Source organism: Peromyscus californicus, unplaced genomic scaffold (assembly GCF_007827085.1).
Source record: "Peromyscus californicus insignis strain IS unplaced genomic scaffold, ASM782708v3 Scaffold_16__1_contigs__length_79575227, whole genome shotgun sequence".
Classification (NCBI taxonomy): domain Eukaryota; kingdom Metazoa; phylum Chordata; class Mammalia; order Rodentia; family Cricetidae; genus Peromyscus; species Peromyscus californicus.
In genome coordinates this window covers 9818874-9882838 of record NW_026294458.1, presented here as the reverse complement: position 1 = coordinate 9882838, position 63965 = coordinate 9818874, and the positions used below count along the sequence as shown (strand labels likewise).

General features: G+C 40.8%; 1 protein-coding gene across 6 annotated transcripts; it reads left to right on the top strand.

Annotated features, from left to right (window-relative positions):
* The first annotated feature begins 10251 nt into the window (after positions 1 to 10251).
* LOC128111854 (FK506-binding protein 5-like) lies at positions 10252 to 42912 on the top strand. Of its 6 annotated transcripts, none has more exons than XM_052740301.1 (13): positions 10253 to 10785; positions 11901 to 11925; positions 15070 to 15183; positions 21324 to 21394; positions 22101 to 22119; positions 30015 to 30049; positions 30834 to 30858; positions 33588 to 33737; positions 36144 to 36211; positions 37600 to 37624; positions 40419 to 40475; positions 42379 to 42452; positions 42501 to 42912. In XM_052740301.1, exons 1-13 carry the CDS (start codon positions 10738 to 10740, stop codon positions 42894 to 42896), a joined length of 1107 nt encoding a protein of 368 aa, XP_052596261.1. In that variant the 5' UTR covers positions 10253 to 10737; the 3' UTR covers positions 42897 to 42912. The 6 variants fall into 6 exon arrangements, with proteins under 6 accessions (XP_052596260.1, XP_052596263.1, XP_052596261.1 ...); XM_052740304.1 differs by having other exon boundaries at positions 10254 to 10785; positions 42379 to 42728; positions 42778 to 42912; XM_052740300.1 differs by having other exon boundaries at positions 10252 to 10785; positions 42379 to 42912.
* Positions 42913 to 63965: the final 21053 nt, after the last annotated feature.

The window sequence follows — 63965 nt, the reverse complement described above, 5'->3', positions numbered from 1 at the left end:
TTTGGCATTCATCATAATAATTCGCACAGTGTTCAAACACTGGTTTAATAACAAGAACAAAGATGAGTCATTATTGGGACTGATACAGGCTTTAAGAGAGAGCAATAAAAACTTACAGAAAAAGATTCTCTCTCTGAAATCTGCTTTAAAGGATAACAATGAAAGCTTACAGAAAAAGATTCTTTCTCTGGAATCTGCTGATCAGGATTTACAAAACAGGTTTGTACCGAAAATTGATCTTATTGATAATAAATGTGAATATTTAATGGACAGAACACTAACTCTCCAGACACTATATAAGGAAGAAAGATTATCATTAGTTGATAAGATAAGATCCATGGAATCATATGTTTCTGAGGAACATAAAAATTTCTATGATTCCATGAGAAATCTGGAGTCCTTTGCCAGAGAGGAGGTTCACTCCATAGAACAGACCCTAGGTGCTCGTTTGCAGGCCTTAGAAGAAACTCTCAGTAAACATGACAAGGGTGTGTGTGTGTGTGTAGGGAAAACATTTACTTTGTAGTTGACCATCATGAAGTACAGTACAGTGGCATTTAAAATAACCCAGACTGTAGTCTTGGACTTAGATGAGCTGACTTGCCTAGATAGCAGCTGTTGGATGTCACAGTATGATGAGTTCACAATGAACATCCTATGACATGCTGCTGACATGTACTTAGATATGTTCATGCCTCAGTGCAGAGTGCCAGTATACTCTGAGGATTGGACTCATTGTACACGTTTATAAATACAGTGATAATTGTTTAGAGTTAGATATAATGGGGAACTGCTGTAACAATCCAGGTATGACATTACTAACCATTGAATACTTCTTCAATTAGACTGGTTAATGTTTCTCAAAATATCTTTAAATATTTATAACTTCTGTGTTGTTAGAATTATTTTTATCATGTATTATGTATATTCTATTCTCTATGAAATACTTTGTAATGCAGTCCAGAGGAGGCTAGCTCCCCAGAACTGCTCCAGGGTTGTGAATAGAAGACCTCTTTCAGAGCTATAGCTGTCTTCATGAATTGTTCAAAACCTAAATATAGAGATTTTCATATTTGTGAAGAACTGTTAATTAAGGTTGTATGTTTTCAATGATCTTATAATACTAGACATTTTAATATGTAATATTAATCCATCAAGAATTCTGGGGTTCATTTCATTAAACAGGTATACACGGACCATGGTAAAGCAGCTAGAATACTCTAGTGAACAATGCTGGCTATTTTTAGGCATGGACATTTGATTGATTATATACTTAGGACAACATAGGAATCATTTAAAAATCTACACCTCTTTTCAATAGAGATTGGTAAATTTCAAATGTAGGTCTTTAGGACTAGCAGTCATATGCCATTGAAGAACAGTGACCTGGGAATTTAAAATTCAGGACTTTGGATAGCAGGATATTTTACAATAACTAACCTTCCCAAGTGTTGACACTGCTTGGATTATATTCATTAAATGACTCAGCAACAGCATAGACACATGTTCTTCTTTATTGACTATGTGAATTCCCAGGGTGGAATAAACACACACACACACACACACACACACACACACACACAGAGAGAGAGAGAGAGAGAGAGAGAGAGAGAGAGAGAGAGAGAGAGAGAGAGAGAGAATATGCTCTTAGGTAGAAGAGCCAAGATGTGAACCCAGACATATTGCCCACTATCCTGAGTCTCTAAAATGTTACTTTATTCACCAAACAAGATGTTCTATCATCTAAGTACATGTCAGGATATCTGCAAGTCTGTAGAAGTCCTAGGTACTATCTACTTTATGACATAGCCCAGGACAGGTATTGTTACATCAGTGTCACATTTCATCCTAGTCATTATAAGGAAGTACCAGTACTTCTCATCAGTTCACAGATACTTAGGGTTGGGACACTCAGCTTCACACCTGGCCTAAAGACAATTACAAATGGGGAGATCTTTGATTGATGTCTAATGGCAATACAAATGTGGCTCTTACAAGTGCAGAGACCTTGTGAGCTATACACCCTGAAAGAGTGACACATAAGTACCCAGAATATCTACCCAGTTTTAAGAGTACGCATCAACCTTGAAGCAACTCTCATGTAGAACTGTGTTAAAGGACTTGAATAGTCAACGGGATCCAGACAATCATTCTTCCCCATCACTGCTGGTTTTAAATTGGATGCCACAAAACGCATGAATACAAAGGTTCATAGAATAGTAAGAAAAGACTAGAAGGAGAAACAAGACACAATATGCTTATTATTGCTTTCCACTCTTCAATAAATTATTGTTGTATGTCAAAGGATAAAGGATCAATACAGTTACACCATATGCCTCATACTAAATTCACTTCCCCAGTAAAATGTATATGTTATCAAGGCTAAAATTCTATGTTCTTTGTGGTGAATGCAGAATCAGAATGTATCAATTGATGGAGGTTGAAATATGTTTGTGAGATATGCTGAAGGGATTGTTAGTTCTTCTGGGTTTCAAAATGATCTTAGGAATTGATGGTGATACGTTGTTTAATTGTGAGATTTATTTTAATGGAGAGAGTGAGATGGCTCAGTAAGTATCAGTGCTTGTCACCAGACCTGATGTTTTGATTCTATCCCCAGAATCCACCTAAAGGAAGGAGAGACTTGGACACCAAAGGTTGTCCTCTGATATGCTCCCTCCCAAACTGAATAAATGTATAAAAGTTTTTTAAAACATGCATTCCATAGTTACATATTGAAACATAGACTCTCACATTGCTTTAGATTCCTATTCTCTAGAAAGCAGAAAAAAACCCTCTGTTTATTATTATTTTTTTGTTTTTTTTTTTTTTTTTTTTTTGGTTTTTCGAGACAGGGTTTCTCTGTGTAGCTTTGCGCCTTTCCTGGAACTCGCTTTGGAGACCAGGCTGGCCTCGAACTCACAGAGATCCGCCTGGCTCTGCCTCCCGAGTGCTGGGATTAAAGGCGTGCGCCACCACCGCCCGGCCTTATTATTATTTTTTTAATCTTTGCCTACATTTGCCATTAGGAAAAACAGTCTAGTAGTCGCTTAACTAAGTCTAATCACATGTACTGACGCCATACACTTTTATCCATGTCAAGTAAAGATGCTTGGGTGGGTAAATGGTACCATGAACTGACAGTTATTTTTCTGTCCCTCTAGTTGTACCGGAACATCCAACTGTCACACCTTCCCCAAGTGATGTACAAAAGTTCCCGAATTCCTTCGTGGAGGTAAACAGTTTCTTTCCTTTATGAAAGAGTGAAAAGCTGCTTTAATGATTATTCCCTTATGTTGTAGTGGCTATCACACTTGAAAAATAAAGTTGGTTAGGTTATCATGAGTGTTAAATAGTATATTTAGGAAGAGGGGGAAACAGAATTAGACCAGATTAGTGATTGGATAGAACATTCACACATGCTTATGTCAGGTATTGATTCTGAGTCAAGGGGACAGGGTGTCTTTGGGAGAATGGTGTTCTGCTTTTGACAAAAGTATGTAAATTTCACTTGGAAGTTGATAGGCATATCATCCATGTAGACTTGAATGTTCACGTAAGGGTCCCCCCCTTTTATGACTTCTAGAGCCTCTGGTTTAGGTTGAATTTGATTGTTTCCCAAAGATCAATGTTGTGGAAGCTTCATATGCCCCAGTATAGGGTGTCCAGGTGCTCAGAACTCTAAGTCATGGGATGCACGTACATTATTAGAGTGCCTCATAAAAGGGCATAGTAGTAATATAGTAATCATAATAATCAGTAGAATACAGGAAACTTAGATATTTTTGTACCACTCTAGAAATCACAACAGAGATGGGGCCATTTTTTTTCTCAACACAGAAACACCAACTCATCCTAAGCCTATGAGGTCTTTTAAGGGCTATTACAATTCTGAATACCTTAAATATCCTAAAACTATGGCATGTAAGGCTGGGTCTCCTACAACCCAGACTTGCCTCAAACTACTGGTCTCCTGAGTCTCTACCACCCAAGTGCAGGAGCTACAGGTTTAGACCAGTATGCCTGACTCAAACAAACACGTGGAAGTGCACGTTATCCTCCGGAACCACTAAACCCTCGGCCTCAACTGGGGTGCATGTGTGTGTGTGTGAGTGCGCGCGTAAGGGGGTCCTACCCAACTCATGGACACACTCTCCCTCAGATCTGGGCCTCAAGAGGAGGCCGGACAGGGCCTGTTTGGGGCCCTCCTTGAAGAGAGGGGGACATTTTCCAGTCAGAATTCACCTCCTCCTCCAACACCCCCCCTCCCCTGGCCTAACACACCAGCCATGGGGCCATTTGGGGTCAACAATATTTCTCTTTCTGGAAGCCCCTGCCAACACCATGTGCAAAGGAAGCCCTCAAGTTAACCAGGCCCCCCTCAGCTGCCGCCTGGAGAGAAAAGAGACCCCACGCAGCGACGCCCGGCACTTCCAGCTTGTGAAAAACCGCGGGAAGCCTGTGCGTGGGCGTGGCAATCCGCGCAGGCGTGGCCATCCCGGAGCACCCGTGCTACTGACTGCGCAAGCGCAGAGGGTGGCCCGTGCGGGGAGGCCTCGCAGAGTCCCAGGGCGGCTGGAGTTTCTCTGCCTGGAAAGTCAGAAGCAGAGCCCGGGGTGGGGGGCGTTTGCTCCCGAGGCGCGCAGCCGGCACGGGCGTGGCGCTGCCCCTTTAGCTGTTCTGCCCAGCCCTGCCATGTCAGCCCCTGCTGTGTCAGAAAACCAAGGCCTCGCTCTCCTTCCGCCTTGCCCGGTTCCTAGACGCTAGGTATTTCCTAAGATGCTGCTGGCATCCTGGACCGCGTGCCTGGAAGAGAATGACTCCCAAGGCATCAGAACAAGGTGTGGCCTTTCTGATGGGACGCCCTGGATCAGGCAGGGAATTTAGTCTCCAGGAGGCCGGTAGGAAGCTGAGGCCGCTTTTGAACTAACACCCTCCAAAGCAAACCACAGTGCGGGAGAGCCAGGCGGTGGCAGTTGTTGAGGACAGCAAAAGAGCACGTGGTGTTGGTTTTCACCAGTGTTGGTTTTTATGTGGCGGCACAATGTTATTCATTAAGCGGCACTGTTACCGTGTGAGGAAAGGTTCGAGGCACCACAAAACCCACTATCAGAGTTTATTAGGGAAGGAGGGACAGGAGAGAATGTGCTTAGGCCTATGGAAGACGTGGGGGGAGGGGAAGGGAGAAGGGGGAAGGAGTCTGTGACTAGCTTTTGATGGATTCCCCTGCCCATGCGCATATGTAGCTATGCCACACATACGCATAGATTGCCTAATGCAGCGCATGGATTACATAGGACGTAAAGCCTTGGAATGACTAATCATTTTGGCAGTGCATGCTCGGTCATGTAGCTGGGGAGTGGGGGAGGAGGGAGTGGCCAGTGACCAGGAATTCCAACACATGGGCCACAGAGGGACTCTACAAAGGAAGCCGGTGGTATGACAACCTGAGCTCTGAGCTTCAAGCCTCCTGTCTGGAAAAACTGGGAGTTCTTGGCTCTGTGACTTTGGGCAAACTTACTCTTTCTGTGTCTACATTGCCTTCCTCAATAAAGTAGCAATAACAATATTTACTTAATTGCCTTAAAATATTAAAGGATATTAATCTGTCCTGTCACATAGTAAGTGCTCAATAAAGGTTAATTCTTGTTTCAAACAAACAAATCATAGTAATCAGATATGGAGTTGCTCTGTCATGTCGTGATATACCTTAGCTGACCATCAGTGGAGGCTAAACACATAGGGATACCTGATGTGACCTCTAGTCAGCAAAAGTGAAAAACAGACTAGTGTTTGTCACAAAGGAGACGTCCTGAGATATTCTGTCAGTATCATATAACATACTAATCCAGAATCTTCCACCCAAGGGCTTGGTAATCCTTGGTGTAATAATGCCCAGCAAACAGGTGAACCAAAGTGTTGTGCAAACAGAACTCACCATAATCTGAGTCTCAAAGTGTTTTCTTTACTGTATGTTGCAGGAGGAACCTGGTATCCACAGATGTGGTATGTATTCTGGAGTCACTGAAGACATGTTTTAGATGTGAATTGTGTGAATACTGGTTGTCTTTTGTCTAGTGTACCACAGTAAGCAAAAACACATTCATCATTTGACAGTTGGGAGTTCGATTTCAAAAAAAAAAGTGATACCTCAAGTAAGAAACCATACTCATGTGTCTACAGTTGTACATCTAGCTGTGACCTCTTTAGTTTGGGGTTTTGTGCACCAGGCTATGTTTAAACTTCTTTTATCTAGACAGACGTCCATGTCACTGAACCCAATTTTCAGGAAAACTGTTGTGAAAAAAAAAATTAAGGACTTGAGCCACTGTGTCAGCTGGCCATGAGTCAACCATGGAGGATCTAGCACAGGCTCCATTCTTGTTCTGGGAGACTCTTTTTAAAAACTTTTTTTAAATTGTATTTTGTTTACTCCATCTATGTTGATTGAGTAAACAAAATATTTTTTTTTAGGAGTGGGGGAGGAGAACATAGGGAAATGGGAGGGTCAAGCTGGAACAGGGACAGAGTGGGAGGGCAGGGAAGAAGATACCATGATAGATGAGGGCATCATGGGAATAGGAAGAGGCAGAGGGCTGGGGAGGCTCTCAGGAATCCACAAGGTTGATCCCACCTTGGTCTGCTGGCAGTGGTCCAGAGGGTGCCTGGACCGGTCTGCTCTGGTGACCAGCCTAGCAAATAACCTAGCTGTCATCATAGAGCCTTTCTTTGTCCAGTGAGAGATGGAGGCAGATACAGAGATCCACGGCCAGGCACCAGGCTAAGTTCTGGGAATCCAATTGATGAGAGAGAGGAGAGATACTGCAGGCGAGGGACGTCGAGATCATGATGGGAGGACGTGCAGAGATGACCGGCCACACTAGTGGAAGCCCATGAACTGTGGACTGGTGGCTGTGGAGCCCCCATGGGACTGGACTAGGCCCTCTGGACACGGAAGATGGTTGTTTGGCTTGAACTGTTTGGGGGGCACCCAGGCAGGGGGATCTGTCCCTGGTCTATGGGCAGGCTTCTGGGAATCTGGGGCCTGTGGTGTGACACCTTGCACAGCCTTGGTGCAGTGGGAAGGGGATTGGACCTGCCTAGGCTCAGTGAGCTGGGCTCTGTTGACTCACCATGGGAGACCTTGATTTGGGGAATGTGGGGATGTGGAGTGGCTTGGGAAAGAGGGCTGGGGATGAGAGGAGGGAGTAGTGGGGGTCTGTGGATAGCATGAGGAGTGAGTAGAAAATATCCTAATAAAGAAAAATAAAATTAAAAAATAAGTTGTAACTGGAAATGAGCCTTTGGGGATGAATGTCAGCTGGTTTCTATTAAAATTGTAAATTTCTTGAGAAAAAATAGTATTCATAATTTATCTATAACAATGTGTTTAAAGCTCACCACAGCCATATGTAGTGGGTTGATTTGTGTTTTCCTAAACAGGTGAATAAACCAATGCCCAGAATAAGTGATGAGGATCTTTACATATGCAGTGCAACAAGTGCATTTAATACCCTGCCTGCACACATTAGCAAGTATGGAAGAAACAGCCCATGTTGTGGTGTCGATCACAGGTTCTATGCTTACCACTACATTGAGACAGGATGGATGTGTGTGAACTGGGTGTGTGCTAGACTTAGTTGGCTCCTTCCAGTAAAACCTGAAAAGCTTTAAGGTGTTTAACAATATTAGTATGGACACAAAAAGCAACACAATCTAGGCACAGTGTCCACTAAGAACTCCAGTCTCCACCTGGATGTTGATCTGTGATGTCTGACTTTTTGGACAATATAGTGTTTTTGTTTTTTTTTTGAGACAGGATCTCACTATGTATCCGTGGCTGTCCTGGAACTAGCTACATATATACCCTTCTGACTTGGATATCACACAGTTCTGCCTGCCTGTGCCTACAGAGAACTGTTATAAAAGGAGTTCACTACCACACTCAGTGAGACTATATATTTAAAAATGGGGTGCACTCTATTATGTTCCAGGAGTTTTCTTCTCAGTGGTGATTGGTCCTCATGTTTTCAGTGTGACCACTCAGATATCTATATCTATATCTATATCTATATCTATATCTATATCTATATCTATATCTATAGCTTAGACTTTGAATCTGAGCATCTCTACAAAATATGGAAGCCTTGTTCACCTCTCAGTGTAGTCCACTAACCAGAGAATCACTAACTGAGAGGCACTAGGCAGGTTAGATATATCTATATCTATATCTATATCTATATCTATATCTATATCTATATCTATATCTATATCTATAGCACAAAATTTCATACAGATAACAGAATTTCTATTGTGACCAAAGGGGATTCAGTCCCTGGAGTAGTGTGTCACACCCTGTGTTTATGGGAAAGAACAGAGACAAGGTCATGGAAGGAGGTTTCTGTGTTCTTCCTTTTCACAGGCATCATGGTAGTCTTGTCAGGTATAATATTCTTGCGTTCATCTCTGTCATTTGCAGGCAGTCTTTCAACACTTAGTGCTCATCAGCATTTATCACTACCAAGTGTCCAAGCCTGTCACTGTGCTTAGTAGCTCTCCATGGAATGTGTGCATAAGGTCCTTTCCCTGTTTGTGTGATGAAATACTATGACCCAAACATGCCAAAGGAGGAGTGCTTGTCTTCCCATGATACCATGAGTATGGTGTGCATATTTGCTGAGCAACCAGAGATACAGGAGCCTGAGGGCAACAGAAATAGAGAAAAGGAGTGTTTCTTTATGCTCAGCTCACCTTCTCCTTCTATAGTCATGGATCTCAGTCCCAGGAATAATGCCCTAACAGCTGAACCATTTGCTACCTCAGTTAACCTTGTCAAGATAATGCCATGCAGGCATCCTCTGGGATCTGGACTGTATGAAGTTGACTACTGATGTTAAAATGACTGGTACATTCATTTTAGGATTTTAACCTATGGTAAAGCCAATCTCTCTGGTATGGACAACCTTCTCCTTTGCATTCAAATGTACATATAAATAAAGGGCCTACAAAGTGGTTCTGGTGATGCAGTTCTTGTCCCTGGTTCCCTTGGGACATTTGTAGTAGTACCTCTTTGTTCATTTTATGACCATATTTTTCTCTCTTTAAAGGACATCCGCAGGGTAAACTTCTAGATAGCTAGTAGGGTTCTCTAGTCTGGCTTCATTGCAACACTAGCAATGTCCTGACAATTAAGGATATAATGTATGGCTTTAGATTTTTTTTTTAATCTGTGTTCTTCATATTGGCATGCATGTTAGATGTTTGAGTCAAGGAAGGTTAAAGCCTGATGTTTATCTTGGATCCTTTGACTTAATGGATGAGAAAGTGTCTGCACTCTGGTCTGTCCTTAGTGCCAAAGCATTCTTGATTCATCCTCCAAGGCAGAGGCTGGTTTTGAGAGTTCTCCTAAAAGACTGCCCGTGTTCCTCAGGATAATAGAATGGATTCATGGAGATTGGCTGTCTCTTGGTACCCATCTGGCCATAGGCTATGTCTGTTCTCTGTGTTTTCAGTACTTTAGTCTCTCACTCTTGGCATGATCTGGCCTGTCACATCTTTTCTGCAACATGAGCTTATAATCTAAGGAATCATTTTCCTCAAAGTGCCTTTATTATAGCTACTTGAGTAGGTTCACAGTCAAGGCTCATCAGAAGCATGTCTGCTTCTCCTGGATTTTCTCACTGTACAAGTGGTCTGGTATCAATCATAGGCTAGCCCTGTAGGGTTAATGCATAGTGTTTATTGATTGTAAATTCAGACTCCTGCTTCTGAGCCATGTGTGCCAGAGACATGGGATTCCACTTCTAGTCCCCACCTTTCAATCTCCCTTATTCCTCTTGCCCCTATCCTTCTCCAACCACTTCTCCTCTTTCATAATTGTCATGTTGACTCAGGACTAAAGGTCTGGCAAGCCATGGAGGCCTATGTGATGATCCCTTCTACCTGTTACTTTATTATTGATGCTACATACCAGAACACATTGCCCATGCAATGTGGCCTAACCCCCAAGCATGTCCCCAGCCTCAGCTTTTGGTGTCCTGGGCCTTTTTGTATTCATTATATGTCCCTCCCTCACAAAACTCATGAGACTAACAAAGTCACTGGGAGAGAACTGAACAGAACCTTTCTTGGGGACAATAATGCCTAGAAAGGCAGTTGAATCTCAGTAGGTCATCTTCACTACATGTACAAAGGTGGTGTATGATATTTTGTTTGTGTTCTGACAAATAAAGCTTGCCTGGAGATCAGAGGGTGGAGCTAGCCATGAGTTAACCATAGAGGCCAGGCAGTAATAGCTCACACCTTTAATCCTAGCACTTGGGAGGAAGAAGCAGGAAAATCAGGAGTTCAAGGCCACCCTGGGCTACAGGAGATTTACCAGTCTAAAAGAGAAACAGAGCCAGGTGGTGGTGGTACATGCCTTTAATCCCAGCACTAGGGAGGTGGAGACAGGAATATAAGGTGGGTGGAGATAGGATCTCAGTGCCTAATAAACAAAATATTATACAACGCAAAAGTACATCTTTGTTTTTCTCCAAGTCTTCCCTCTGCCTTAGTTTGCTTTATGGGAAGATAGTCTAGCAGCAGCAGAACCATCTTGTTCAGTAGGTTTAGTCACATGTGCTAAGTCCGTGCACTTTCACCCACATCAAGTAAAGTCCAGTGTAAATAGTAAGCTGTCCCGTGAACTGACAGTCACTTTCTGTCCCCCTAGTGTCCCATGAACATCCTGACAATATGGTCTCACCAGTAAACCAGCAAACGTCAGCAATGAGCATGGTCGAGGTAAAAGGGCCTTTTCTTTCTCTGAGGTAGAAAGGTTACCTCGGTGGTCCCCTTATGTTTCAATGGGTATCACATTTGAATTAAGAAACTGATCAGGTACATCATGTGTTGTTGTTTTTAAAGTGTATTTTGCCTGCATGTGTATATTTGTATCACGTGTGTATTTGGTGCCAAGAAGGGCAGAAGCACCATGTAGGTGCTGGAAATCAAATCCCAATATGAGCATGTATGTCTGTGTGAGGGTATCACAAACCTTGGAACTGGAGTTGCAGACAGGTGTGAGCTGCCACGTGGGTACTGGGAATTGAACCCAGGTCCTCTGGAAGGGCAGCCAGTGCTCTTAACATCTGAGTCATCTTTCCAGCCCAGTACATCATGTTTTTAAAGATCCTCATGTTGTTGGGCACACTAAGCTCCAGACACATCAAACTTTGGGTCATATGCTCAAATTATTTCTACCATAGTCCCTAGAAACAAAAAATATCTTAGTGAAAAATAAAGGTTTTCATGAGTTGGCTTTTTGGAGCCCAGTCCGTATGGTGGGATGCCTTGCTCAGCCTTGATGCAGGGTGTGTGTGTGGGGTGTTGGTCCTGCCTCAACTGAATGTACCAGGCTTTGTTGACTCCCCATGGAAGGCCTTACCCTTTTGGAGGAGTGGATGAGAGGTAGGGTGGGGGTGGAGAGAGTCAGGGAAAGAAAGGAGAAGGGGAGTGGAAGGAGGGATGGGAGGGGGAACTGTGGTTGGTATGTAAACTGAGAAAAACTGTGAACAAAAAAAAAGAACAACAACATTGAAAGATGAAAAAAATAAATAAAAATGCAAGTTTTCATAGACGTTATGTGATGTAGGTTAGGGAACATTCAGTAGAGGCCAGACAGGTTATCCTGATCAGCCCTTGAATCAGAAAAAATTGTAAAAGGTACTAGTCTTTAGCACAAAGTATAGAGTCCCAGATCTTCTGTTACATCATCAAATAAGGAGTCAATTAATATAGTCTCCACTTGACTACACTTTTATATCCTCATTATGTCAACTATGGAAGGATCAAAGATCTTTACAAATATTATTCAACATGATCTAAATGTTAAATATTTTCTTTCCTTTCAATTACAGGTGGTATTGAATAGATGCAGACGTGGTATGTAATCACTCTCTAAGACACAATTTAGATGAGAATTGTGTAAATACTAGTTGTCTTTTATATGATACACCACTGTGATATAAGCTGCTAACTGATAATGAAAATTATATGTTTTTATATTTTTTTCAAGGAAATGACATCCCAAGTAACAAATCATGACCAGGTGTCTATGGTTGTCATGTTCAACTGTGATTCCTTTAGTTATTTGAAGGATTTGTTCACCAAGTTGTGTCTAAATTTTTTTCCAAAGAAAAATATCCCAACTACCCAACCCAATTTCTAGTTATGAGTTTGTAAATTGAAAAATCAGAATACAGTTTATCTACAAAAATGTATTCAAACTTGACCACAGCCATGCATGGTTGGGTTACATGCTTGCGTTCCTTCATAGACGAATAAACCAGAACTCAAGAGGTAGTGATGAGGCTCCTTAGCTGTGCATCTTAAGAGCCACTTCTTACCTCATCAAGGGCACAATAATCCCCGTGGAGAGCTCTGCCTTCTTACATCTGCCTGCAGTAAGGCAAATCGATAGGGATCCCAAACACTGCAATGACTGCTGTAGTGGTTAGAAGTCCTAGGAAGTGTCATTCAGCATGCAGCAGACAGTCACTGCTTTGAAAAGTAGAGAAGCATAGTGCTTCTTTTAAGATGACAGAGTCCCAAAATTAAATAAAGGACATGGGACAGTGGGATGAATAGTTCAAAATGGATTTCTCTTAGATCTGACGTATTTCTGTAAGTTCTGGAGAAAAGCATTAACAGATTAGACAACATTGGCATGGGCACAAAGAGTCACAAAATTTAAGGACAGTATGCACTAAGATTTCCAGTCATCATTCGTTTAATGATCTGTGCTGCATCATTATTCCAGCAATACATTTAAATTTTATTTTTTATTATTAATATAATTTTATTAATTTTGATATGTCTATGCACTGTATTTCATCTTATTCATCCCTCATGACTCTTACTGTTCATAGATCCTCTCCCTTTTTACATTTTCCCAAATTTTATCCTTAAAAATAACTTGCTAGTCCATTTTGTGCTAAACATATACTCAAACATGTAGGGGCATCCACTGAAACTGGGTTCACCTTGCAGGGACAACACCTTTAATTAAACTATCCCTCCCTCACACAGAAGCCATAAATTACCAATAGCTTCTTAGTTAGGGGTGAGAAAGGCTTCTGAACCTCTCTTCCCTACAAGCCACAGTGTTGACCTCTTTGATCTTGTATGGGTCCTATGCGAGCAACCAACAGTACACTTGTAAAGGAGAGCTAGACTCTGAGCAGTAAGGCTACTTCCTGTCATGGGTAGTTAGACTCCATGTTGCCTATTCCATTTTTGCTCTCAGTGCGTTTACACAGGCAGCAGGGAAGAGTGCCACTGGGCATCATTCTATCCATATTGGTGGTGTCTGCATGCTCGGGCTCTCACCAGTGAGCTAATGTGTTAAGTGGCACTCTTATGGGGATTGGCTTAGTACATGCCTATCGTGTCTAAAAACCCAAGTTTCGTCCCAAGTACTCAATGTAATGTACCCAGGATTGCACAGTCTGTAATCTTTGATTTAGAGTGGTAGATTCAAGAAAGACCAGCCTTTTCTAAATAGTGAATTTTAGGCCAGCCTGGGCTAGAGGCCTTTTTCACCAACAAAACATAACAAATAATCAATGAAAAAACAAAAATAATAAACTGAAATAGAAGGTCTGTTGATGGAAGGAGAGTGTATAGAAGCTGACTCTGCCAGTAGCAGGTTGACTGAATTGCAGAGGTTAGCCACATGCCCATATATATGTGACTAGCACAAATTGAACTTGGTGAATTACTTAAGGAGACTAAAAAGGGCACAGAGCTGGTAAGGAGTGGAGAGATATGAATGGAATCAAGAGAGTTAGGGTGAGGAGTGGAGATGAATATGATCAAAATACATTTTATGGAATTCTCAAAGAATCACGTATTTTGTTAAAAACTTTGATGAGGGAACAGTGAACAGATATGATGCACTGTCATGCCTTGGGCAGCTACTGCCTTTCTCTTATCTCTTGACACCTCAAGAGTAGTTACACCATGAAACACTAGACTCCTTTTCTTGTCAGTTCATGTTGAGGGTTTATACAGGGTTGGCCAATTTAAAGGAATTTTTTTTGGTCTAACGTTCATGTGACAATTTCATTTAGAATAGCTTAGACTCTGAGTCATCACGGAAGACACACAAGCATAAGTCACCCCTCAGTCCTTGATGATCAGAGTCACTTGATGAGAGGTACCTGGTAGGATGAAGATGTTGGAGGAAGACTGTGTTTACTAATTCAGAGACCTTCTATAACTTATTTTGGAAGAAATACATAATTGGAGTCAAGGATCAAAGGCAGAACATCTGTCTCTTTGCTTATATCTGGCAGGGACTTTGATCAGAGCATCATGGATATGACTAATATGGTACCCAAGGTTAAAAAGTTAGAGGAATACACAGCTGCTTACCTTCTGAACCTACTTAAAGTGATACCATATGTCCTGCATGAGCCGTAAAATACCCTGGATAAGCAAAGAGTGACATTAAACACCAGTGGTCACTGTTGTGTAGCACACTAAACACTTGCTCAGGATTCAGTCATTCTTGTCTAATTGAATTGTTTTTACATTTCACAAACATCATAGAACACTTGTACAATCCATGTGCTTTTCCTTAGGGTTTAACATATGTTTTACACCAATAAGACTCCTGGGGGTCCTTATAAAATTTTTAGTTCACCGGTGCAAAGATGTGATCACAGCCGGATTGCATGGATTTCACTGTGCCATGATGCTCTAACTGGGATTTGAATGCTGCCTGTCAGTCACCACACCAACGTAACATAGTCACATTGCTCTTCCTTCTCTATTGTCACATCTGCACTAATTTAGACTTTACCTACATCATGTGACCATAATAGACTTTATCTACATAATCATGTGATACATAATTAATTGGACACTGACACAGTGATCTTCCTGAAGCCCCATTCTAATTACAGTGACTTACCTGAAAATAAATAAGGAGATCAAATGTACAAACACTCAACTATTCTAAGTTTCCTCTGTTTGTCTGTCGTGAAGCTGACCTAACTCTCCCTGTTGTGACTGCATTCCCAGTTTCTACAGTACTAAACAAAAGGTGTATCCAAACAACCGTGATCCCGCTTGATATGGATGGACCTCAAGTAATCTCCGGTACCTCCAGAGAAACACCACACATTAAAACAGAAGGTACTGAGGGAATTATGTTCAGTTATGTATAATAGATGCCCTTTATACTGTGCACTATTTATAAATCTATAGAGACGTTTTGCTGTAGTTTTTAGTGTGTAGATACTGTTAATTTATCTAGCTCATCTGTAGAAATACAACCACAGAATTTAAATAGGATAAATAGGTTTAAAGGTTAAAGGTAACCTTTGCCTTTCATTAAGTAGTGGTAAACCATAGGAAAGCTGAGGCTTGTCTTGTATGAATATGACTTCACCTGGGGTAGGCATGAGTGACTGAGCCACCCTCTCAGTCACTTTGTCCCAGACATGGATGATGCAGATGTGGAAAGTCTCAAGAGTGATCTGTTTCATGTCCAGAATCTCAAGAGTGAGGATGAAATTTGAGTTAGGTAAAGGCATTCCTAGTCAGGTCCACTGGGAGAGAGCCCTAGGTGTGGTCATCTTAGACCTTGTGCTTGGGAGGCCAAGGGAGTGGGAAAGATCAGTAAGGACACAGAAACTTTCTGTGCTTTTCCTCTTTCCAATGCGTAATGGTTAACACTGGCAGGGTTAAGGGTGCTTTGCTTCTGGTTCTGTTATTTAAAGACTGTATTTCCCAGAACACATAGACCATTCCTCCTCTGCCACTCCCAATTCATAAGTGTTTGACTGTTGTTATACCTCTCCTTGGAAGTTTTGTTAGGATTACTTTCCCAGAGGCAGTGAGCAAGGAAAGGTTTACTTTGCCATACAGTTTGAGTTTAGAGTCCATAATTGGGAAGCAGTAGATAGAGGCAGAAACTTGAGGGAGATTGACCTTGCAACCAGAGCCCAGAAGCAAAGAAAAATGAATGAATGTACTCTCCTGACTTTTCTTACTTTTATACTGTCCAGGATCGCATCTCAGGGAATGCTTTACCCATAGAGAACAGATCTTCCCATCTAACTTAATCTAATCAAGATAAACCCCAAGGGCATGCCCAGAGGACACAGATCTCATCAGTTTGACAGCTGAGTTTCAGCATCATGGAGCCAATGAAGTGTTGTTTTCACTTTTGAGTATAACCTGTATCAAAGCCAATTTATCTGTAGGGAACAACTTTCTCTCCTCACCAGAACCCATAGGTAAATGTCTTAAAGTGTGATCCCAATGATGCAGGAGAAACAGGTTCTCTCTCTTCTTCTCCCAGGTCTTGTAGCAGCACTTCATGGACCCCACAGGGTGGAGTGGCTCAAGACCCAGAATGGCTTTTTGCTCTGTCAAAATCCCAAGGCTACAATGTCCTGGGAGTAAGGGCTCAGTGTATGACTTTAGCTCTTTTTTTTTTTCTTTTTCTTTTTTTAGTTTCTCAAGACAGGGTTTCTCTGTGTATTTGCTGTAATTATCCTGGAACTCGCTTTGTAGACCAGAATGGCCTTGAACTCATAGAGATCTGCCTGCCTCTGCCTCCTGAGAGCTGGGATTATAGGCATGCACCTACCACCTGGTGACTTTAGCTCTTTTGTAGGCAGTGTTCCTCACCTCAGACTGACATACAGGATGGCCGAGACAAGGGAGATTAGAGGTCTGACATCCATCTTAGATCCTCTGACCTATTAGGTGGGATGTGATCTGAACCCTAGCACACACTTGGCCCCATTTCAGAAATTCTTGGTTCAGCCTTCAGTATTCAGGGGTTGGGAGTTCTAGTAAACTACATCCGTTCCTAGGACTAAAGGACTATAGATAGGCACTTGGGTATCAGCTCTCTTGGCACCTATCTGGTCATAGGGCTGTGTCTGTCCTCTGTGCTGTCACTATTTGTATCTTTCTCATGTTGTAGCCTTACCTGTCTTGTCTCATTTAGGGGAAGGAGTTCATAATCTCAGAAATGAGTTTCCTGTGTCCTCCCTGGAGCCTCTTCATTAGGCTCGAGGCCCTCGCTCGCCACAAGTGTGTTGGCTTCTCCTGCCTTCTCTCATTGTTTAGCTGTGTTTGGCTCCACCATGACAGGCAGTATTTGTAGAATTAATGCATTGTGTTACTCACTGTATACTCTGGCTCTCCTGCTTGTGAGTAGCGTCTCCTACACAGCCCCATGACCCCACCTCTAGCCTCATACACTTCAATATCCCTCCTTACAGTTTCTTGCCTTTTATCCTTCTCCAGCAGTTTCCCTATTTCCTGGGTGCCATGTTCATTCTGCATTCTGTGCCTGGCTATCCATAGAGTCTTGGAGGTTCTCTTCCACCAATTATCTAGTTCCTGACACTGTATAATAGAACACACTGTCCACAGAATATAGCCTAACCCTCTGGCATGCTCCCACCCTCAGTCCAGATAGTTCTTTGCTTTTTGTATTATCTCTAATTATCTCTTCCTCACCAAACTCACCGGACAGGTAAGACCATTGAGAGCAAAGAGTATAGAACCTTCTTAGGGACAATTTATCCAGAAAGAAAGATATCAAATCTTAGTAGTTTATCTGGTTCAGTCCTGGATCTGGTGGGCAAAGCTAAAGGGCTCCTGATGCCTAGCTGTATGGCATGGATATGTGAAGAGAGAGAAAAGGCTGGACTCAGTCAGCCAGAGGAAGTCCCATAAACAGGGCAAGACTCTGTATATTAGAAGAACAACAAACCCAGAAAAGGTTGTTCCAAACCTGAGGGATTGTAAGGAAGAAAGTGAAGGAGTGACTGACATGTGGTCATCACATTGGCCCTCATGAAACTCTCAGTGTTATGACACAAATTAGGAAAGTATCTTGTCTGAAACTTGACCCAACACTCCACTCTCTCTCCAACTGGGCTGGAGGCAGCCTATCCTGTACAGAATGCCTCTTTTGCATGGGAGGACAGAAACCCCACTGAAATATCTCTCTCCTTATAGCTTTCCCTAAATGAAGTAAAATGAAGGTGCATATCCTTGACATTGACCTTGTGAATAAAGTCCCTACTTATTTGTGTTGTATTTGCAACTTCCTTAAAGACTTGTGCCAGCTGTACAAAGCTTACATGTATACTACATGGCCTAGAAATATTATGAAGTTAAGATTAAAACATACATGCATAATTTACAGGCCATTATCTGTTTTAGTTTATTTCCACAAAATATGTACGAAGTATGATAAAATATTAAATTTGATCATTATTTACACACTTACAGGCCATATGGTGAGTTCTGTTTGAGAGATTTGCAACCAAAATCAACATGCCATTTCAAATAGCTTTATAAGATTATCTTTGAGGTAATTAATGGCTCAATGAGAAGATTAGTTACTGAAAAAGCAGTAGACCTGAGCTTGAATCTGCTCACACACATAAATAAAGTTGGACAGAACTGTTCATATTTATAATCCTATGCTGTTGAGTGAATAGACAGGAGTATTTCTAGTGCTTGCTAGCTGTGATCCTATCTACAGCATCTGTGAGAGACCCTGTCTGAAAGAAAGGAAAAAGGGTGATACATCATGGTATGCCATGCCCTCTTTTAGCTCTCATGTTTTAATTGTCAGGCACTTACACACACACACACACACACACACACACACACACACACACACACACACACACACACACACACACACGATAAAATTACCTGAAATACATTTTACATTACTGCAACAGTCTCATAACCAACTTCTATTACTACTGCAATAAGGTCAAGTATTTCAAACATATTGTAAAATCCTTGAGATTCTAATCACAAAGGTTGTGATCTTCTGTGGCTTTCTCATATACTTCCTTACTTCTAATATACATAGCATTTCAGTTGTTGGCCTTAACCCTTAATTTCACCAATAAAGCTGCCAGACCACAAGAAACTTAATATTAACAGAAAAGATTTTAGGAAGTAGAGTAGTTTATATGCGATTTTTACTTCATGAAAGGTCATATTCCTAGCATCTTGAATTTTCAGGTTACTTATACTTTGCTTAATTTAAATTCCCTTCCCCAAAAGGGAAGGGAGAAATGTTGTAACTGAATTACAGTTTCAAAAATTAAAACGGGGGTCAGAATCCCCTTCTCCCTGAAATCCAGGTGTGCTGTCTCAGTTTTTTTTTTTTTTTTTTTAAGTTGTCGCAAACTAGAGTCATTTGGGAAGAGGAAACTTCCATTCAGAAAATGCTGCCACCAGATTCACCCGTAGGCAAGCCTGTGGTGCATTTTCTTCATTGATGCTTGATATGTGAGGGCCCAGCTCACTGTAGGCAGTGCCACCCCTATGGTGGTGTTACTGGGTGCTATAAGAAAGTAGGCTGAGCGAGCCTTGGTGAGTAAGCATCACTCCTTCATGGCCTTTGCATCCTCTCCTGACTCTGTGTTCTTACCCTGTTCAGTTCCTGTCCAGAGTTCCCCCAGAAACTGAGTGTGAAGAGAGAATTGTATGCTGAAATAAACTCTTTCCTCTACAAGTTGTTTATGATCATAGTGTTTGGTCACAGCAATAGAAACCCTAAATAAGACACTGTGTAAACTATTAAGGAGCATGGGATTATGTCATTTGCAGAACATAGATGTAAGTGAATATACTTGCCATGTTAAATGTCTTATGTTCATTGAAAAAGACAAGTCCCAGGTAATTTCTTTCATTTGAAGGTCTAGGTTTTTATGTAAAAATAAAATTACATATGTGTATATGATGTGAACAAAGTAAAGGGAACTAATGAGATGGGAGGAGAAGGCGGTGGTGTGGGTACAGTCTTATATACAAGTGCTCTTCTGAGAGCACTACACTGTGTGATAGGGGACTATACTATGCCAATTGAAAAGGATATATTTCTTATTCTGACTTCTGTCCAGTGTTACCTTTAAATTTGAGACGTATGTTAATTTTGCTCTTTTTTGTGTGGTAATTCCATAAATGTTGGTACTTGATAGTTGATAATATCATTGTTGTCAGCTATACCCAAATTGATTGTTTCCCAATTGCTCTACTAACTCAACATTGAACTTAAATTTTTGGAATTTTTGATTGGTTCTTTCACATTGTACTTTGGATGAATTCTTAGATAATGTGAATTTGGAAGGTAGTTCCTTGCTTCCTTTACTTCTTTCGTCGTGACTTGCAGAGTTGTGTTACTATGTACAGTTGTCTCAGTATTTCCTTAGAATTTTTCCCAGACTCCTTAGCACCAATATCTGAAACTAATCAAGCCCTTATATTACACTGTGTCTTATAGGGCTATAACACATACATGTTCTTCATGCTCCTTAGAACCCTGTAGAATACTGACAATACTCAGCACAGTATAACAAAATATAATACATGATATGCTATACTTTAGGGAATAATGTGCACACAACATAGGCAAGAATTTTCTCAGATATGCTCATCCTAGTAAAATTTCCCAAGTAGAATGGATACGTTAGCATGGATCATAATTAGATCATAAATTCTGAGTCAACGTATGTGGATTGGTGGAGGTTGAAATAGATTTGAGACATGTGCCTCAGGAAGTATCAATTGTTCCCTGCTTTAAAACAGGAAGTGACAGTATTCTCTTGCTTAATCATAAAGCTTCTTTTATTAGAAAAGATAGGTTGGATCAGTGCATAATGACTTTTTCAGCCAAGCCTGCTGACCTAGCTGCAGTTGAATCCCAGAACTCACATGGTGAAAGGAGAAAACCAGACCCCTGAAGAGCTCCTCCTAAGTCCACCCGACACACATGCATGGTTTCCTCCAACCAGAATAAATGCAGTGTGTATTTTGAAAGATTTATTTACTTTCATGCAGTGAAAGATTCTTCCACATTGATTTAGATTCCCATTGCCTAGGAAACCAAAAGTTCTGTTCCTCATTTCTCTTCAGTTCTTCTCTTTGCCTTAATTTGTATGACAGTAATATAACCCACAGTTCTGGAATAAGCAGAAAGCAAACCATTCTTAACACTTTACCTGGCTCTTAAGATTCTGTTCCTTATACTGGAATGCCTTGCCCGCCTTATTGCAAGGGAGGTGCTTAGTCCCATGGCAACTTGATGTGCCATGCTTTGTTGATACCCATGGGAGGCCTGCCCCTTTCTGAACAGAGAAACAGAGGAGGAGTGGGTTGGGGGGAAAAATTAGATAGTCACATATGCTAGCTACATAGACTTCTATACACATCAAGCAAGGATCCCTGGAGTAATTAAAAACAATATCATGTGTTGACAAAGTTACTTTCTGTCTTTTTAGTGGTACATAAAAATTCAGACACTTCATCATCGTCCAGAGAACAGGGAGAGCTACCTGTGATGATGGTGGAGGTAAGACTGCCTTTCCTCTCTCTAATATAAAAAAGTTACTTTGTCCCCTTACATTGTAGTGGATATGAAATTTAATTAACAAAAGTCAGGTGCATCGTGGGTTAGCTCAGGGAGAAAAGGAAATGGAATTGTACCAGCCTGCTCCTGACTGAACTGAACATAAAAGTGTGCAGTGCCATTTATCACAGTTTGTGTGAGAGGATAGTTTCTCCTGAAGAAAAGGGTTCCTCTTTAGATGCATGTATAATTTTCACTCAGAAGTTGACAGCCACTTCTGGTTCCTAAAATCTTGATGCAGTTTGATTATGTTCCACAGAGGAAACTGTGGAGAAAGTTTCTCAGTTTCAGCATGGGGATGTTGAGTGGTAAGACTTTTACTGCATGAGGATTAGTGTAAATAATTGAGGCCCAGCTGTAGGAGGAATTATCTCACAGTCAAGTTATAAAGATGCAGTGTGGCTTAGGGAACATTCAGCAGAGACCAAACAAATAGTGTTAATTTGGCCTTTGAACCAGCAAAAGTGGGAATGGCACAAACTATAGAGTCCCAGTTCTTCTGTGACATTGTCACATAATATACTAACACACAGGACTCTTGCCCATTTTGATTGGCATCATACTATGTCGACATGTGTTCTAAAGACCCATGTAAACAGAATTCATCATGACCTGTGCCTCAAACTGTTTTCTTTCCTTTAAATTTCAGGTGGAGTCTAGAAAACACGGTATGTATTATGAAATCTCCTTGTTAAGGCACATTTTAGAAAAGTATAGTTACTGGGTATCCTCATGTCTAATGCACCACTGTGATCTAAGCCACCTATAAGGAAGAACTTGGATTTTGGTTTTTAAAAAAAGTAGTACCTGAAGTTAAAAAAACGGGTTGTCTACTGTCACTGGATTCAGATCCGGTCTCTTTAGATTGTGTGAGATGTTCTATACCAGGCTGTGTCTAAATCTGTTTTTCCCCAAGATAGGTATCCTGATTACCCAGTCAAATGTCCTGTGACCAACTAATGAATTAACAAATTAGGATGCACACTTTACCTACAGTATATGTGTTCAAAGCCCATTACATGTGGTACATTTTTTTGTTTGTGTGCTACTCTACGGAAGAATAAACCAGGGCACAGAGGTAAGTGATGAGGCTGTTCATGCAGATCAAGAAACATTTCATAGCCCAAGCACATAGTAATCCCTAACATCTAGCATCCCAGTATCTGCCTTCAATAGGTCAAAACTGCAGAGATCAGGACCCTGTAGTGACTACCACAGAGGGCAAATGCCCAGGGCATTACTTCTCATCTACCTACAGACATTCAGAAGAATGAAAGGTTAGAAAGCTCACAGGCTTCTAGTCAGATCAGCGCTTCTGAGAATGGGAGAGAGACACTGCATGGGGAGATGAGGCAGGGGTTTTTCACTTAGGCTTTTGCTATACATGGCTCTTTCCAGTATTCTCTATTGTCATGTTGCCATGAATTTAGACTTTACCTACACAGTCCATGTGTTGCTTAACTGATTCAGTGAACCTCCTGAAGCTCCATTCTCACTCTGATGACTGTACCTGGAAACAAGCCATCAGATCAAATGGAAAAACATACAACAATTGTTAGTTTTTTCTTTTTCTGTCACGAGGCTGACATGACTCCCTGTTATAATGCATTCCCAGTTCCTGAATTCTTAAGGGAAATTTGTCAGGAGCAAGCTGTTGCCCCTCAGGATGTGGAAGGACCTCCCGTCCCTGAAGGACCTTCTGCAGAAACAACACCAATAAAAATGGAAGGTGCTGTGGGAATTCCATAATTCTGTCCAATTGTGTATACTGTTGCTAATTATTTTCTTTCATATATAAATCTATAGAGAAGCTTAAGACTATTTTTCCTATGTAGAATAATACTAATATGTCTAAGTCTTCAATGTATATACAACCACAGAATTTAAAATGCATCTGATGTCACCTTGGGCTCTCATTCAGTAGCATGAACCGGTGGAAACTGAGGCTCATCTTGTATGCGTCAGGGTGGCTTCACCTTGTGTAGATAGGAATGGGTGAACCACCCTCTCTCATACTTTCTCTCACAAGTGGGTGATGTAGATGGAGTAGAGCTGATGTTCCTCAAAGTGACCTGGTAAAGTTCCAACGTCTCATGACTGAGGGTGAAATTCACCTTAGATAACAGTGTTCCTGGTTTGATCCAATGAGCAAGGATCCAGGGGTGGTCATGTTACACACTGTGTTTAGAGGGTCAGGGAGTGGGAAAGATATAAATAAGGACAAGGAAAATGGGAGGGGGATGTCCTTTTTTCTCTTTCAATGGCACAGTGGTAAGCAGAGTCTGGGGAAAGTGTACTTTGCCATTTGAAGACAGTATTTCCCAGGACGTTACTCTTTTTTCAAGGCTTGCTTTTTAAAATGTAATGTCTTGAATATTTTCCTTTTTTTTTCTTGAAAACTTATACAATATATTCTGATCTTGATTTCCCCTTCTCCATCTCTTCCCAGATTCTCCCCACCTCACCACCCATCCACTATCTTTATCTCTCACTGTAGAAAAGAAACAGGCAAATTAAAAAAGAAAACCAATATATAATCAGTGTAAAAGCACAACAAATACACACACACTCAAAAAAGCAACATAAAAACACCAAATCAGAAACCATAATATACTTGCAAAAGACCAGTAAGACTTTAAAAATGCCCCCCAAAAGCAATATGAGACCCCAAAAGTCTACAAAACGGTTAAGTATGTTGTGTGTTGGCCATCTACAGCATGCATTGGGTCTACCCTTAAGTGCGGTTAATATACCTAATGAGACTCTATTGGAGAAAACTGATTTTTCCCTTGAAAGAGTTTGCCAATGAAGATAGCTTCTTGGTTAGGAATGGGAGTTCCTGTCCACTTCTCCCTCTCAACACTGGGGCCCAGTCTGGCTGGAACCTGTACATGCTGCCATAGTCTCTGTGAGTTCATACATGTGTCAGTTCTGTTATATCTAGAAGACAATATTTCCTTGATGTCATCCAACACTCTGGCTCTTTCAATCTTTCTACTTCCTCTTCCACATACCTCCCTAAAACTGGGGTGAGGGAGTGTTAATGAAGACATTTAGGATTGAGTATGAGAATATCTTTTCATCCTGTGACACTACCAAATTCCTAAGCTTTTGCTTGTGGTTACTAGCTCTTCATTTTAATTGTGTCTGTCTGAATTATTTTTTCTCAGTTGTGATGAAAACAAACTAAAGAATAATTGGCTTGTTTATTCCATGGAGTCTGAGGTTACAACTGATAATTGCAGGGCAGCCATGTATAGAGGCAGGAGCTTATGGTAAAGAAACAACACCTGTTGAAAGCCAAGATGAATGAATGCTTGGGCTCAGCTCACTTTCTTCTTTTTATATAGTACTTTATCCCTTCTGGATAGTCAGTTCTCTAGAGTTCTCTAGAGTAACATAATGTATAGAATGAGTTTCTCTATACATAGACATAGAAGAAGGATCTATTAGAATGACTTACAGGCTACAGTCCAGCAAATCTAACAGTGACTGACTAGCAGTGGAAAGTAAAAGAATCCAGAAGTTGCTATGTCCATGATGCTGGATGTCTCAGTAGACACTGGAATACTGAAGAAATAGGCTGTAATGCCAGTGAAGGAATGCACTTATTAACAAGACCAGAACAATCAGGCAAAGAGCAAAAGCTTCCTTCTTCCATGTTCTTATATAGGCTTCCAGCAGGAGGTGTGGGCTGGATTAAAGTGTGGCTTCCTGCCTCAAGTTCTGAGTTAAACACATGTGTCTTCATGCCTCAATTGTTTGTCTTTTCCCAGCTCAAAAGATCTAGATTAAAGATGTGTCTTCCTACATCCAAATTTAGAAGTGGGTCTTCCTACTTCAACTTAAGAAAAAAATTCCTCACAAATATGTCCTCCATTTTGGGGACTTAGTACATTCCAGATGCAAACAAGTTGGCAAGCAATAACTATCACACCTTCCTAAGCAATAATGCCAAGAAGAGTTCGTTAGTCGTCCCACCTCAGCTAACCTAATAGATATAATCTCACACTTCCATGCCGAGTACTGGGTATCATCCAATAGACTGTTTGACTGTTGAGATTCACCATGACAGTGCCCATGAAGTATTGTGTTCACTTTGAGTACTAACATGTGATAGAGCCAATCTGTCTGGTGAAGGATAACATTCTCTCTTATACTCACAGAAACTTGTAGATGATAGTCTAGTGTAGGCAGAGTTTCTCTGTGTGCTAGCAGCTGCTTCATAAAAACCACATTGAGCTTTAACATAAATTATAAATGTTTACCCAATAGCTCAGGCTTGTTACTAACTTGCTCTTACAACTTAACCCATTCCTATTAATGTATATTCTCCCATGAGGCTTAGTGCTTTTACCTCTATCCAATTTGGTATGTCTGACTCGTTCTGCATCTGGCTGGAAACTCCTCTGACACCACCCTTCCATATCCCATCATTCTCAATTTGGCTTTCCCACCTAACTTTTACCTGTTCAGCTATTGGCCATTCATCTTGCTTATTAAACCAATCATAGCAACATATATTCACACAGTGTACAAAAGGATTATTCAAGAGCAGTCTAGCAGTTAGGGTCCAATGAAGCAGGCAGAACAGAGCCCTTCCATTTCATCCTTCAGGACTTGTAGCAGTCCATGCATAGTCCTCTGTTCACTTTTAACAGCTACTTCACGTGGCATCAACAGGGTAGAGTGTTGGCTAAAATGGCTGCTTAGTCTGACAGAACTGCCACATCTGCAATATACTGGCAAGGAAGGGCCTAGTGTTAATGTGTAGCTCATTCCCAGCCTATGCGCCTCATCCTGGACTGCATGCAGGATGACTGAGGTGTAGAGGAGGTTAGAGACTTGTCCTTCATCCTTGAGCCTCTGACCTTATGCGTGAGGAGGGATCTGACCTCTGACCCCTGCCTTGGCTCTTTTTCCTGCATTCTTGGTTCTGATTCCAAGATGGAGAGGGTGCCTTAGGAAGTTCCCATAAGCTAATACCCATGTTCCCAGGGCTGAAGGACATGAGCCATTGGGGATCAACCTTCTTGACACACATCTTGCCACATTCTGTGATTGTCCTTAGTGTTTTGTGTATTTGTGGATTTCTTCTGGGAATAGCAAGTTGTCCCACAGAGATCCAGGACCAGTCTCCACCCCCATAATCTTCCATTTCTGTCTTCTCCAGCCACTTTCTCCTGCTTCTGGAGTGCCATGTGGACTCTGTACTCTGTACCTGGTAATACATCAATGTGTGACAATTCCCTTATACCAGGAATCTTTTTCGTGATGTTTCATACTATAAAACATTTCTCAGAAGAATCCCCAGAATGAGTCTCTATGTGTCATGTCTTTTATATTCCATAATTTTCTCTCCCTCCTTCTCTAAACTTATCAGTCACAAGAGAAGAGTCTGGAACACAAAACTTCTAGTGGACTACATTTGCAGAATGACATTTGAATCTTACTAGGTCATCTGGCTCATCCCTTTACCTGATGGGCATAGGTGGAAGGCTGGTGGTGAGCAACTGAGGCACTTGAATGTGTAAAGACAGAGGAGTTAACCAGAGTCAGCTTGGAGCAGTCACATAAGCAGAGTGACACAAGACACAGTAAAAAACAAACAAACAAAAAAAAAAACAACAGCTAAGTGATCCATGCAACTACGTGAGCCAGGCAGTGGTGGTACATGCTTTAATCCCAGCGCTCAGGAGGCAGAAGCAGGCAGATCTTGTGAGTTCGAGGCCAGCCTGGTCTACAGAGTGTGTTCCAGGAAAGGCGCAAAGCTACACAGAGAAACCCTGTCTCAAAAAAAAAAAAAAAAAAAAAACCACAAAACAAAACAAAAATAAAACCAACTAAGTGAAACCACACACATAGACACACCAAGACACACCCAGGGATACACACACACACACACACACACACACACACACACACACACACACACACACACGGAAGAACATTGTCTGAAATCTTAGGAAGAGTGACAACAGTAAAGTCACTGACATGTGATGGTCATTTGGACCAAACACCTGAAGCTGTGACTCCAATTAGTGGAATATCTGCTCCCTACAATGACCTTGTCTCGAATTTACCTGCATCTATATACTGGTGGCAGCCTCGTGTTCACAGGCCCTCATTTTGCATGGAAAGGATCACCTCTGAGAATGCCTAGCCTTTGTGCCTTCTCTAAGAGAAGTCTCATGTCTTTGGTCTTCACCTTGCCAAAAATGCACAACTTCTAATCATTATTTAGGAGTTTTGGTAAGTTTAAAGGGCTTGCAGATATATATGTATATATGTTTATATATATGTTTCACAAAGCAGAAGTGTTATAAAGACCAGAAAACCATGTTCATAAACACATGTAGATTATCCATTGTGCATTGTTCTTCCATAAAATATGCACCACATATGATGAATTATTTCAATTTATCTCATTATTCATACTTACCAAGATTGCATCATTTTTACCTTTGAGAGATAATGTAATGGGACATGAACATTCACTTTTAAATAGCTGTTTAAAGTTAAATACATGGTGTACAGATGCTCAGAAGGTGATTAGACTGTGCACACACATCGGTACCCTGTTTTGTTTTTTAATTTTTTTTAAATTTTATTTTATGATTTAATTTAATTTTGCATATCAGCCACGGATTCCCTTGTTCTCCCCCCTCCAGCCCCCCAACCCACCCTCCATTCCCATCTCCTTCCAGGCTGAGCCAAGTGTCCCTGCATAAGCCCCAGGTTCCAGACAGCCAGCTCATGCACTGAGGACAGGTCCCGGTCCCACTGCCTGGATGCCTCCCAAACAGATCAAGCTAATCAACTGTCTCACTTATCCAGAGGGCCTGATCCAGTTGGGGGCTCCTCAGCTATTGGTTCATAGTTCTTGTGTTTCCATTCATTTGGCTATTTGTCCCTGTGCTTTTTCCAACCTTGGTCTGAACAATTCTCGCTCATACAAACCCTCCTCTTTCTCGCCAATTGGACTCCTAGAGCTCCACCTGGGGCCTGGCTGTGGATCTCTGCATCCAGTTCCCTCAGTCATTGATGAGGTTTCTAGCATGACAATTAGGGTGTTTGGCCATCCGATCACCAGAGTAGGTCAGTTCGGGCTGTCTCTCGACCATTGCCAGTAGTCTATTGTGGAGGTATCTTTGTGGATTTCTGTGGGCCTCTCTAGCACTTTGCTTCTTCCTATTCTCATGTGGTCTTCATTTATCATGGTCTCTTATTCCTTGTTCTCCCTCTCTGTTCTTGATCTAGCTGAGGTCTCTCACTACCCTAAGCTCTCTTTCCCTCGACCCTTGCCCTTCATTACCCCCACTCACGTCCAGGTTGTTCATGTAGATCTCATCCATTTCTCTGTCATTGGGCGATCCCTGTGTCTTTCTTGGGGTCCTGTTTTCTAGGTAGCCTCCCTGGAGTTGTGAGCAGCAGTCTAGTCATCTTTGTTTTACATCTAGTATCCTGCTATGAGTGAGTACATACCATGTTTGTCTTTCTGAGTCTGGGTTACCTCACTCAGGATGATTTAATCTCCAGTGCACATATAAAAAAGGTCAGACAATTCTATGCACACCCCTAACCCCAGAGTATTCAGGGGCAGAGAAGGAGGATTCTGGGTCTTGCTGACTATCAGTCTGGGTTTACCCTCAATGAAAAACCTTGATTGAAGGAAGGAAGACAAAAGTGAAAGACCAGGATTGTTATAATTTACATTTTTAATTCTTTGAGAATTTAATGTGACTACTGTGTTTACATCATTCTATCCCACCTTCTCCTCAATCCAACTCATCCCAAGTCCCCCCTTCAAATATATGCGTTCTTCTCTGATAACTATTATACTTACATAAACAGATGAGTTCATTTAATGATGCTCTTATATATACCTATGTGTGCTCTTGTATGTTTAGTGCAGTTAGTTCAGGATTAGATAACTTATGAGGAGGCTTACCCCTGGAGAAAATTCATCTCTCTGCAACCTCTCTATAGCTCCTGGTCTAGGGTGCCATACCAGTAGGGGCTGTCATGATGCAGGTCCTATTTGGGGAACTTTGTTGAGATTTAATGGGCTATATCATCCTTGCCATGTCTCGAAGACACTATCTAGCAGCATGTGTCCTGTCCCTCCGGTTCTTATAGTCTTTCCAATCCTCTACCAAAATTTCCCTGAGCCTTAGGTATAGGGGTTATCTTATGCATCTACAATTTGGGATCCCACAATTTGTCTTCTGACATCTACATGCAAACTGAAGCATACCAGTGGTCACTCCAAAGAGGACACTTGTGAAGATTTGTATTTAATCTTCAGTTGGATAGGTTATTTTATGTTGCTTTAGATCCCCCACTGTCTGGAAATACAACAATTCTGTTACTCATATCTCTCCAGGCCTTTTTCTGTTTTAATTTCCTTCAAGGGAAGACAGTTCAGCAGCTGCCCAACCATCCTGTTCAGTAGGTCTAGTCACATGTACTAAGTCCATGCACTTTTAGCCACATCAAGCAAGAATGCTGCATAAGTATTAAGCAGGACCATGAGCTGACAGTCACTTTCTGTCCCCTTTAGTGTCACCTGAAGAGACACAAGTGAAGGTGGAGGAGGTAAGGGGGTCTTTCTTTTCTCTAAGATAGAAAGGTTATTCTAGTGATCTTACGTTTCAGTGGATATCCCATTGAACAACGAAACTGAGCAGGGCATCATGAGTTAATTTAGGAAGAGGACAAAGTGGAATTGTACCATCTTGGTCCAGACTGAATCAAATCTTCCAGTGTCAAGTGTCACAGTCTGTATGAGGGGGCCTTTTCTTCTGGAGAAAAAAGGCTCCTCTTTAGATAAATGTGTGTAATATTGACTCAGAAATTAACAGGCATATCATCTATTAAGATGTGTGTTTTTCCTTAAGGGACCTCTCCCAGCCTGTCATCTAGATGGAGTTTGGATTGTTCCCCCAAAAGTCTATGTGGTGGGAGGCTTCATGCATCCAATATTTGAATATTTAGGGTATAATACATTTAAAACATGTGCACTCATGCAAATAATTGGAGGCCCCCTCATAGAAGGAATTAATCTCCCAGGGCAGGTTGTTAAGTTGGTCTGCCATGCTGGGATGTAGCTTAGGGAGCCCTCAGTGAAGGCCAAACAGAAGAGGTGCTCTGCTCTCACTTTGAGTCAGCATTAGTGTGTGATGTATTAGTTTTTGGCACAAAGTACGTAGCCCTGGTTTTCTGTGACATCATCACATAATGTATGAATACAGTCTTTTTTTTAATGTCTTTTTCCTATCCTGCTTTACACTATGCTGTGTCATAGGGTGAACCAAAGAGCTATGCAAACAGACTCTGTATGACCTGAATCTCAAAGTGTTTTCTTTCCTTTCAATTACAGGTGGAGAGTCAAAGTTTTAGTTGTTGTATGTATTACAGAATCTCTCAAAACACATTTTAGAATTGTTTAAATGCTGGCCGTCTTTTCTCTGGCACACCAATGTGATATAAGACTCCTATTGGGAGTGAAAATTGGGAGTTTAAGCGGGGGAAAAGGCAATGCCCTAAGTAATGAGTCCTACCCTTGTGTCTACAGTCACTGCTTTCAGTTCTGATGCCTCTAGTTATTTTGGCATTTTGTGTACCAGACAGGGTCTAAATAGATTTTTTCCCAATACAGTTATCCCTATGATAGAGTCCACTTTCTAGTGACAAATTTGTCAATTCAAAAAGCAAGATACACATTTTACCTTAAAAAAAAAGTGTCCAAAGCTCACTATACAGATGTGTGATAGACTTGGTTTTGTTTTGGGTTTTTTTTTTCCGCATCTCTCTGGAGAATGATAGGGATAGGTCATCAGTCTTTCCAGTGATAGAGCTCAAGAAGTACTTTTTATTTTGTCAAGGGCTCAGGAATACCTATGTGAGAGACCCAGCTTCCCAGCATCTGCCTGCAATAACCCAGCCCTAGGTAAACACCAGACAATGATGAGCACCAAGTGGGCAGAAAGCCGGGCAGTGCTCTTTAGCTGCCTGCAGACACTCATAAGTATGATAGATGGAAAGTCCATATGTTTGGTCAGATCAGAGCATTTGACTATAGGAGACACTGCACTGAAAAATAGGTCGGATATGTGTGATAACTGGATTTATGGTAGAGATGGCTCATTCCAGTAAGAACTATTGTTAAAGCTTAACAGATTAGACAACATTAACATGAGCCCAAAGAGCCACACAATTTATGGGCAATGTCCACTAAGACCTCCAGTCATCCCTTCATTTTTGAGCTGCACTGGATCATTCTTGGCTATATATACATCTTTAAAGGTGAGCTCCAGTTTGTGTTCCAGTATTACTTCTATCACTGGTGGTCAGTCTCCCTGCTGCCTGCTGTGTCTGAGCACTCAGTGGAATGATATAAGCAGCAGTGAGTTACACAGGCAGAGTATGGCTGGGTATCATCATTTTGAAGATGCTGGCTGTGTTAAGAGTACCCTCACAGCCAGATTTGTCAAAGAGGGTCAATGGGCAGGAATGTAAAGACCAGTTCGCTTTAGTGTGCGTCTAACATGTGCAAAGCCCTGGATTTGATCCCAATGACTGTATAATATGTGCCCATTGTGGCACACTTCTGTAAACCCAATTCTTCAGAGCTAGAGTGAGGAGAACCATAAATTGAAACTCATCCTTTTATACATAGGGATTTTCAGCTTGATCTTTCATTAGAGGTATTTCTATAGGTTTAAAATAATGGTTAGGGAGTGAACTTGACTCACTTGCCCCATAGAGTCTGTGGATAGAAGAGTGTGTAGAAACTAGACTTCGATGAGTCGAGCAGAGCAGGTATGGTGCACACTTGGTGCTAATATAGACTCTGCCCTTCTAGCTACATTTGTCTGGGTTGTCCATATAGTGGCTGAGGATATTTGTCATCTAGAAAGCCATGTGCATACTTACCACCCAAATACCAGACTGCTTTTCTTACCTGGTCATGTTGAAGACATCAAGGAAGGCTTGGCCAATTGAAGGGAAGTTTCATTTTTGTCAAACCATCATGCAATAACATGATATAGAATGATTTGGACTCTGAGTATTTCTAAGGAATATACTCGAATCTATAATCTCTCAGTGTGGTTCCCTGGCAATCAAAATTAGTCAGTGGGAGGGATATGACAGGTTGAAGATGCAGGAGAAGGGTCACATATTGGTACTAAGCCAGTGCCTTCTACTCCAGTTTTGAGTCAGGGATTGGAAGGTAAAGAATCTCTCTCTCAGGCTGCTTCTGTCGGGTTTGGTCACAGTGACAGGAGTGTAACTAATGTGGTACCTGAAGGTGAAAAAATGGGAGTGCACACAGTTTTTTTTTTTTTTTTTTGTTTTTTCGAGACAGGGTTTCTCTGTGTAGCTTTGCGCCTCTCCTGGAACTCACTTTGTAGCCCAGGCTGGCCTCGAACTCACAGAGATCCGCCTGGCTCTGCCTCCCGAGTGCTGGGATTAAAGGCGTGCGCCACCACCGCCCAGCTAGAGTGCACACAGTTTTTACTTCTCAGTCATCTAAGGCCATGCCATATGTTCTCTGTGAGCTACAAGTACCATAGGTAAATAAAGAGTGAAAGTCAGCAACAGCCACCTTCCCATGCTGGATGCAATGGATCGCTCTAAATTCAGTCCCTATCTTCTAGCTGAATTCCTCTGGTATTTAACAAACATCATTGGAGTATTTCTGCTGTACATGTGCCTTTCCTTATGATTTACCATTTGTAGTTCCCTTTTAGACTAGAAAGTATCATGAGAAGTCCTTCTGAAACTTCCAGTGTTTGGAGAAAAGCATGGAAGAAAGGGGAATCGTATGAACAACAGTGTATTCATGTGATTGTCAGAAGGAAGAGCTCCCATCTGGCACCAAACCCATATAACATATTCAGTCCTGCTGCTCCTTCTGTATTGCACCAGCCACGTAAATGCAGACAGTACTTATAGTGTCTTTATACTGCTTAATCACAAAATGTGGTGATCTTCCACAAGCAACACTCTGACACTGATGACTAACTGGAACGGGAAATTAGACCATATTTACAAACACACAGCCATGATTAGTTTTCTGGTTTTCTGCCGTAAACTAACATAACTCTCCCTGTTGTGACTACATTCCCAGTTACTTCAATCTTTAAAAGATTTTATAAGAAGAAGTCTGTCATTCCTGAAGTTATGGAGGAACCTCCAGCTGCTCCAGCTGCTCCAGCTGCTCCAGCTGATCCAGATATTGTGAACACATCTGAAGAAATATTACAAACCCAAAAGAAAGGTACTGTACATATTGAGACTTTGCTTCCATTATATGTAGTAGTCAGTTATCCTCTGTGCCGTATGTAAAACTGAACAAATTTACCGGAACTTTCACTATCTGAAATATATCAGTGTATCCATCTCATCCCTAGAAATACGACCATAGAATTTTAAGATGTATTTAAAAAAATTAAATAAAAATAAAAGTCACTTTGGCTCTCGCTGAATAACATGAACTAGAGGAAAGCTGGAGCACATGTATAAGTTGATGTAGCTTCACCTGATGTGGGCAGGAACAGGTGAGTCACCCTATCTGCTACTTAATCCACATGTGGGTGACATAGATGGATTAGATCTCAAGAGTCCCCAAAGTACAAGTGAAATTTGAAATATGTAACAGTCTTCTTGGCCAGGTTCAATGGGAAAGGGTCCCAGTAGTGGCCATGTCACACCCTGTGCTTGCGAGTGTGAGAGAGCAGGAAAGAGATCTGTAAGTACAATGAAAATGGGAGGTTCCTGTGCTTTTCCTCTTTTGGAAGCAAATGATCCATTTTATAATTCCATAAAATATATACAAACTATCAAAGAAGCACAACCATGTCCTCTGAAAAAGACAGATGATCTTTACCTCAGCCATCTTTCCAGGCTGTCAAATGTTTACATGGCAAGCCATGGCATCTGGCATAATTCCCTGTTTGGAGCAATTCCAATTATACATTTTTGTTTGACTATTTGTGTATATATTTAATCTTATAATTTTCCATTTAGCCTTTTCAAACATCCTCAGTGTGTCCCTCCTTGGTTCTACTCTGCCATCCCTTTCCCCACTCAGATCTCCCTCCCTTTACTCCTCCCTTTCCCTTCACGTCACCTGTGTTCTCCCGTGACCCCCTTAATATCTTCCTTCCTCCTTACCAATTAATGTTCCCTTTCTAGTCTCCTGAACTCTATAGTTCTCCAAGTTAGTATCGAAATCTTAAGTTTCACACTAAGATCAGATGAATATTATGATAATGTCCTTTTAAAGCTACCAATTAGAAACTTTGAGTTTTAGTAGCACATTTCCACATATTTCATGTTTTCAAACATACCTTATGGTTTTTTTTGTTAATCAGACATTGCTATAAAATGGTTTTGACTACCTTGAAATTGATTATTGCTCCTGTGTGTTTTAAATCTTCAGTTTCTTTAGTGACTTTGTGAATGAATTGTTTACAGTGATTATTCTCTTCCTCATGTGTTTCTGGGGGTTTTCTGTAATAGTGAATTAGTGATTGGAGTGAGTTTTAACTGCATACAACCAACAAGTATACTGTCTTTGTCATGGGATTCTACTGGTCTGTGGGAGAGAGCTTCAATACACTGGAGGGTACAGAATTCTTAGTTTAACCTTCCTATGTGAACAGAACTTCAATGTCAATGGGAAAATAAAGCCTCATGTCTTCATTGTTCAGAACCGTGTGTGTCTGTGTGTGTGTGTGTGTGTGTGTGTGTGTGTGTGTGTGTGTGTGTGTCTGTGTGTTTACATTGTCCTCCATTTGTGTGAACCTTGGATTAACCAAAAGAATGTAGGAAGTGTGTAAATTATCTCCATGATACTCATTTTATTGTGATTTCATTTTATGGAATGTTTGCCCCAGAATATACCTATTACCACAGGAAAACACTGGAAAAACATGGTCTGCCGATGCTTTTAGCAGATGATTTGGGAAAGTGCTTTCTACTCCAAAGAGAAAAATTACATAGCTCTATTAGTCTACTCTAAAAATAATGTCTATTCCAGAGAAAAGCTGTGCTGCTCCAACACAACAGCATTTAAGGTTTTCCTTTCCCTGGGATGTGACTGACCCTTTGTGGCTCATGCATTGAACTAGGGAGTGGAACATGGTGCCACTAGAGGTTAAAATGCTACATGGTTCATTGAATTATGTCCTGGATTGCTGTGAGCCTTGTTTTGTTTCCAGTATTCTGAGGTACCCAGATGTGCTGCTGAGGGGACACGTTATCATGGTCTTTATTTTCTCCTGTTCACCAATACCACTTCATAAGCCATATTCCTTTTGGTACCCTGGAGAGCGTGTACTAGATGGCAACTTAGCATAAATTAAAACTCACATTGTTTCTTGGTTTTAGAAGACCATCCGTCTGGTCTTCAAGTGATTGATAGGAGTAATGGGAAGCTTGTACCATTGGAGGACGATCTTACTGTCTTCTATTCCCATCAGCACACTGCAAGTGTTCCATTTTCCATTTCTTCCCTGCTTCTCGTTGACTCAGTGTCTTCAATGAGGATGCTCCAGCAGCCACTTGGTCTAGCCTTGAGAGCATAGCCATACATATAAGCCTGTTGTGTAAGCTAAGCACTGTTCTCTAAGGAAGCCATGGCCCACAGTACCAGTGATTAACAGTCACTCTGTCTTCCTAGATACTAAGAATGCTCCTGGTATTAAACCGTTATTTTCTAAAGATGAAGAGTTTGACCATCCTAATGAGGTAAGGTGAACTTTCTATGACTGAAATAGAAATGTTGCTGTCTGACTTTCCTATTTCATTTGAGTTTGGCTATTAAAATATGACAGTGTATATTATATATACTATGCTGTGTTTTCTGGAATAGTAGAACAGTTCCTTGCCAATGGACACCTTATGAGAAAGAGCATTTGTGAATGGCACAGTCAGGGTACAGAATAGATGCTATCACCTGTCCCTCTGGAAAACAATGCTTCTTCTTTAGATTATTTTGTGGTTGGTGACTGAAGGAGGGTTAGAGATACATCATTCTGGAAACAATCATAGGTTTGTCACAGATATATCTTATTTTTGTTTTGCCAGCCACTCATGTTGGCAGTGATTGCCATGCTTTTTCAATACTGACAAAGAAAAATAAAGGCTACACAACTGTCTCACCATGCAAAGGGCCTAGTCCAGTCCCATGTAGGCGCCACAGCCATTGATCCAACTTTCATGAGTTCCCTCTAGTTTGTTTGGTCGTCCCTGCATGTTTCCCCATCATGATCATGATGCACTTGCTCATAGTATTCCTCTTCTCTCTCTCTCTGACTGGACTCCTGGAGCTCAGTCTAGTGATTGGCTGTGGATCTCTACATCTGCTTCCATCAGTTGGAGAAAAGTTCTGTGATGACAGGGTATTCATTGGTCTGATCTCTGGGGCAAGCCAGTTCAGTTCAGGCACCCTCTCTACTATTGCTAGTAGTCCAGGCTGGGGTCATCTTGGGGATTCCTGGCAACTTCCCTAGCACCGGGTTTTTCTCTATCCCCATGATGTCTCTGTCTATCATGGTATCTCTTTCATTGCATTCCCCCTCCCTGTTCCAGCTCAACCATCCCATTCCCTTATGCTCTCATCCCCTATCCCCTACCCTTTATTGCCCACTCCTCATACCCAGTTTACTCATGTAGATCTCATTTGTTTCCCCTTCCCAGGGCAGTTCATGTGTCCCTCTTTGGGTCTTCCCTGTTAGTTAGCTTCTCTGGAGTTGTGGGTTGTTGCCTGATTACCCTTTGCTTTGTATCTAGTATCCACTTATGAGTGGGTACATACCAAGTTACCATCTCTGGTGCATGAGCGGGCTTTGTGGAGCCCACTACCTATGATGGAACACCTCGTGCAGCCGTGAGGCAGGGGGAAGGACTTGGACTTGCCTCTACTGAATGTGCCTCCACATGGGAGGACTTGCCTTCTTGTGGGAGGAAGTGAGGAGTGGATTGGGAGGGGAGGCTGGGGGCACGGAAGGAGGGAAGAAGAGGATCTTTGATTGGTGTGTAAAATGAATGGAAAAAATTTCTTAATAAAAAAAAAGGCATGTGCCTATATGTCCCATGATGTTACCCTCAAAATGTCTTTGTTTCTGTAATTTCAGGGAGCCTTGGAAGAACACCAAAGTTGTAAGTATTGTTTAACTCCTTGGTGAGGAAAAATGTAAATGTTAAGATAGGTAGGGTGTCCCTTACTGTCTTCTCTTTGAAAGGCCACCCAACTTGCTGTTTCTGGAGAGAGCAAAGGAGTCAACATGACTTTTTAAAGGTGTTCTAGATACCCTTGACAGCCAAGTTTCTGCATAGATTTCCATGAGGCTGTGTGCATAAAGAATATTAGGGTTTCATGTGCTTCAATGTCTTATTTCCCTGTGTGGGTAATGGTCTATGGAGTACATAGTTCATGCCACCACACATACTTTAAATGAACTTTATATTTTATTAGTTCATCTGGTCTTCATGACATTTGTGCTTGGGGATTGTTATAACCTCTGCTTCAGAACAAAAAATGAAGAATCTCTGATCAAAGTCAAAAGCAGAAAGTTAAAACATGAATCCATCTGGGCAATCCATTGCTCTTGCTTCCATGGTTGAGCCTTAAATTTATTTAAGAAAATTTTGAGAGCATTGTCATCAGGGCTGAGGGTTTACCATGTGGTTCAGAGATGCTGCCTGTCCATGACAAATTGCCTCCATGTCATGTTAACTGCATATTAAACTAGACCACATCCACAGATGCTTGAAATCACTCATGTGAAAAATCCAAAGACTCCCTACTGTGTCTGGTCATTTCACACAGACCTTTGGAGTTAAAAGCAATCATGAAGGACAAGGTGACTTACTTCTGTAGATTTTGGACTCATGTCTTAGAAGCTGTCCCAAAACAAAACAAACAAACAAACAAAAACAACTGAAATATTATAGTACACTTTCTAATAGCACTATGAGCAATAAGATTTTCCAACCCAGCTTGTCAGTAACCAAAGAAGATTCAGTTGAGCAGCCTGTGCAGTTCTGAGAAACACCTGTTGGTGACACATAGCAAGTGTTAACAATCACACATACTGTGCTTTGAAACTTTTTGTTTTTTGAAATTAAATTATATCATTTTCCTCTTTCCTCCCTCTGACCATCCCCATGTGTCACCCCCTTTCTTCCTCGAATTTATGACCTCTGGCCTCCTTTCCTCCAACTGTAGATTGTAGTTACATATGTCTGTGTGTGTGTGTGTATGTGTGTGTGTGTGTGTGTGTGTGTGTGTGTGTGTGTATGTGTGTGTGAGAGAGAGAGAGAGAAAGAGAGAGAGCATTTTGTGAACGTGTGTGTATTCCTAAATATATAGATACAATCCACTCTTTCCATACAATGTTATCTGTATTATGAGATTTCAGAGCTGACCAGTTGTTGTTGGAAAACCAATTGGGCTGTTCCCAGGGGAAGAGGATTTTTTTTCTCCCACTCTCCGCAGTGTTGGTTGCAGCACTAATGTTCTAGATGGAAGGTTCAGGTCAGGCCCCCCATAGTCACCTGTTCTCTGTATTTTTATTTGTTGTGGTTTTCTGTTATGATTTCATTCTGTTGCAAAGAGAAATTGTTCTGTTGGATGGTAAAAGCTACACTGACCTGTGAGTATAAGGATAAATATTTAGAATACAGTTAGAAATTATGCTGCTTTAGTGTATTATTTTTATTTTGAGACAGGGACACATTTATCACAGGCTGCCTCTCTCTCACTATATGGTTGAAGCTGAGCCTGGTCCTCCTTCCACTACCTCCTGAATGCTGGGGTTATAAGTATATGCCACAAAGTGTGAATCAGCTAGATTTATTTTATATTGTATTTATTTTATATTATATTTATTTAGATTTGAGCTCCAGTACCCATATAGCTGCTCACAACCATCTGTAACTCAGTTCCAGGGTACCTCATACCTTCTTCTGATCTTGGCTGGCATTATATGCATGTGATACACAAGCATTCATATGCAGGCAATGCAAATGAAATAAACTTAAAAATAAAAGTATAAGCTGGGCGGTGGTGGTGCACGCCTTTAATCTCAGCACTGGGGAGGCAGAGGCAGGCGGATCTCTGTGAGTTCGAGGCCAGCCTGGTCTCCAAAGTGAGTTCCAGGAAAGGTGCAAAGCTACACAGAGAAACCCTGTCTCGAAAAACCAAAAAAATAAATAAAAGTATGGTCTTCACCGGAACACCCATTCTTCCTGCCTCTGTCACTGCCAAAGTTCCTAGCCATCGGTTGTAATTAGTAGCTTTCCTTGGAAATTGTGTGTATTCTGATGTAGTCTGGAAATATATGTAAGCTGGTGCTCACTTTTGATTGGTGAGTTGTGATAGAAGAAACTGTCAGTGGATCACAACTCTCAGTAGTCAGTGACATGAACCTGAGTACAAAGGTCTTGTAGTGTGGGCCCAATAATGCAGAAGTGAATCCTCTTCCGGCTGGTCCTGCAGGACTTGTAACAGTACGTCCATGTTTCCATTCAGTCTTCTTTTTCCTTAAAATCTTGAAGTGCCTACTTCTATCTATTCATTTGTTTGTTTGTTTGTTTATTTATTATATATACAGTGTTTTACCTGCATGTATGCCTCTGTGCCAGAAGAGGGCACCAGATCTCATTATAGATGGCTGTGAGCCACCATGTGTTTATTTTGGAATTGAACTCGGGACCTCTAGAAGAGCAGCCAGTGCTGTTAACCTCTGAGCCACCTCTCCAGCCCCCATTCAGTCTTTATATCAAGGGCAATCTATGGGTGGGTGGCAGAGTGAGTAGACTGGCCTCGCTGAATCACCTTCCATAACCTAAGATGTCAAGGAACCAGTGGGAACCTGAGGCTGATCTGGTGTGAGCTGATGTGGCTGTATCTTCTGTAGGCAGAATGAGCCACTCTGTTGCTTTCTTCCAGGTGCTTCTGAAATGGAACTATGGGAGCTGAGGAAATTACCAAGTCCCTTATGTCCAGGTAGGTAACAACATTGCATTCTGGGTCTACTCTGTCATGTGGACAAGGTGTCAGTGGGGACAGGGACAGAAGGAAGGCTGTGTGTGAGCTCATTTCCAGCCTGTGCTCCTCACACTAGACTGACCTTTAGGGCGAATGAGTCAAAGGACACATTGACACCTATCTTGGAGCTTCTGACCTAGTACTTGAGCATGGATCTAGGACTCTGTGGTTCAGATAAGGCCTCCTTTCCAGATATTGCTAGTTCATCATGGATGCACAAAATCCCAGGAATTAAAGTGCATGGCCACTTGTATTTTATCTCTTGAGTCCTCTCTGACTTATCCTCTGTATGTCTGAACCTCAGTTTCCTGCCCTGTCTTATCAGATCACCTTGCCATGTCTTGCTGTGTGTTCTGTACTCTAAGCGGGCTGGAACTGATACAGCTTCATGCTTAGTATAGTTCTCACCTGTCTCCACTGGTCTAGAGTATGAATCAAAGGAGAGTATATTCCCCCAATGTCTTTTATGGAACCCCTGCAGCAGGGTGAGGGTTTTTCTTCATTGCAAAGTATGTCTGCCTGCCCTGTATTCTTCTACTTCTGATGCATTGATTCTGCCTTGTGTAAACTCAGGGACTCCTCTTTCTAATCAATGTGTCCACAGCAAAAAAGGAGCCCACTTCACTGGCCACATCATTTGATCACTCTTCTGTCCTTTACCCAGAGCCTTCTCCACCCTCCTCCCTATTTCCTGAGTGGAATGGGGACTCTTCTCTTTATGCCTAGTAATCCATGAAATTGTGTCCCTGCTGCCTTATTCCTGATTCTGCATACTGAGTTGATTGGCCCACCTGATCGGACCTAACCATCCATCATGGATCCCTGGATTCATTCATGTTTTATGCATGTGTACCCAGTTGTCTTCCCCTTCCCTTGAAATGTGACCTCACCTGAGTCCTTTACAGAGTTTATGGGACAACCAAAATCCCAATAGGAAGTGTATACAATGGGACATTGCTTAGGGACATGCCCAGCTAGATACAATTGAGTCTTAACAGGTCATCTGGTCACACCATTACTTGTGGAAAAGAGGTGAAGTGCTGTTCTTGCCTAGCTGAGGAAAGCAGGGGAGCTGAACAGAGTGGGAACAGGGATGCTTAGCACAGCACAGTTAGCAAGCAAAGCTTTGTTTCTGATGTGAAAGGAGACCCAAGGGAAACATCCAAAAGTTACAAACAACAGAACAACAGCCAATAGAAAATTGTCCCAAACAATGTTGTTAGCATGGATGGTGGCACCTGTGGGAGCAGTCACTCACCTAGGATGGTCAACTTGGTCCCTGCAAGAAATACCCAGCAATGTCCCAGAGCTTTGTTGTGGTGGTATTGTGTTCCCTAAAATATTATGTACCCTAATAAACTTATCTGGGGTCAGAGAACAGAAAAGCCACTAGATACTTAGGATAGGTAGTGGTAGCACATGCCTTTAATCCTAGCATTCCAGAGGCAGAAATCCATCTGTTCAAGGATACAGCCAAGCATGGTGACTCACACCTTTAATCCCAGAAAGCAAGCCTTTAATCCCAGGGAGTGATGGAAGATAGCAGAAAGGTATATAAGGCGTGAGGACCAGAAACTAGAAGCATTTGGCTGGTTAAGCTTTTAGGTTTTGAGCAGCACAATTCAGCTGAAAGCCATTTGGATATGAGGACACAGAGGCTTCCAGTCTGAGGAAACAAGAGCAACTGAGAAGTTGGCCAGGTGAGGTTAGCTGTGGCCTGTTCTGTATCTGTGATCTTCCAGCTTCACCCCACTACCTGGCTCACAGGTTTGATTTTATTAATAAGAGTCTTTAAGATTCCTGCTACACTTTGTGCCATGACTCCTTCCCTATTTTGAACCTATTCCTACTCTATCCCTAGAGATACGAGTGCTGTACCAAGCCCCACCTCAATCTTCAGATGAAGATATGCTTGAAGAGGAGGAGGAGGAGGAGGTGGCAGAGGAGGAGTCAGAGGCAGAGGAAGAAGAGGAGGAGGAGGAGGTGGTAGAGTTGGAGGCAGCAGGGGAAGAGGCAGAGAAGGAGGAAGAAGAGGAGGAGGAGGAGAAGGTGGAGGAGGCGGCAGCGGCGGCGGTGGCGGTGGCGGTAGCGGTGGCGGCAGCGGTGGCGGCAGTGGCGGAGGAGGCAGAGGAAGAAGAGGAGGAGGTGGTAGAGTTGGAGGCAGCAGGGGAAGAGGCAGAGAAGGAGGAAGAAGAGGAGGAGGAGGAGAAGGTGGAGGAGGAGGCGGAGGAGTCAGAGGAAGAGAGAGGAGGAGGAGGAGGTGGTAGAGTTGGAGGCAGCAGGGGAAGAGGCAGAGAAGGAGGAAGAAGAGGAGGAGGAGGAGGAGGGAGAGGAAAAGCTACTACTGATAAAAATATAATGCCTATAATCATGTATTAAATGTTTTTTGTTTTTATTTCTATGTCTCTGAGTATGCCCACTGGAGTCACCCCTCCAGGGTGTGAAATTCCCTGGAGCTGTTGTGATAGACAGTTGTGACCCATCCTATGTAGCTACTTAGAACTGAGCTCCAGTTCTCTGTAAGAGTAGCAAGCACACTTAGCTACTGAGCCATCTTTCTAGTACTCAAATCTCTATCTTGAAGGCACATTTGATATTTTGATAGTATCCATCCACAGATACAGATAGGTTTAAAAGCACTCCCTCAGAATACCTCTCACACCTAAGACAGGAGGTGTGGATGTCTCCAAGAGGAGTATATCATCCCTGAACATCCCCTTGTAGTACACCCGGGTCCTGGAGGTCAACATAGGCAAAGTTCCTCTGGAGACACCTCAGAACCTCACTGGGTAGCTGGGGAGCCTAAGATAGCAAATTTCAATGGTGCTCCTTCAGAGGCTGGGCTTGTTCCCTGGGGTGCCCTCCAGATCTCCAGTCCTTAGATAAAAGTGACAAAGGCCCTCCCCCGCCACATGACTGAGGGGACCTGCTTCAGTGGCTTCAGGCTTTGAATATGGCCCACCAGACCAAAGCCCTTCCTTGAAGGGTCCTGTGTACCCTCAACAGGTCCTAGACACTGTAGGGTTGGGTGCCCACTGAGAGGTCATCCTCACTGGTTGAGCCAAGCAAGTGTGGTGAGAGCTAATCCAGTTGCCTGCGAGAAACTCATGTCTAGGGCCAAAGATCACATGGGCTACCTGTATGATGCCTCTGAAAGAAGCCCAGGGATTAGCAAAGAAACCCAGTGTTGCAGCACAAATTCTAATTGATCTTAATAATAATAATAATAATAATAATAATAATAATAATAATAACCCAGAGTCAGATGTCATGGTGAAAGCTGAAAGATAAGAAGCAGAGCAGCAAGCCACTAGAGTTCTTACCTCTACAAAATCATCAGACTGAAAGGGGACTGGGTTCCTGTCTCCTCCCACCTTACATTCTTCTCTCCACCCAGCCATATCACTTCATGTCTTCACCTCCCTAGTGCTGGGATTAAAGGCTTGAGATCCCAAAAGCTGACATCAAAGGTGTATGTCACCACTGACTGGCCTCTATGGCTAACTAGTGGCTGGCTTTGCCCTCTGATCTTTAGGCAAGCTTTGTTAGAGCATACACAAAACATCATCACACAGTGTGCTAAAGGAAGCAGATTCTGAGTACACAGCTGACTGCTTAGGTTCATGGCCTGGAACATGGACATCCAGAATCCACCCAGGAAGAGGTTTAGCCCAGTTTTACAATACCTAGAAAACTACAAGTTCCAGCATAGTCAAATGCTGCTGTTAGGGCAAGTTGTCTTCTTCACAGAAGTCTTTTCTTATAGAAGCTCAACTTAAGATTGCAGCCTGGCCCCAAGAGATCACAAAAACTCTCAACATACTGACTGATCTGGAAGCTCACACAGTTGTCCACACCTGTTCAGGTAAGAAGGTAAATCAGGATGTACTCTGTCCTCAGAGCCAGAAGAAGAGAGCAGGCCCAAAGACCCATGAACAGACACTAGGGAGGCTGGGATAATTTGTGCATAGATCTCATGACTGGCAAGGCTCAGAATGACTTTGAGCTCATCATCTATGTCACTGAGTGAGAGACTTGAGACATAGGTAAGACTCTCCTCATGCATCTTCTACACCATGGTGCCTTTGCCATTGATCATCAACCTCTGGGAAGGTGGCCTTGGAGGTAAAGCTTTTTACTAGGTCAGCAATCTGGATTACACAGAAGAGAGCCAAGAGTGTTTGGCATGGACATCATATTTATCATCTTCAGAGCCTGATAAGGAGCAGACTCAATCCCTCTTCCCCAATCCATTGTCTAAAAGGTCTGTCTAAAAGGATGGGAGTATATTGGTCAGGTGGTTTGAAAAGTATGAATTGGCAAATCTTCACTTCTTCTGCTCCACCAGATTCAGTCCACCCAGACTCAACCCCAACTCTGTTACAGAACACCTGCTGCAGTCTCCCCTTCTTCTCTGACCCCATCCCCAGTGGACCACAAAGACCTTTTCCTACAACCTTCCTTCCCCCAACTCATCCCATTATTTCAAGCTCCAGTACCACCAGCAGGCATTCATTTGAAAAACAGGCCAGGTGAACAGTCCAGGGAAACAGCCCTGCAACCATACCACTGTAGACAGACTTTTCTTTCCTGCCCACCAGTTCCCAAATACCTGACATGGAGACTTAATATAAATTATACATGCTTGGTTGATAGCTCAGGCTTATTACCAACTAATTCTTACAAACTTAAATATACCCATTTTTATTAATCTATGTATTGCTACATGGCTCATGACTTTACCTGTCCTCCAGTATGTCTTCTTCCCTCTGTATTTCCCGGAGACCTCTCAGACCCTGCTCTCCTTCCCAACATTTTCTCTGCACTGAAAATCCTGCCTCGCTATGGATCAATCAGCTTTTTATTTACAATGAGAGCAATGCATATTTACAGTATAGAAAGATTATTCCATGGCGTACCAAAACAGGCCCTGAATATTCCAATTTAGCTGAAAGCACTAGAGAAAAGATCTTAAAACAGTCTGTATGAAGATGATAGAGGTCCTTAAAGAAGAAATTAATAAATCCCTTAAAGAAGTCCAGGAAAACAAACAGTGGAAGGAAATGAATAAGTTCCTTAAATACAGGAAAAGACAAATGGAGGAAGAAAATGAATAAGGCAATTCAAGACCTGAAAATGAAAATAGAATCGACAACAACAACAACAAACCAAACAGGGAATTCTGTAAATGAAAAACTTAGAAATTTGAAAAGAAACCACAGAGGCAGGCTTCAGTGACAGAATACAAGAGAGGATGAGAAAATATCAGGTGTTGAAGGTATGATAGAAGAAATTGATACATCAGTCAAAGAAAATGGTAATTCTAAAAAACTGCTGACAAAATATCCAGGAAAGATGGGACACTATGAAAAGACTAAATCTAAGAATAATAGGAATAGAGGAAGGAGAAGAAACCTAGCTCAAATGCCCAGAAAATATTTTCAACCAAACCATAGAATAAAATTTTCCTAACCTAAAAAAGGAGATGTGAATAAAAGGTACAAGAAGCATACAGAGCACTAAACAGGTAGAACCAGAAAAGAAAGTCCCTCTCAGCACATAATAATCAGAATACTAAATATATAGAACAATAAAAAAAAATGTTAAAAGCTACAAGGGAAAAAGACGAAGTAACATAAAGGCAGACCAATTAGGATTATACCTGACTTTTTCATGGACACTCTAATAAAAGCCAGAAGAGCCTGGACAGATATTCTACAGGCTCTGAGAGACCACAGATGCCAGCCCAGACTACTATACCCAGCAAAACTTTCAATCACCATAGATGGAGAAAATAAGATATTCCATAATAAAGCTGTGGTGGTTTGAAAGAGAATGGCCCCAAAGGGATTGGCACTATAAGGAGATGTGACCTTGGTGGAGTAGGTGTGGTCATGTTGGAGGAAGTATGTCACTGTAGAGGCAGGGTTTGAGGCCTCATATGTGCTCAAGATATCGCCCAGTGTTTCAGATCACTTTCTGTTGCTTGCAAGATGTAAATTCTCAGCTACTTCTCCAGTACCATGTCTGCCTGCATTCTACCATGATGATAATGGACTAAACCTCTGAAAACGTAAGCAAGTCATCTCAATTAAATGTTTTCCTTTATAAGAGTTTCTGGGTCATGGTGTCTTTTCATAGCAATAGAAACCCTAAATAAGACAAAAGCCAAATTTAATCAGTATTTACCTACAAATTTAGCTCTATAGAAGGTGCTAGAAGGAAAATGGCAACCTAAGGAGGTTAACTACAACCATGAAAACATAGGGAATAATCTCATACCAGCAAGACGAAAAGAAGGTAAAACACACATACACACACAAACACACCACCACCACCACCAACAACAACAACACAACAGGAATCAACAATCATTGGTCATTGATATCTCAATAGCTGTGATCTCAACTGCCCAGTAAAGGGCATAGACATCAATAGAATGGATATGAAAACAGGATCTATCCTTCTGTTGCATTCAAGAAACACACCTCAAAACCAAGAATAGACATTCCCTCTGAGTAAAGATTTGAAAAAAGATATTCCAACAAATGAACCTAAGAAGCAAGGTGGTGCAGCCATTTTACTATCTAACAAAACAGACTTCAAACCAAAACTAATCAGAAGGGAAAGGACACTACATACCCATCAAAGGAAAACTCCACCAAGATAACATTTCAATTCTTAACAACTATGCCCCAAACACAAGGGCACCAAAGTTTGTAAAAAGCAACACTACTACAGCTTATATCACATATTGACCCTCATGTAGCGACAGTGTGTAACTTCAATACCCCACTCTCACCAATATGCAGGTCATTCAAACAAAAACTAAACAGGGAAATACTTGAGCTAACAAATGCTATAAACTAAATAGATCAAACATGTTTATAGAATACTTCACCCAAATTAAAAAGAATATACTTTCTCTGCACCTCATTGAACTTTCTCCAAAACTGACCACATGCTTGGACACAAAGCAAGTCTCAACAGATACACAAAAATTGAAATAACTCACTGCATCCTATTAAGCCACCACAGAATAGAGGTTGATATCAACAGAAGGCTTACAAACTCATGGAAACTGAACAATACTACCAAATGAAAAATGGGTCAAGACAGAAATAAAGAAATTAAAGACTATATTAGAGTTTCTATTGCTGTAAAGAGACACCATGACCATGGCAACTCTTTTTAAATAAAAACATTTAATTGGGGATGGTTTACAGTTCAGAGGTTTAGTTGATTATCATCATGGCAGTAAGCATGGTGGCACACAGGCAGACATGGTATTAGAGAGGTAACAGTTCTACATGTGGTTTGGCAGGCAGCAGGAAGAGAGACAGACACTGGGCTTGGCTTGTACTTCTGAAACCTCAAAGCCCAGTGGAACACTTCTTCCAAAAGGGCCATACCAGGCCAGATCAATATATAATGTCACTCACTACGAGCCTACGTAGGCCATTTTCATTCAAACCCCCACAAAAAAATTTCCAGAATTAAATGAAAATAAATGCACAACATACCCCAAATTATGGGATACAATGAAAGTTATTCTCTCATATAATAATCCTGTCTTCATCTTCCACTCCATCCCCTCCTCATAATCCCCTCACCTCCTCTTTCCCCTAGATCCACTGCTCCTCTGTTTCCCTTCAGAAAAGAGTGACCTAGAGGTTTTAAGAGGCAAGTACATAGCACCAAGTACCTACATAAAAAAATTAATTAAAAAAAAAACAATTGAAGCATGTGGGGGAAGGGCCTATGGAGCCAGGTGCTAGTAAAGCTGGTCCTGAGGGAGAGTGTAGAGGGTGGAACCCAAGTTGTTTACAAAAAAATATGATTGGCGCTTCAGGTCAAGAAAGATGATGTTAGTACATAATTCCCTCATAGACAACACTGTAAATTCTGTAGACTAGGCAGGTGCGTTATTGGGTAACCTTTAAGCTGATCCGCACAATGGGGCATTTGCCCCTCCCCCGCCCTGGTCTCGTTTTCTTTATGCTTTAAAAGGAGCTTGTTGTTTTTAAATAAATGAGTCCCTGCCTGACTTGGCTTCTTGCTTCATCTGATTGTCTCCCAGGTAAAAGGGAGGCTGGTGAGCAGTGCATTTACCTTTCCTCAGTTCTAAGGCTCCCTTCTCAAGGGACCTAGGTTCCCAGTGGGGCAGGACTCCACAGAAGAGTTCTCATGATAGCAATATAACAGAACACCTGAAACAAAAAGAAGAAATCACACACAAAGGAGTAGATGGCAAGGAATAATCAAAGCCAAGGTTGAACTCAATTAAAATAGAAACAAAGAGAACAATACAAAGAATCAATTAAAGATTGGTTCTTTGAGAAATCCAGTATGATAGATAAACCCTCATTGAAATTAACTAAAAGTCAGAAAGAGAATGTCCAAAGTAACAAAATCAGAAATGAAAGGGAGGACATAACAACAGACAGAGGAAATCCATAGAATCGTGAGGGTGTAGTTTAAAAACTTGTACTCCACTAAATTGAAAAATCTAAAAGAAATGGATAATTTTCTGAATAGGTATCACTTAAGTTAAATTAAGATCAGGCAAGCAATTTAAACTGATGCATAACGCCTAGTGAAATAGAAACAGTTATTAAAAGTCTTCCAACTAAAAATAGCCTAGGGCCAGGTGTTTTGAGTGCAGAATTCACCAGATATTCAAAGAAGAGTTAATGCTAATACTCTGTAAATTATTCCACAAAATAGAAACAAAAGGAACATAGCCCAATTAATTTTATGAGGACACAGTTTTCCTGATACCCAAACCACATGAATACCCAACAGAGAAAGAGAATTACAGACCACTTTCCCTTATAAACTTAGATACAAAAATACTCAATAAAATACTTGAAAACCAAATCTAAGAATATATCAAAAAGATCATCCACCATGATCAAGGAGGCTTCATCTGAGAGATGCAGAGATGGAACAACGTGAAAATCAATAGATGTAATCCACCATATAAACGAACTGAAAGAAAAAAACTACACATGGTCATCTCAGTAGATGGAGAAAAGACCTTTGAAAAAATCCAACACCTTTTCATGATTAAAATCCTGGAGAGTTTAACGGTACAGGGGACATACCCAAAATAATAAAGGCAGCTCACAGTGCACCTGTAGCCAACATTAACTTAAATGGAGAAAAACTCAAAACAACTCCACTAAAATCACAAGCAAGACAAGGCTGTCCACTCTCTATCTATTCAACATAGTACTTGAACTCTTAACTACAGCAATAAGACAACTGAAGGAAATCAAAGGGATGCAAACTGGAAAGAGAGAAGTCAATGAATCTTTATTTGCAGATGATATGATAGTATACATAAGTGAACCTAAATACTCCACCAGGGAACTCATACACCTGATAAACCTTTCAGCAAAGTAATTGGATGCAAAATAAACCCACAAAAATCAGTAGCCCTCCCATATACAAATGACAAATGGATTGAGAAAACACTCAGAGAAACAACACCTATCCCCATAGCCACTAATAATATAAAACATCTTGGGGTAACTCTACTCAAGAAAGTAAAAGATTTATATGATGAAAACTAAAAGTCTTTGAAAAAAGAAATCGAAGAAAATATTAGAAGATGGAAAGATCTCCCATGCTCATGGATCAGTAGGATTAACATACTAAAAATGGCCATCCTACCAAAAGCAATCTACTGATTCAGTGTAATCCCCATCAAAATTCCCAACACAATTCTTCATAGAACTTGAAAGGACAATTTTCAACTTCATATTGAACAACAAAAATCTAGGATAGCTAAAACAATTTGAACAATAAAAGAACTGCTGGAGATCTCATTATTCCTGATTTTAAGTTGTACTAGAAAGCTATATTAACAAAAACCATATAGTATTGGCATAAAAAACAAAGACGTGTTGATGCATGGAACAAAATTGAAGAACCAGACATAAATCCACACTCTTTTGGCACCTGATTTTTATAAAGAAGCCAGAAATACACTTTGGAAAAAAGAACAACTTCAACAAATGCTTCTGGTAAAATAGGATGACTGCATGTAGAAGAATGAAAATAGATCCATACTTACAACCCTTCACAGAACAACTCCTAATAGATCAAAGACTTCAACATAAGACCAGATACACTGCACCTTACTGAAGAGAAAATAGTGAATAGTCTTGACTTGTAGACACAGGAGATAACTTTCTGAACAGAACACTGTTAGTGTGGACACAAAATTAAACAATTGATAAATGGGGCCTCATGAAACTGAAAAGCTTCTGTAAGACAAAGGACACCATCATTCTTACAAAGTGACAGCCTACAGAATGGGAAAAGTTTATAACAACTCCACATCTAGTAGAAGATTAATACCCAAATTATATAAAAATCTCAAGACTAACCAAGCAACCCAATTAAAAATGTGTTACAGATCTAAACAGAATTCTCAATAGAGAAAACACAAAAGGCTTTACCATTCTTGGGCAAATACTCAAATGACACTTCATCCTACCACAAGGAAACATGTTCAACCATGTTTATTGCTGCTTTTCATGGTAGCCAGAAATTGGAAACAACCTAGATGTCCCTCAACAGAAGAATAGATAACGTAAATGTGCTATATTTACATAATGGATTATTACTCAGCTGTCAAAAAATAACAGCTTGAAAAATAACATTAGCTGGATAGCCCTGCTCCCTAGGACCTAGCCTCCAGGGGCACATCTCCTGTCTCTACCCTATATACTGACACCTAAGCCCCAGAGATACTACAGCAGCATCTACTTACCTCCAGCCATCCCAGCCTCATCAGTGACCACTAGGGCCCCACCTGCACCTGGAGGAGGAGCTACCACAGGAACCACCTGCACCTAGAGGAGGATGTGAGTGTCTGGGCACCCAGGTGGACAGCCCTGTTCCCTAGACTCTAGTCCCCAGGGGTACTTCTCTTGCCTCTCCCTCACCCTCAGACATCAAAGCCCCAGTGACCTGGCAGCTGCCTCCCAATACCCAAAAACATCACCTGAGGCATCAGAGATCATCAGAGCCATAGGGCCCAACTGCACCCAGAAGAAGAGCAACCACCTAAGCCACAGATCCCACCTGCACCAAGTGGAGGAAGAGATGAGTAGACAACAGTGTAAGAATACATTCAACAACATAAAGAGCAATATGGAACCACCGGAAACTAGTGGTTCTACAACAGCAAAACCTGAACACCCCAATGTAGAAGAAGCAGAAAAAAACAACCTAAAAAATAACTTTATAAAGATGATAAAGGCCCTTAAAGAGGAAATGAAAAATTTCCTTAAGAAATGGAGGAAAAGACAAAACAGTTGGAAGAAATCAATAAACCCCTTCAAGAAAGCTAAGAAAAAAACAGGTGAAGGAAACAGTTCAAGCTTTGAAAATGGAAATAGAGGCAATAGAGAAAATACCCGAAGGAATTCTGGAAATGGAAAACCTGGGTAAACGATCAGGAACTACAGATGCAAACATAACCAACAGAATGCAAGAGATGGAAGAGAGAATTTCAGGTGTAAAAGATACGATAAAGAAAATAGATACATTGTTTAAAGAAAATGCTAAATCCAACAAATTCTTAACCCAAAACATCCAGGAAATCTGGGAAACCATGAAAAGACCAAACCTAAGAAAAATAGGGATAGAAGAAGGAGAATTCCACCTTAAAGGCACAGAAAATATATTCAACAAAGTCATAGAAGAAAACTTTCCCAACCTAAAGAAGGACAAGCCTATGAAAGTACAAGAAGCTTACAGAACACCAGGTAGACTGGACCAAAAAAAAAGTCCCCTTGCCTTATAATAGTCAAACCACTAAACATACAGAAAAAAAGAAAGAGAGAGTATTAAGAGTTGCAAAGGAAAAAGGCCAAGTATAAAGGCAGACCTATCAGAATTACACTAGAATTCTCAGTGGAGACTCTGAAAGCTAGAAGGTCCTGGACAGATGTTCTGCAGACAATAAGAGACCATGGGTGCCAGCCCAGACTACTATACCTAACAAAGCTTTCAATCATCATAGATGGAGAAAACAAGGTATTCCATGACAAAGCCAGATTTAAACAATACCTGTCCACAAAACCAGCCCTACAGAAAGTACTACTAAAAAAAAAATTCTAACCCAAGGAAATTAGCTGCACCCACAAAAACACAGGCAATAGATAACCAACAAACTCCAAAGAAGGGAAACACACAAACGCTACCACCACCACTACCAAAACCAAAAATAACAGGAATTAATAACAATCACTGGCCATTAATATCTCTTAATATCAATTATCTCAATTCATCTATAAAAAGACAGGCTAACAGAATGGGTACCAAAACAGGACCCATTCTTCTGCTGCATACAAGAAACACACTTCAACCTCAAAGACAGATATCACCTCAGAGTAAAAGGTTGGGAAAAGATTTTCCAATCAAATGGACCTAAGAAATAAGCTGGTATAGCTATCCTAATATCTAACAAAATAGACTTCAAACTAAAATCAGTCAAAAGAGATGGAGAAGGACATTTCATATTCATCACAGGAAAAATCCATCAAGATGAAGTCTCAATTCTGAACATCTATGCCCCAAATATAAGAGCAGCCACATTTGTAAAAGAAACATTACTAAAGCTTAAATCACACATCAAACCACACACACTAATAGTGGGGGACTTCAACACCCCATTCTCACCACTGGATAGGTCTGCCAGACAGAAACGTAACAGAGAAATAAGGGAACTAATGGATGTTATGACTCAAATGGACATCTATAGAACATTTCACCCAAACACACACACAAAAAAAATACCTTCTTTTCAGCACCTCATGGGACCTTCTCTAAAATTAACCACATCCTTGGTAACAAAGCAAACCTCAACAGATACAAAAAAAAAATTGGAATAACCTCCTGTATCTTATCAGATCACCATGGCTTAAAGAATTCAAAACAACACTCATGGCAGAAAGTCTACAGACTCATGGAAATGAACAATGTTCAACTCAATCACCACAGGGTCAAGGAATAAATAAAGAAAAAAATTAAAGACTTCCTAGAATTCAATGAAAATGAATGCACAGCATATTCAAGCTTATGGGAAACTATGAAAGCAATGCTAAGAGGAAAGTTTATAGCACTAAGTGCCTACATAAATAATGTGGAGAAATCTCATACTAGTGATTTAACAGCACATCTGAAAGCTCTAGAACAAAAGGAATCAAACTCACCCTGTAGATGACAGGAAATAATCAAAATGAGGGCTAAAATCAATAAAATAGAAACAAAGAGAACAATACAAAGAATCAATGAAACAAAGAGTTGTTTTTTTGAGAAAATCAACAAGCCCTTATCCAAACTAACCAAAAGGCAGAGAGAGAATATCCAAATCAACAAAATCAGAAATGAAAGCAGGGGGCATAACAGACACTGAAGAAATCCAGAGAATCATTTGATCATACTTCAAAAACATGTACTCTACAAAATTGGAAAATGTGAAAGAAAGAAATGGACAATTTTCTGGATAGAAATTTACCACATACCAAAATTAAATCAAGACAAGATAAACAATTTAAATATACCTATAACCTCTAAGGAAATAGAATCAGTCATCAAAAGTCTCCAAACAACAAAAAAAATTCCCAGTACCAGATGGTTTCAGCTCAGAATTCTACCAGAATTTCAAAGAAATCTAATATCAGTACTCCTCAAGTTGTTCCACACTATAGAAACAGAAGGAACATTGCCAAACTCTTTTTATGAGGCTACAGTTACCCTGATGCTCAAACCACTCAAAGAAACAACTAAGAAAGAGAATTACAGACTAATCTCCCTCATGAACATTGACACAAAAATACTCAATAAAATACTGGCAAACTGAATCCAAGAACACATCAGAAAAATCATCCACCATGATCAAGTAGGCTTCATCCCAGAAATGCAGGGATGGTTCAACATACAAAAATCTGTAAATGCAATCTACCATATAGATAAACTGAAAGAAAAAAAACCACATGATCATCTCATTAGATGCTGAAAAAAGCCTTCAACAAAACCCAACCCCTTCATGATAAAAGTCTTGGAAAGATGAGGGATACAAGGAACACACTGAAACATAATAAAGTCAATATACAGCAAGCCAACAGCCAACATCAAACTTAATGGAAAAAAAACTCAAAGTGATTCCACTAAAATCAGGAACAAGACAAGGTTGTCTACTCTCTCCATATCTATTCAATATAATATTCATAGTTCTAGGTAGAGCAATAGGACAACAAAAAGAGATCAAGAGGATACAAATTGGAAAGGAAGAAGTCAAACTTTTGCTAATTGCAGATGATATGATAGTATATATAAATGACCACAAAAATTCTAACAGGGAACTCCTACAGATGATAAATTACCTTCAGTAATGTGGTGGTATACAAGATTAACTCAAAAAAATCAGTAGCCCTCCTATGTACAAATGATAAATGAGCTGAGAAAGAAATCAGAGAAACACCATACATTACAACAGCCATAAACAACATAAAATACCTTGGGGTAACTCTAAATAAGCAAGTAAATGACCTGTATGACAAGAACTTCAAGTCTTTCAAGAAAGAAATTGAAGAAGATATCAGAAAATGGAAAGATCTCCCATGCTCTTGGATAGGTAGGATCAACATAGTAAAAATGGCAATCTTACCAAAAGCAATCTACAGATTCAATGCACTCCCCATCAAAATCCCAACATAATTATTGAAAGAATAATACTCAACTTCATATGGAAAAACAAAAAACCCAGGATAGCCAAAATAATCCTGTACCATAAAAGAACTTTTGGAGGCATCACCATCCCTAACTTCAAGCTCTACTGTAGAGCTATAGTGTAGTCCTGTGGTTTCTCCCATCCTGCCTGGCCCTGCAGTCCTGCAACCACTAATAAAATAATCATTTAGAGGCTTAATATTATTTACAAACTATATGGTCTATGGCAAATCCCGTGTTAGTTAGCTCTTATATCTTAAATTAACCCATTTCTATTAATCTGTTTTGCTATGTGTTCTGTGGCTTTATTGGTCTATTGGCATCTTGTTTTTCCTTCAGTGATGGCTGCTGTCTCCCTAGATTCCACCTCTCCCCCCCTCTTTTTTTCTCTCTTTGGATTTCCTAACTGTCTCTAAGTTGCCTTGCCATGGCCAAAGCAGCTTATTTATTAACCAATGGGAACAACATATATTTACAATGTACAGAAAAATATCCCCTAGCACTAAAGTATTAAAAAACAGCTTAGTATTGGCATTAAAACAGACATGTGGATCAATGGAAATGAATTGAAGACCCTGACATTAATCCAAACACCTATGAACAACTGATTTTTGAAAAAGAAGCTAAAATTATGTAATGAAAAACCAAAAGCATCTTCAACAAATGATGCTGGCATAACTGGATGTCAACATGTAGAAGATTGCAAATAGATCCATATCTGTCACCATGTACAAAACTCAAGTCCAAGAGGATCAAAGACCTCAATATAAATCCAGATACACTGAACCTGATAGAAGAGAAAGTAGAAAGTAGTCTCGAATGCATTGGCACAGGAAACTACTTCCTAAATAAAACACCAGTAGCACAGACACTGAGAACAACAATTAACACATGGAACCTCCTGAAACTGAAAAGCTTCTCTAAGGCAAAGGACATGGTCCACAAGACAAAACAGCAGCCTACAGAATGGAAAAAGATCTTCACCAACCCCACATGTGACAGAGGGCTGATTTCCAAAATATATAAAAGAACTCAAGAAACTAGACATCAAAATACCAAATAATCCAATTAAAAATGGGGTACAGAGCTAAACAGAGAATTCTCAACAGAAGAATCTCAAATGGCTAAGACATTTAAGGAATTGCTCAACATCCTTAGTCATCAGGGAAATGCAAATCAAAATGACTCTGAGATACCATCTTATACCTGTCAGAATGATTAAGATCAAAACACTGATGACAGCTTATGTTGAAGAGGATGTAGAGTAAGGGGAACACTCCTACACTGTTGGTGGGAGTGCAAAGTTATACAGCAATGTTGGAAATCAGTATGGCAGTTTCTCAGAAAATTGAGAATCAATCTACCTCAGACCCCGCAATACCACTATTGAGCGTGTACCCAAACGATGCTCAGTCATACCACAAGGACACATGCTCAACCATGTGCATAGCAGAATTATTTGTAATAGCCAGAACCTGGAAACAACCTAGATGCCCCTCACCTGAAGAATGGATAAGGAAAATGTGGTACATTTACACAATGGAGTATTACTCAGTGATTAAAAAAACAAAAAACAAAAAACAATGACATCATGAAATTTGAAGGCAAATGGATAGAACTAGAAAGAATCATCCTGAGTGAGGTAACTCAGACCCAGAAAGACACACACAGTATGTACTCACTCTTAAATGGATATTAGATGCAAAACAAAGGGTAACCAGGCTACAGTCCACAACCCCAGAAAAGCTAGGTAAAAAGGACCCTAAGAGGGACACACATGGAGAGCCCCAGGAAGGGAAAATAGTTAAGATCTCCTGGGTAAACTGGGAGGGAGGTTAGATGGAAAGGGATAGTGGATGGGAACAGGAGTGACTGAGATGGCCAAGTGGAGGGAGGGACAGAGAGGGAGCACAATGAAAGAGATATCCTGGTAGAGGGAACCATTAGGGGGTTAGGGAGAAACCTGGTACTGGAGAAATCCCCAGAAATTCACAAGGATGACTCCAGCTAAAACTCCTAGCTATAATGGAGAGGGTACCTGAACTTATCTTCCCTTATAATCAGATTAGTGACTACCCTAATTGTCATCATAGAACTACATCCAGTAACAGATGGAAGCAGATGCAGTGATCCACAACCAAGCACTGGGCTGAGCTCCTTGACTTCAATTGAAGAGAGGGAGGAGGGATCTCAGGAGCAAGCGAGGTCAAGGTCATGATGCGAAAAACCATAGAGACAGGTGCTCAAGCTGGTAGGAGCTCATGGACAGCTGGGGAACATGCATGGGGCCTAAATAGGCTCTCTGAATGTGGGCAACAGTTATGTGGCTAGATCTGTTTAGAGAGCCCCTGGCAGTGGGATCAGAACTTATCCCAGGTGCATGAAATGGCTTTTTTAAACACATTCCCTAGGGTGGGATACCTTGCTCAGCCTTGATACAGGAGGAAGGGGCTTGGTCCAGCCTCAACTTAGTATGCCAGACTTTTTTGACTCCCCAACAGAAGCCTTACCCTGTCTGAGGAATGGAATGGTGGAATGGGGGGGGATGGGGAAAGGTGGAGGTAGAGTGGGAGAAGGGGAGGGAGAGTAAACTGGAACTGGTATGTAAAATGAAAAACAATGTAAAGACAGAGAGAAAGAGAGATAGAGAGGAAGGAAGGGAGGGAGGGAGAGAGGGAAAGAGGGAGGGAGGGAAAGAGGGAGGGAGGGAGGAAGGAAGAAAATACAAAAGTCCTTGAAAATTACAAGATCTTATGAAAAGAAAAATGAGTAGTGAGGAATAAACAGTATAAATTTGGTAAACTAGGTTCAGGTTTTGTTTGAAATTTCTTTCTTCGGTTTATAAATCAGATTTTTATTAAAATCTGTGACTTTGCTAGTTTATTTTTCCTGTAGGTATTCTTTAATACATATGTAGCACACTGGGCAAATACTGAATCTAAAACCTAAGCAATAACTGATTCTAGACCCAGGTACAATGCTGACTAAATACATGACTTATAAATCAGATCGTTTTTTCATAGTTTTTACTTTAGCATAGGAATTATAATACCATCTGTATTTTCCTTGTAAGGATTTTTAATTTAAATTTTTATGTTTTTGAGAATATCATGCATGAGAACTGTATTTACATCATTTGTCTCTTTAGTCTTCCCCCCAACTCTTCCCACGCCCCCTACTCCCTTTCAAATTCATGACCTTTTTTTCCCCATGGATATGCCAGTTTTTATTTATTTATTTTTTATTAAGAGATTTTCTATTTATTTTACATATCAACCACAGATTCACCTGTCCTCCTTCCTCCCACCCCCCCCCAGCCTTCCCCCCAAACCACCCCCCATTCCCACCTCCTCCAAGGCAAGGTCTCCCATCGGAGTCAGCAGAGCCTGGTACCTTCAGTTGAGGCAGGTGCAAGCCCCTCCTCCCTGCACCAAGGTTGTGCAAAGTGTATCACCAAAGGCACTAGGCTCCAAAAAGCCAGCTCGTGCACTAGGGTCAGGTCCTGATCCCACTGCCTGGGGGCCTCCTAAACAGTTCAAGCTAAACAACTGTTTTGCTTATCCAGAGGGCCTAGTCCAATACCATGGGGGCTCCTCAGCTATTGGTCCACAGTTCCTGTGTTTCCACTAGTTTGGCTAGTCGTCTCTGTACTTTTTCCAATCATGGTCTCAATATCTCTTGCTCATAGAATCTGTCCTCTCTCTCATTGATTGGAGCTCTGCCTGGAACCTGGCCATGGATCTCTGATTCTGCTTGCATCAGTCACTGGATGAGGGTTCTATGATGACAGTTAGGGTATTTAGGCATCTGATCACCAGGGTAGGTCATCTCAGGCACCCTCTTGATCAATGCTAGTAGTCTATGGTGGAGTCATCTTTGTGGATTCTTGGGAACCTCCCTAGCACTCTGCTTCTCCCTATTCCCATGGTGCCTTCATTTATCATGGTGTATCTTTCCTTGCTCTCCCACTCTGTTCCTGTTCCAGCTTGAACCTCCTGCTCCCCTAAGTTCTCATCCCCGTCCCTTGCCCTCCATTACCCTCCTCATCCCCAGTTTGCTCATGTAGATCTCATCCATTTCTCCATCACTAGGCAATCCATGTGTCCTTCCTAGAGTCCTCTTTACAAGCTAGCCTCCCTAGAGCTGTGGGTTGCAGTCTGACTGTCCTTTGCTTTACATCTAGTATCCATTTATGAGTGAGTATATACCATGTTTGTCTTTCTGAGTCTGGGTTACCTCACTCAGGATATTTTCTAGTTCCATCCATTTGCCTGCAAACATCATGATGTCATTGTTTTTCTCTGCTGAGTAGTACTCCATTGTGTATATGTATCACATTTTCTTTATTCATTCTTCAGTTGAGGGGCATCTAGGTTGTTTCCATGTTCTGGCTATTACAAATAATGCTGCTATGAAAATAGTTTAGCATGTGTCCTTGTGGTATGATTGAGCATTCCTTGGGTATGTGCCCCAAGAGTGGTGTAGCTGGGTCTTGAGGAAGATTGATTCTCAATTTTCTGAGAAACTGCCATACTGATTTCCAAAGTGGTTGTACAAGTTTGCATTTTGCACCAACAGTGGAGGAGTGTTCCCCTTGCTCTGCATCCTCTCCAACATAAGCTGTCTTCAGTGTTTTTGATCTTAGCCATTCTGACAGGTATAAGATGGTATCTCAGAGTCATTTTGATTTGCATTTCCCTGATGACTAAGGATGTTGAGCAATTCTTTAAATGTCTTAAGCCATTTGAGATTCTTCTGTTGATAATTCTCTGTTTAGCTCTGTACCCTATTTTTTAGTTGAATTATTTGGTATTTTGATGTCTAGTTTCTTGAATTCTTTATATATTTTGGAGATCAGTCGTCTGTTGGATGTGGGGTTGGTAAAGATCTTTTTCCATTCTGTAGGCTGTCGTTTTGTCTTATTGACTGTGTGTTTTGCCCTACAAAAGCTTCTCAGTTTCAAGAGGCCCCATTTATTAATTGTTGCTCTCAGTGTCTGTGCTACTGGTGTTATATTTAGGAAGTGATCTCCAGTACCAATGCATTCAAGACTACTTTCTACTTTCTCTTCTATCAGGTTCAGAGTAACTGGATTTATGTTGAGGTTTTGATCCACTTGGACTTAAGTTTTGTGCATGGTGACAGATATGGATCTATTTGCAATCTTCTACATGTTGACATCCATTTTATGCCAGCACCATTTGTTGAAGATACTTTCTTTTTTCCATTGTGCAGTTTTGGCTTCTTTGTCAAAAATTAGGTGTTCATATGTGTGTGGATTAATGTCAAGGTTTTCAATTCATTTCCATTGGTTCACATGTTGGTTTTTATGCTAGTGCCAAGTTGTTTTTATTACTGTAACTCTATAGTCGAGCTTGAAGTCAGGGATCATGATGCCTCCAGAGGTTGCTTTATTGTACAGTATTCTTTTAGCTATCCTGGGTTTTTTTGTTTTTCCATATGGAGTTGAGTATTATTGTTTCCAGGTCTGTGAAGAATTGTGTTGGAATTTTGATGGGGATTGCATTGAATCTGTAGATTGCTTTTGGTAAGATTGCCATTTTTACTATGTTGATCCTTCCTATCCATAAGCATGGGAGATCTTTCCATTTTCTGATATCTTCTTCAATTTCTTTCTTGAAAGACTTAAAGTTCTTGTCATACAGGTCTTTTACTTGCTTATTTAGAGTTACCCCAAGGTATTTTATGTTGTTTATGGCTGTTGAAATGTATGATGTTTAGCTGATTTCTTTCTCAGCCCATTTATCATTTGTACATGGGAGGGCTACTGATTTTTTTGAGTTAATCTTGTATACCACCACATTACTGAAGGTGTTTATCATCTGTAGGAGTTCCTTGGTTGAATTTTTGGGATCACTTATGTATACTATCATATCATCTGCAAATAGTGAAAGTTTGACTTTTTCCTTTCCAATTTGTATCCCCTTGATCTCCTTTTGTTGTCTTATTGCTCTAGCTAGAATTTCAAGTACTATATGGAATAAATATGGGGAGAGTGGACAGCCTTGTCTTGTCCAAACTAACCAAAAGACAGAGAGAGAGAACATCCAAACTAACAAAATCAGAAATGAAAAGGGAGACATAACAACTGACAATGAGGAAATACAGAGAATCTTCAGGTCATACTTCAAAAACCTGTACTCCACAAAATTGGAAAATCTAAAAGAAATGGACAATTTTCTGGATAGGTACCACAAACCTAAGTTAAATCAAGACCAGATAAACTATTTAAATAGACCAATAACCCCTAAGGACATAGAAACAGTCATTAAAAGTCTCCCAACCAAAAAAAAAAAAAAAAAAAAAAAAAAAAAACAAAGCCAGGACCAGATGGTTTCAATGCAGAATTCTACCAGATTTTCAAAGAAGAGTTAATACCAATACTCCTTAAATTGTTCCACACAATAGAAACAGAAGAAACATTACCAAACTCCTTTTATGAGGCTACAGTTACTCTGATTCTCAAGCCAAACAAAGATGCAACAAAGAAAGAGAATTACAGACCAATTTTCCTCATGAACATTGATGCAAAAATACTCCATAAAATATTGTCAAACAGACTCCAAACACACATCAAAAAAATTATCCACCATGATCAAGTAGGCTTCATCCCAGAGATGCAAGGTTGGTTCAACATATGAAAGTCTGTCAATGTAATACACCATATACACAAATTGAAAGAAAAAAAAACACACATGATCATGTCATTAGATGCTGAAAAGGCCTGTGACAAAATCCAACACCCCTTCATGATAAAGGTCTTGGAGAGATCAGGAATACAGGAAACATACCTAAAACATAATAAAGGCAATTTACAGCAAGCCAACAGACAACATCAAATTAAATGGCGAGAAACTCAAAGTGATTCCTCTAAAATCATGACCTCTTCTTTATTATTGTAGCATACAAAGGACTCATCATATATAAATATGAATATATAAAACATACTGATATGTATATATTTGTACTGTATATGCACAATTCCTTTGTATTGTATTAAAAAATAAAAACAGCATGTTATTGGTTCAAAAACATACATGTTGATCAATGGAATCATTGAAGATCCAGATGCATATCCACACACCTATACACACCTGATTTTTAAGAAAGTCTGAAATACATGCTGGAGAACTTGAGTAAATGGTACTGGTCAAACTGGATGGCTGTATGTAGAACAATGAAAATAGATCCATACTTATGACCTTGCACAAGACTCAACTCCAAGTGGATCGAACTCATCAACATAAAACCAGATATACTGAACCTAATAGAAGAGAAAGTGGGGAATAGTCTTGAACTCAGGCATGAGAAAGGACTTCCTGAACAAAACACCAATAGCATAGTCACTAAAAACAATAATTAATAAGTGGAACCTCATGGAACTGAAAAGCTTCTGTTTGGCAAAGGACACCATCACTGGGACAAAGTGACAACCTATAGAATGGGGAAAGATTTTTTTACCAACTACACACATAATAGATGGATAATATCTAAAATATGTAAAGAATTAAAAAAACTGGACATCAAGAAAACAATTAACCCAGTTAAAGATCACCCCATTTAGGCTATCATGAGGAAGATGAGGCTGTTCAAACACAGTGGGACCTAAGTTGTCTTGCAGGTCAATGGCACTAACAGATGTCACAGGCCAGTTATATTTGACAGAGGTGTCCAACAAACAATGTTTGTAGATAAATAAAAAAATAAGTCTATTGTTGCCTTTTTTAAGATCAGTTGTATTTGGTTTTACCCTAGGTCTCTGGACTATCCAGTCTCTGGTTCTTGGCCATCCAACCAGTGTTGGGTACAGGTTCCGTTTCTTAGAATGGGCCTTAAATCCAACAGATATTGTTGGTTACTCCCACAGCTTTGTGCCACCATTGCACTAGAATAGCTTGCAGGCAGGACATCATTGTAGATCAAAGAGTTTGTAGTTGGGTTGATGTTTACATTTGTCTTTTGGTAGCATGCAGAGTAACTTCCTGTATCAAAGACTCTAGAATGTAGGGGTGAAGGCTCTATGTAGACACTAGCTTGACTTCTCAATGTTCTGTGAGTTGTGTAAGTGTTGTCTCCAGCAATGCAGCCTTGCCATCAGTTAGTGGAGAGCAACCTATAGTCTTGGCAACAGCCTGGCTTGTTTGGAGATTCCCATAGGATCCCTTTGGCCACAACTCAATTAGATGTAACCCAATCCTCAGATGAGAAACTTCATTTGGTGACAAGAGATGTCTATTTGAGGCTCTGACTTCTCATTATTTGGCAATTTCAGTTAAGATTGCCTTCATTTATGTCTATATTTTAGGAAGCTTCTACTGTATTAGGTTTCCACATTACCCCTCAAATGGCCCTTAAATTTTATCTATCTCTCCCTGTATTCTATCCCTTGTGCTCCTCTTCGCTCCTTCTCCCCACTTAATCCTTTCATTCCAGCTTCCATGTCCATCCATAATTATTTATTTCCCTTTCCTAAGGGGATCTATATGCCCCCCCCCCCCCCCCGTGGAGCATTACTCTGTACCCAATCTCTGTGCTTCTATGTATTGTACCTTGGTTATCATTGAGTTAAGAGCTAATATCACATATAAGTGAATACATAGCATATTTCTCTTTCTGGGTCTGGGAAACCTCACCATGATTATTGTTTTCTAGTTCCATCCACTTACCTGAAAAAAA

Coding starts and splice junctions, on each gene's coding strand:
- LOC128111854 (XM_052740300.1), top strand. CDS start 10,738: ATGGTCTCACCAGTAAACCAGCAAACGTCAGCAATGAGCATGGTCGAG. Junction 15,184..21,323: donor ACCACACATTAAAACAGAAG/GTACTGAGGGAA, acceptor CTGTCTTTTTAG/TGGTACATAAAAATTCAGAC. Junction 37,625..40,418: donor CTTGGAAGAACACCAAAGTT/GTAAGTATTGTT, acceptor GCTTTCTTCCAG/GTGCTTCTGAAATGGAACTA.